General features: G+C 45.8%; 3 protein-coding genes across 3 annotated transcripts; 2 read left to right on the top strand and 1 right to left on the bottom strand.

Moving 5' to 3' along the window:
* Positions 1 to 7897: 7897 nt before the first annotated feature.
* ttll9 (tubulin tyrosine ligase-like family, member 9) lies at positions 7898 to 13058 on the top strand (the record flags this gene model as incomplete). Its single annotated transcript, XM_084068649.1, has 14 exons — positions 7898 to 7912; positions 8138 to 8184; positions 8559 to 8651; positions 8732 to 8843; positions 9072 to 9257; positions 9641 to 9709; positions 10237 to 10327; positions 10608 to 10648; positions 10753 to 10840; positions 11079 to 11137; positions 11228 to 11424; positions 11816 to 11929; positions 12533 to 12657; positions 12940 to 13058. 14 exons carry the CDS (start codon positions 7898 to 7900, stop codon positions 13008 to 13010), a joined length of 1308 nt encoding a protein of 435 aa, XP_083924775.1. The 3' UTR covers positions 13011 to 13058.
* A 132-nt stretch (positions 13059 to 13190) lies between these two features.
* On the bottom strand, positions 13191 to 17014 carry fam217ba (family with sequence similarity 217 member Ba). Its single transcript, XM_084068648.1, has 4 exons — positions 16527 to 17014; positions 16331 to 16433; positions 16172 to 16236; positions 13191 to 16068 (listed from the first exon to the last, which is right to left on the bottom strand). Exons 1-4 carry the CDS (start codon positions 16631 to 16633, stop codon positions 14640 to 14642), a joined length of 1704 nt encoding a protein of 567 aa, XP_083924774.1. The 5' UTR covers positions 16634 to 17014; the 3' UTR covers positions 13191 to 14639.
* A 1171-nt stretch (positions 17015 to 18185) lies between these two features.
* ppp1r3da (protein phosphatase 1, regulatory subunit 3Da) lies at positions 18186 to 20560 on the top strand. Its single transcript, XM_084069415.1, has 2 exons — positions 18186 to 18274; positions 19070 to 20560. Exon 2 carries the CDS (start codon positions 19074 to 19076, stop codon positions 20016 to 20018), a length of 945 nt encoding a protein of 314 aa, XP_083925541.1. The 5' UTR covers positions 18186 to 18274; positions 19070 to 19073; the 3' UTR covers positions 20019 to 20560.
* Positions 20561 to 54950: the final 34390 nt, after the last annotated feature.

Below are 54950 nucleotides of genomic sequence, written 5' to 3'. Positions count from 1 at the left end.
CCTCAGCCTTCGGCCCAGGGGACACAAAAAGCCACAGATTTAAGTGGTTGTTATCTGAGGTCAGCACTGAAGTGTATCTTCATTGTCAGGATAAAGCAACGTTCCCCTCTTGAACTTGACCGGGGTATAACCCTGAATTCACTATGGTATGCGCTGCAGTGAGCAGCGCCGATGATGAGGCCGGGTTACAGTGTGTCAATCAAAGAGGGCTCAAAGAAAGAAATAGTGGATTAAAGATGACAATTTCGCATACTGAATACGATATGTAATACTATACAGTATATAGAATCCACATGCATTAAGGTTGCCGTTTTTAAGGAGATAAAAAAAACAGTAGCGTAATCTTGAAAATAAACTGATTCCACGAGGTAGGCTATTGCTGTTAATTTGTTAATAATAATAATAATAATAGTTTTTGTTGTTTGGGTATTTGAGAGCACTATATAATATAGTGCAGTTAGGGTAGGCCTATGTGTCTTGCTCAGGGACACTTGAGGCCAGGGGGAAAACCGGGAGGTCCGATTCCAAGACAGGCTCTCTATCTAGCTATTGCCGCCCCATAAACATTTAGCAGATGATGGTTTTCGATCCATCGATTTCTGGGTTATGGGCTCAGCACGCTTCCACTGCTCCACTCTGCTTGATAAATCATGTTATCATGTTGCATAAAAACACAAGGGCGGTTAACCAACAGCATAAACATACTAGTGAAATATTCTATTGGAGACTCATAAATTCTCTTAAGGCTTGACTGCCAAACCAAAAGAGTTTTTGGCAGCTAAATGAGCTTGGGCTCCTGACACTCAAACGTGTTTTCTCTATAATCGTAACATTTTAAGACAGTTTTTAATCCAGTGTGCTACTTGATTCGTGCTGCTTATGACAAGTTAAATGGACAAGCAGCCAAAAGTTGAGGATGTTTTTGTTTAGTTTTTTTTGGGTGGATCTACTCTACTGTACTCTGTACCTTTGCCTACTCTCTCTGTTGTGCTTGAATCAGCCTAAGCAAGTGACAAAGACACTTTGGATCAACAAGGCCACAGGTGATCTCTTCAGCCCCAGAGATCAAACAAACAAACAAACAAACAAACAAACAAAAAAACATCATATGATGAGGATAGGTTTCTGAGTAGACCAACAGCAGAAGTTATTCATTTGGAAATGCTTAACAAATGAACAGACAAACTTCATGTCCTTCACATAAAAGGATCCTGGAATCTACAAATACTAGTACTGATGGAATGGGTAAGGAGGTCAAATCCAGCCTTCAATTCTCTTAAACCCAAATTTGATGACGAGAGAGAGAGATGAAGAAGACAGTTGCTTCATTTGAATTATAGCTGCAGTCTCTGTCCTCTCTGTGTATGAACTAGATAGACTATGACTCATATCCAAAGTGCATTATTTAGAACATCTGAGTCAACAAATCAATATTATTGATGATCTGATACAGGGAAATGCTTAATCATATACTGACCAGAATATCAGAGAGTTCTTAAACAGCAAATAGAAAATGTAGTCTATTGAAATTGAAAGAGCCCACCACATTGAAAATATGAAACAGAACTCTGGAAAAGCAGTACCTACTGTAGTTACATTCTTATGGTACAATATAAAGAACTTATACTTGACAAAGCAATCTCAAACACAACAAATTATGTAAATGAGGACTTATAGGAAGTTATATGCTGCATTACCTACAACAGGCCATGAAAGCCTCAGCAGATTCCGAAAACCATATGAGTGAATCTGTGGCAGGATGTTTTCTCTCTCTTCCAAACTACCATGACATTATCTCCACTCAAGCAATCTGACACTTTTTACCAAAACTTCCCACACTTGGTCTCTGGCTTATTATACACAAACACTGACAGATATGATTATGCAAATTGGTCTTTGATAGACTACATTTCCAATGCTTTTCAGCAATCATAAAGTAAAAATCATCTAATAGCCAAATTTATATAATAATGACCCTGACACAAACTACTTTGCTCAACTGAAGTCTCTTTTGGGAATATCTGATTACAGTGAGAACTAAATGAAACATTTGCACCATTTGACAAAGGTGCTATATAGCACCTTTAAGATAGGTGCTATAGCACAAAAAGAGGTTCCCCTATGATTATGAGCCAAAGAACTGTTAATGCTACTGTATTTAGTGCATTTTTTTTATTTAGCTCCATGTTTATTTAGCGCACACCATGCTGTCTGTTAATGCTGGTGTTTGTGTGTTTGTGTGTGTGCACACACACACACACACACACACACACACACACACACACACACACACACACACACACACACACACACACACACACACACACACACACACACACAGATTTGTGTAAATTATAGATGTCTATGGATGCATTGCTGTCGAGTACTACAGTATGTTAAACTGTCTACAGTAAAGATATTCAAATTGTGTATTCTACATTACTGTGTTATTTATTGTAATATGCTGCTGAAGAATGCCACTTTGAGGGTTTTAGGCAATTGTCCTTCAAATTCACTTGTAAATTATATATTGTGTCTTTTATTTTATTTTATATGCATAAATAAAGAAAAGCTGTTGCCTGGACACAAATTGAAGACATCTGCCTGTTCTGACCCCAAAAAAATATCAGGTGTTTTATCCATGATTGGGGCTTAAGAAATAATATTCTGCAGATGAAATCCAAGAGGTGAGAGAAAAGGCTTTAGAGTAGAGAAAATAAACTAATATCTCTCAAAATAAATCCTCACCACCACACATGCACATGTGGTGGAATTTGTAATCGCTGAACAGCAAATGAAATGTCTGAATACCAGCTTTTGGAAGGCTTACAGTATCTTACAGCCTTGAGACTATACTGTACTGCAGGGGTCTTCAACAGGGGGTCCGGGACCCCTAGGGGGTCCTCAGAGTTACTACAGGGGAGCCGCCAAATCTTTGTGTGACAGCAACTTTTTTTTACATTAACCACTTCAACCCTATAGCATACCTATTCTGAGGAACATTAGCCGAAAATAGCAGAGTTACAGAGTTACAGACCCATAAGTGTCCACCTGGACCCCTGGTGGTACCCGGACCTGATGTTGAGAAACAGTGGCCTAATGTTTTTACAGAGTCAGGTGTTCCAGTGTCATTTATCGATTCTGGTTTGACTTGGTAACAAAGGATGAGACAGTACTGTACTTGACACTGAGACACGTGAGACCTGCTTTTGAACATTGAGTGGGCTAAATTGATAAAAAAGAGAGAGTGCCAAACGCCAAAGAACAAATTGCTTCTCAAAAGCTGATGTTCATGTACTTAGAGAGGGAAAATTAAGCCCTTTATCCAGTGGCTTTGCTTTAAGATATGGCTATGCCATAATTGCTCTTTAATTCAGGATGTTGCCACAAAATGTTAATTTATCTTCAAATTAATTTTGTTTCTGATTGCATTGTAGGATTATTAAATCAAGAAAACATCAAGCTATTAATCAAACCTTGTGATCTGTTATTGCAATGCTACAATATCAAATAATAAACAAGTTTGATTATTATAATCCATCTAAAACGCAGGTACCCACAACGTGTCTGCTTTCCCCAGGCCAGGAGGTGGGCTAGAGCCTAAATAAAAAGCTGACATTGACTAGCCAAGTTAAACAGCAAACCTAAGATTTTGATCTATAGCTTAACTCATGCCCGTTCAAATTACTTATGTCAGTGTCTAAAATAATGCTGGATGTTTTATTAACGGTGGGTGGCTGAGAAGGAATGATGTAAACATAATGAGGGTGGTGGTCGGACCATTTATTTAGCTTTGCACAGGAATCTGAGCTAAGTGTTATCACATCATTAAGAACCTCTCACTGTAATGGCAGTAATAATTCCCCAGTGTTTAAATAGTTTGTTGATGTATAAAGATAAGGTGGTTGGGTTATTGTATCGGAATGGGCTTGAGGAATGCCATTCAGCAATGCAGTGTTGCCTCCACCAAAACGATAGAAAAGATTAAATCATGACTTGAGCTCAAGATTAGCTGAACCATATAGATCAAAGAGCCTGTTGAGTAAGCATTGAGGGGATTGCGACTGTAGGCTATCACATCTTCTTGGAAGAAACATGGTAGAGGTAGACACTGTATATGTTTGGAATTAGGCAGGTGGCAGTGGTGGAAAAAGTATTCACATGTTTCACTTAAGCAAAAGTATCAATACTGCAATGTAGAAATACTCTGTTACAAGTTAAAGTCCGGATTTCAAAATGTACTTGAGTAAAAGTACATAAGTATTGGTATAAAAATGTACCTAAATTATCAAAAGTAGAAAGTTCTCATTATGCAGAATGTCCCATTTCACAAGTTTTAAAACAATCTTTTGAAAATAGCAGATCTACAAGCTCGCAATGCCACGCATTGTGACCTTGTAGATCGTCTATCCACATAAGTTTCCTATAGGGCGTTGTGGGCATCACTTCCTGTCGATTTGATCAGGTATCAGGGATCAAATCGACAGGAAGTGATGCCCACAACGCCCTAGGAAACTTGTGGATATTGAAATGACCGACAGTATATAGGGTGTAAGTGGTTATTAATGCATGTTTTGTAATAATAATACAAATCTACAAAGTAACTAATAACTAGTTTTCAAATATTTGTAGTGGTGTAAGCACAATATTTGCCTATTGGAGTAGAAGTTAAAGTAGCCTACTGAAAACTGGAAATACTCTGTACTTAGTTACTTTACACCACTGGCAGGTGGCAGCCTACAACGGATCACCCGTGACATGGAGGGTCATCCAACCATGACCACATTGAAGGGCGAGCATTGTTTTAGTTGGACCATAAGAGTCAAAGGTCACAGTCATATCAAACATTGAGCTTAATTTAACTCGGGGTCCATTTGGTTCCATTTGTAGCCTACACTGCTTAGGCCTACATACCAGTAAGGGTCTATTTGGACCCCTATTGGTCCCTGGACCCAAGTTGAGAACCAGTGGTATAATGCTCTGGTTCTCAACATCGAGTCCAGGGACCACCAGCCGTTCAAATGGACCCCTATGGTTTTGTAACTCTGAGAGTGTACAATGGATTACAGTATTTTCACTCTTCGGGCGCCACAATGCTGCTCAGTCAGATGAGTTTTTGTTGCCACCAAGTGGTAATTTATTTGTGTTACACTGAATGAAAACGTATTTTATCCTATATTTGTATTATTTCAACATAGACTCGTTTGTTAAGCTATTTTCCATTGTACATTTCTAGCGACACTGAAATGCATATTTTAAAAATGCATTTGGATCAGGGAAAGGGTTCGTTCTCAACGACTTGATTTGTCTAGCCTTGGATCAAGATGTGTTTTATCGATTTTGATATTTGCATATCTTTGATAGTCTTGGGCTGCACCCTCAGAGTGCCCTGGACCTTCACCAGTAAAGTCCGTATTTCTCAGATCATGTACAAATGCAAAATATAAGGTGCTTACCCGGTTGCACCAAATATTAACTTGGCATTCAGAATCTTTGTGCAATATATTAGTCCGTATTTTTCAATAGACGTGTGTTTTAATCCGGTCTGTGCCTGAACGCCATTTCCCCCCCTCGTTTACTTCCTGTTTACATTGAGTGTAATTCCGATTTTCACCGGATGCGCCCCATCACTACCGCCCACTGAGCAATACAGGGAGCGTCCGACAGAATCCGACACAGACGGGATTAAAAACATATCTATTGAAAAATACGGGCTAATACAGGACACACGTCCTAATGTTGAGTTAACATCCGGGGCTACAGGGTCAGTACTTTATATGATTTATTTGTACATGTACGGAGAAATACGAGCTTTCCGCGCGGATGTCCAGTGACAATTGGGGGGTGAAGCCCAAGACTATCATAGATACGAAAGTAAAAGTCAGACTCGGTTAAATACATGATAGTGTTGATCCAAGGCTATGATTTGCCGTGAAATGACATTTGGGCGCTATCACGTTACATTCCAGGAAGTGGTTATAGTTATTGTGGTCTTTCCCTATAATTTTCTATAAAGCACAATAATGAAAAGTGCATTACAATAATTGTTTGGCCTACTACAACCATGGACTGTCTGTAAACAGCGCCACCATGCTTTCTGTGAGTTCACAAACTACGGAAAGTGACATAGGACTTTTTTTTGCCAGTCGCTATTTGGTTACCCTTGACAACAACAAATGTTGTCTTGCTCAACTTTCAAAGCATGCTAACCTCTCATCTGCATACACGTCTTAAACTTAATGACCTTAAACGTCTTAAACTTGAAATTGGTTGGTGTTCTTCAAGTTAACACATATGTCCAAAAATAAGGTAAGTCAACTACTGAGTCTGTCACCCTGTTGGTGCATTTATCATAGGTATTAGGAGAATGACATTTAACGTAGCCTACTGTAGCTCTATGAGGTCGCTTGATAGCCACCTAAATGCAGAAACTAGTTCAAAATAAGTAGGTCGCTTACTAAGGCAGCTGGAGCTTGTGGATGATATCATTATCATCTGTCTTTTATTTTATCAATATTTTTCTTCACCTTGCAGACTGCTGGATACAAAGGTCCACATGGGTACCAGAAGAGAGGGGAGAGGTGAGTCTGAATTGCTATAAAGCAGTGTTTGTTTCTTATGGGTTATGGGTTAAGTATCCCATAACCCCCCCCCCCCCCCCATTTAAAATGTATAATAATAATAATAATAAATAATAAAAATAATAATGAAAATAGCAGATCACATTGTGCATCAACACAACCCATTGTAAGCTTGTAGTTAATCTTTTTTCACTATTTTTGAAATAGTGCTTATATGACTTATTCATTTGACTAATTAAATGACTATTTTTAGAGGTTTTGGGTCCCGGGGAGACACCAAAACGTCTGCTAAAACCAGGGAAAGGGTTCGTTCTCAACGACTTGATTTGTCTAGCCTTGGATCAAGATGTGTTTTATCGATTTTGATATTTGCATATCTTTGATAGTCTTGGGCTGCACCCTCAGAGTGCCCTGGACCTTCACCAGTAAAGTCCGTATTTCTCAGATCATGTACAAATGCAAAATATAAGGTGCTTACCCGGTTGCACCAAATATTAACTTGGCATTCAGAATCTTTGTGCAATATATTAGTCCGTATTTTTCAATAGACGTGTGTTTTAATCCGGTCTGTGCCTGAACGCCATTTCCCCCCCTCGTTTACTTCCTGTTTACATTGAGTGTAATTCCGATTTTCACCGGATGCGCCCCATCACTACCGCCCACTGAGCAATACAGGGAGCGTCCGACAGAATCCGACACAGACGGGATTAAAAACATATCTATTGAAAAATACGGGCTAATACAGGACACACGTCCTAATGTTGAGTTAACATCCGGGGCTACAGGGTCAGTACTTTATATGATTTATTTGTACATGTACGGAGAAATACGAGCTTTCCGCGCGGATGTCCAGTGACAATTGGGGGGTGAAGCCCAAGACTATCATAGATACGAAAGTAAAAGTCAGACTCGGTTAAATACATGATAGTGTTGATCCAAGGCTATGATTTGCCGTGAAATGACATTTGGGCGCTATCACGTTACATTCCAGGAAGTGGTTATAGTTATTGTGGTCTTTCCCTATAATTTTCTATAAAGCACAATAATGAAAAGTGCATTACAATAATTGTTTGGCCTACTACAACCATGGACTGTCTGTAAACAGCGCCACCATGCTTTCTGTGAGTTCACAAACTACGGAAAGTGACATAGGACTTTTTTTTGCCAGTCGCTATTTGGTTACCCTTGACAACAACAAATGTTGTCTTGCTCAACTTTCAAAGCATGCTAACCTCTCATCTGCATACACGTCTTAAACTTAATGACCTTAAACGTCTTAAACTTGAAATTGGTTGGTGTTCTTCAAGTTAACACATATGTCCAAAAATAAGGTAAGTCAACTACTGAGTCTGTCACCCTGTTGGTGCATTTATCATAGGTATTAGGAGAATGACATTTAACGTAGCCTACTGTAGCTCTATGAGGTCGCTTGATAGCCACCTAAATGCAGAAACTAGTTCAAAATAAGTAGGTCGCTTACTAAGGCAGCTGGAGCTTGTGGATGATATCATTATCATCTGTCTTTTATTTTATCAATATTTTTCTTCACCTTGCAGACTGCTGGATACAAAGGTCCACATGGGTACCAGAAGAGAGGGGAGAGGTGAGTCTGAATTGCTATAAAGCAGTGTTTGTTTCTTATGGGTTATGGGTTAAGTATCCCATAACCCCCCCCCCCCCCCATTTAAAATGTATAATAATAATAATAATAAATAATAAAAATAATAATGAAAATAGCAGATCACATTGTGCATCAACACAACCCATTGTAAGCTTGTAGTTAATCTTTTTTCACTATTTTTGAAATAGTGCTTATATGACTTATTCATTTGACTAATTAAATGACTATTTTTAGAGGTTTTGGGTCCCGGGGAGACACCAAAACGTCTGCTAAAACCCCCGGTAAAATAATGAATTTTGACATCTGTATGTAAGTTTAAGTTCAGGAGAAAACAGAATGTTGATTTCTCCACATAGGGAAGGGAGAAGCTGTGTGCGCTATAGATGTGGTGTGCTACCTACTATCCAGGATGTTCTACGGCAAAGACCAGGCTGGATTGAGGTCAAGGAGTAAGTAAGTTAGTAAGTGTGTTATAAAGTGCATCTTGTTTCCTTTTAACTAATTGAATACATTTATTTATTTAAAACAGTGAAGGAGAGTGGGACTTTAACTGGTGTGATGTTGGCTGGCTGAGGGAGAACTTTGATCACTCTTATATGGAGGAACATGTGAGAATATGCCACTTTCGCAACCACTATGAGGTGGGTCAATGGCATTGTACAATCAAATACATGTATTGGAACTAGCTATAGGTCTACATCATGTAGAGAACATAAAAGCATTTCAGATGTAGGCCTATATATTTGAAAAATATATTATAGTATAATCGGATGGAGATATATCACTGTGTGTAGGTCATCACTGAAATAATGTGGTCATAACAATTAGTCATATGTCTAAGATAATCTCTTATTTTTCCTTTTTTGCAGCTTACACGAAAGAACCTCATGGTGAAAAACCTGAAAAGATATCGTAAAACCCTTGAAAGGGAAGCTGGACGCCTGGAAGCGGCCAAATGTGACTTTTTCCCCCGCACCTTTGAACTTCCCAGCGAGTACCATCTCTTTGTAGAGGAGTTCAAACGAAGCCCTGGCAGCACGTGGATCATGAAACCGGTAGGGCAGTGGGAGATACAGCCATACACATACAACACATCACAATTTATCAAATACAGCAGCTTGGTCATCACTCCCAACTTCGTCAAATACGGCAGGACAGCCCAGAGTGTGCTCTAGCATCTCTATTTAGATGCCGGCTGCCGTGTCCTATTTGTCCACGGCCTATTTAGATGCCAGCTATATACAGCATGAATGCCATAGCTCTATGGCTATGTATCTGCTGGCGTCCAAATAGGCCGCAGCCAAATAATCCAGAGTTACAGACCTAGGCTAAGTGGAACCCCCTCGGGGAACACTGAGGTGAGGGTCTCTGCACTGTTGAAAAATGTAATTGAATTTAGTTGTGGGATTTAACTTGATTTTACTGTATGTTTCTTCAGGTGGCAAGATCTCAAGGGAAGGGTATTTTCCTATTTAGAAAACTAAAAGACATCATGGACTGGAAAAAGGTAACATTTACATTTAAGGCCTTTAACGGATGCTCTTATTTAAATTGACAAAATTAAAGATAAATCCCTAGATCAACAGTACATAGCTACTACTGACAGAAAGGGGTGGATGGGTCTGAGAAATGAATTCTTAAAGCTCACATGGATACTCACTCATACAAGTACAAGCAACAAAATGTTGGTGTGACATGCCCTGCAGACTGTGCTAACAATAAGATATAATACTAGGTATAGAAATAAAATACAAAATAAGAGAGAAAAAAATCCAGAATGCCTTTTAATCCCACTCTTTCTCTCTTCCTCTCTCTGTCTTCCTTTTACTCCTTCATTTTATTGTTTTCTTCTCTCACTCTCTCTCTGTCTCTTACACACACACACACACACACACACACACACACACACACACACACACACACACACACACACACACACACACACACACACACACACACACACACACACACACACACACACACACACACACACATTCAAACTCACACATTCAAACTCAAAATGTGTCGACACAGGATGGCTCCCGCTCAGAGGAGCAGAAGGATGAGACCCAAGTGGAAAGCTATGTGGCACAACGCTATATAGAAAACCCCTACCTTATTAATGGTACAGCAATTAACAGCAATTAAAATGAAACTTGACTGGTGTAGCAGGATTCATAACAGAAGTACAAGTGCTTTACTGACAATGACGTTTATAATGTTTATAAATAAAAGCAATGATGTAAATGATAGAGGTAATAGACTCATTTCAAACAGTATTACAGTAAGACAATGCAGCAGCAAAGAAAATGTGGTATGCCACAATGTGTCTCCACAGATTAATGAAGTAGGCTGTCACCCATGCAGTGTTTTTAAAATGTGTTTATTTTTGTATCTACCCACAGGCAGAAAATTCGATTTGAGAGTCTATGTCCTCGTAACATCAGTAAGGGTGGAACTTTGTAATTTGTGATGACTCATATTCTAATGATACACCACCCCATGGCAAATCATAACCATTATGTGTGTCTGTGTCTTCCCTGCTTACAGTATATTCCTTTGAAGGCCTGGTTATATCGGGATGGCTTTGCCCGCTTCTCCAGTACACGATTTTCCCTCAGCAGTATTGATGACCAGTGTATCCTACTTCTTCGTCTAACTCTAGCCCTTAGATAAGGCACCATTCATTTTGAACAGATGATTTATTATTACTTTACAATGTGCATTATTGAGAATTTCAAGTAGTCTTTCAACCAACAGTACCCGTAGCAACAGTTTTGCAGTTTGCAATAGTCCAGATTTCACAGGTGACGGAGTTCCCACCCTTAGTGAAAACTTAAATATGCTGACAAGTTATCCTTAATGCCTCTATTCAGATGTGCACCTGACCAATGTAGCTGTTCAAAAAACAGCACCCGACTATGATCCTGAAAAGGTGTAACACTCAAGAATCCATCTTATAATAACATCACAGCTGCTGTTATGCTTTTGACAGCTTCTCTAATTACTGTTTTTCTCTCCATAGGGATGTAAGTGGCAGATGCACCAGCTTCGTAGGTACCTAACTGCCAAACATGGCACAGAGACAGTGGAGGGTCTGTTCAAGGACATAGACAATATTTTTGTCTGCAGCCTGCAGAGTGTTCAGAAGGTCATTATAAATGACAAGCATTGCTTTGAGCTCTATGGCTATGATATCCTACTGGACCAGGACCTAAAACCGTAAGCACGCATACACGCACACACACAATAGGCATACAACCTCTATTCCAAATACTTTACCTTTCATCAGGCAAAGCAGTAAATATGCTGGCATTGCACCTATAATTTACCAGTCCACACCCTGTCAATTATGTCGTACATCTCAATTGTTTATTGGAAAACCTGGCAAGTATGCAATGGTCATGTCATAAATAACAACAAACATGTCATTTAATGGACATTTCAATGTCCCCTTGCAAATATCGTCTCCCCTGCCACCATAATAATCTTTACTCAATTGACTACTATACTGCTATCATTGGTGGTGAAGTGTTTTAATGCTGGGAAAAAATGTAAGTAAATGTTAAATGAATCTCTTTAATCTTATCTGCCATCATATTATCCTCCATAGGTGGTTAATTGAAGTGAACGCCTCTCCGTCACTCTCAGCCAGCAGTCAGGAGGACTATGAGATGAAGTATAATTTGCTGGAAGACACACTGCACATAGTGGATATGGAGGGAAGGTACTGTACATAACAAGACAAAGGATGTCCTGTTTCAGTAGAGCCATTGTTTTGTGTCTTTGCCTGTATTCAGGTCATGCAAACTGAATGTGTGAACTCTCAGGCTGATAAGCCAAAGGCGTTCAATCTAATAGAAATCCCTGTGAGACATTACGCTTAATGTATTAACAATTGCCAATCTATTTGAAGTAACCAATGTGGGACATGTTGCTAGCTGCAGTTGTTGTAATTACAATGTCTCCTTCTGGAGATTAACTCTGTTGCATTTTCTTTGCCCCTTTAGTCCCTCTACTGTACTGTGTAAATAAAGCAAGACTGCCTTTAAAATAATTTAAAAATGAAAAGTGACCAAACCTTTTACAACTGGGACACGGTATATCTGACGAGAAATTTCTCATGGACACGACAGACAGAAAGTTGTAATTATAAATTACACACTACAACCTCCGTCCCCTTTCTGTCTCTCAGGCCAGTTGGTGAGAGCAATGTAACAGGAAGCTTAGTTGATAGAATCCGAGAGAGAACGAGAGGAAGCAGCCATGAAGGAGAATTGGAACCATGCCTGCCTCTGTCCTAATTACCTATGGTTCTTTGTCTTAATAGGCTGACTGGCAGAGAGAAGCGGGTGGGTGGGTTTGACCTCATGTGGAACGATGGGCCTGTTTACAGAGAGGATATCAACATGGAAGCACTGGGCTGTTCCAGTTTGACTGCCAACACTCACTTAGGTAACCTGACTGCTGCTAATGCTGAGTGAACAAAAAGAGCCCGTGGGACAACTTGGGAGAAAACCATAGCTATAAAAGATGTGAATTATCGGCTTTGAAATTTGCAGTGTTGCATTTACACCTCTATCCCCAGTGCACTACAGTATGTAATAATGATGCAAAATATTTGTAAAAAGTATTAAACCAATATGGTGTTTTCCATCATTTGCCGACCATTTAGTGGTGATAAAATGCTATTGTGCTTCTACTACGACACATCTGAGTGGTTGTTCTGTCTTCCAGGTTGTGTGAATGACAGGAAGAAGCAGCTCCGACAGTTTCTGAAACCGTTTCCTGGCCAGAAGAAGATGTGATTCTTACAGTTGCAATCAAATGATGCAATTGTTGATTACAATTGTAGCATCGTAATCAAGTCAGTTATAAACTGTGATCTTTTATGTAAAATGTTTTTTTTTAACCATTTTAACCATTAGTCGACAGCATTGTTTTCACCTGAGCTACTATTTTTGAAAGATAAACTGTTCAATGCCAAATGAGTGCAAAACATATTTATTTCTATGGCCTTACAAATAATCGCATTCAACATTGAGAAAATACATACCACAATCTTTTTGCGTGCTTGTCAACATACTATATACACAATTATAGTAAGACCACAGCTCCTGCCCCGTTCTATGGCTTTGACGCTTTACGTGAATGTCTAGTGAGGAAATGCAGTCTGAATACACATCATTTAAATCAGTGGTGTTCCCATGAATCTTGTGCGCATGTTAAATTACAATAAATTAAGATATTCCAACGTAAACACAATATTACAGAGACTATTCAAGTATGCAGTCAAATACTAAGGTAATATGTAAGATATTGTCCTTATTACAACTTAACTGCTATGGTGTACTAAACGGTTTGAAATCATGATTGAACAATGATGCAGCACAATAGACATATCAAAAAATATACATTCAGCTATTTTGCTTAATATTTTTCCTCTTGCACATGGAAATGTAAACATAATTGACAATGATGAATTGAAGTTCAACACAAGAACACCTATCATAAATAGAAGTGGTATACAAAATTTGGAAAAATATGCATTTACATTCGTAGCAAACATTACAACATTCTTTCTTGAACAAAGGAAAGAGCCCAGCTCTAGACAAAATATATTTGTCAAGGACTACAATTCAACTCCATCAAAACATGGAAAGCCCTTAAAAGCAAAAATCCAAACCAAAGCAAAGTACATCTACGAAAGAAAATGCATTACAATACAACGCCATTAATCGCACCTCTTTTTGTTTTGCAAGTGATAATCGAACACATCTTGAAACATGAAGCACCAAAGAAGAGGTCTCTTCAGAGGTCAAAGAAGAGAAAAGCTACTTCCAAAGGAAATACTAAGAACATTCAAGAACTAATAGATTCCAACATCAAAAACAACACAATCTTACTTAATGATAAATGTTATGATCAACTTCAATAAGGATTACTTAGATTCTTACTCATGAGTTGTATGTTGTCAAAAGATAAATGCTTATTTCATACCTATTTGAACATTAATAGCATACTGACAAAAGACTACACAGTGCAAAGTTCGGTTTACGCAGAAGCCATCCTATGAGAGTCCTATTATAGTTGTGTGTAAAGGATCACAATGAGTCTTCAAGAGTCGAAATTATGTTGTTACAGTGCAGCATTACAACTCTAGAAGTACTTAACATTTTTACTTGTATATAATTCTGTTCTAAATAGCCTTACAGTATGATTACTTATCATTTACAGTATGATACCCATTTTATCTCTACCATAATGGTTTATTACTTTATGTTGCCCATTTTAAGGCTGCAAACAACTGACTGATTTAGACTGCTGTGCAACAGTTATAACATGTTAGTAATACACTGATTACACATACTCAAGCATACATTTTAAGCTCCTCTATCAAGTAACTATTAAGTAAAGCGCTGTAAGCAAACAGAAGTTCATTTTGCAAGAAAGTGAACATTTTTTGCTTTGCCGTTCTGCTTGGTGCCCAGTGTTGCTTTCGAGAGAGAAGATGGCTCTTTAGCAGCTCTTTTTGTGCTGGTTTTAGAAGCCTGACCTCCTCCCTCTGCCCTTTGCCAGTCCTTTTCTGCTCTCTTGACGGTGTTGACCTCTCGCTTACTTCCAGAGCAAACACGTTTCTCCACGCTGGCGGCTTTGGCACCAGCAGACTCCTTTTTCACATCTGTCTCAGAGTTAGCTCTGACACGGCTTTTCCTCACCTGACTTTTGATGTTAGCAGTAGCACATGACTCCTGGGAGGGCTTGCGTACATTTCCCACCGCCTGCATGTGTTTAAGGTGACTTCTTCCTGCTGAAGGGCTAACAGGGGTTTGGGCTCCACTTCCTCCATTTCCTCCTGTGGCCCTGCCCTCTGAGGAGTTGGCCCGACTCTCGCTGCTGCTTCTCTTGGCCGGTGCCCCGGGCCTGTTTTTTTGCTCAAGCAGCGGGCTGAGCCGTGAGTGGCGCTGGTAGGCATAGGCCGAGCAACTCCCATTGCACAGTGGGTAGCGGATGTGACAGTGGGGACACACTGGGAAGCGGGAGTGCTGGGGCTGTGCAGAAGCAGGTGATGGGGGGTTGTTAGCATGAGCAAAGGGAGAGGCTCGCTGGCTGCTGTGCCTGACACCTTTTGGAGAGTTGAGCCGAGTGGGTGGAGCTGTGTGAGGCCTGGGTGGATGGGGGGTTGTAGCAGAGGGGAAGCCCAGCGGCCTTGGGCGGCTACCAGGGGGGCGGCTACTCTCTGCCTGTACCGTCTGAATCTGAAGCCACTCCAGCTGCAGCAACCTCTCTAAGTACTTTTCTAGTGGCCCCACAGGCTTGGGCCTAGGAGCACCCCGGCCCTCTGTGTGGAGGAACACGGCAAGCTGACGCAAGCTCCAGCTGTTAAACGGAGGAGGCAGGAAGTCAGGGTAGCTGTAGGAGGGCTTCTCGCTCTCGTCCCCATCGCCCACTGCCCCCCGGGGTCCAGGAAAGTCCGGTGGAAAGTCGTTGCTGTTGATGACCTCGGCCCGGAGATTGAGGTGAGGGGGAGTGCAGGGGGTACAGGGGGAGGGAAGAATAGGCAACCTCTCAGAGTCTGATAGGTCACTGGCACTGTCAGTATCATCTTCCCTCTGGTTGTAGTGCTGGTGAAGTAGCTCTGCGGTGGGGACTGGCGACTGTGTTGGAGGTAATGGTGACACTTGGCGCAGCCCAGCTATTGGAGAGAGTGGCAGGGAGAGGGCCCGGCGGTTACTTCCCATTCCACCCCGGTAGGGGTCTAGCTCATTGCATGGTGAGATTTGCTGCGATTCTCTTTTTTCCTCTTTCCTCTGTGTGGACAAGTGTTTACGGAGTTTAGGTTTCAAAGCTCCTTCTTCTTGAGGACTGAAGGAAGAGAGAGGTATAAACATCAGATTTGAAGATAGACTTTGGGTTTTAATTACAGTAAATCATATTAGAATTCAAACCACTTTCAAGTAAAATATACCTGGATAATTTGCTTGTATTTCGTGTGGTGCCCGATTTTACTCTCCCCCCTTTGGCCTGGGTACCCTGTAAACAATGATTTGCAATAATATTCATCACTGATTCTTGAGAAGAATAGACATCACAGTCAATGTCTCAAACAACAGTCAGCTATACTCACCCTCTGGACTGTTGACACTGTGTCCTTATCCTGACCTGGCCCAGCTGGGAGGCCATTTTTCAGCTGGGCTCCTGTTTTCTTCACCTTGCTACATTTCTTTACGCTAAAGGAAACAGCAATGTGGTTGTTATAGCTAACCTCTTGTCACTGAACCGAAGAAGTAAAAATACAGATGATGAACGAATGAGTACAATACCTGGTCGCTGGTCCGGTATTTTCAGCGTTTTTAACGCGAATCTTCTCTCTGGAAACAACACGTTTTAGTGTGGTGGATGCTGTGCGCTCCTGTATGATGGGACCCATGTAGCTGCAGGGGGTGGCAGGACTGTTTGATCAGTCCAGTACAAAATAAACACTGCTCTAGCTAAAGAACCCAGCCCACATCTCGAACGACAGACGCTATTCTTAGGATGTTAAATACGTCCATTTTCACCAAAGTGCTGCAGTGCATCATATGCGCAGATGTCGATTTCCTACTTCACGTATGATAAGCCCTGTTCGCTCTCTAGTGTTGTTGTCGTCGATCAATCGCAATGCAAATGTTTTCAATGAAATGGCGAATTCAAGCGTGTCTTTTTTCCGACTGTCATCCTCCTCCTCGGCAGAAAAAAATGCAAGACGGTCGACCTGTGCCACACAGCGTAAGGTGCTTTTGTTTGACACGATCCCTATCAAATAGGTTTGTTTACCTGCTGCTGACTGGCTCCCTGGCCAGCGTTGCCAGGTTTCGTAATAGAAACAAGCAACCAGGTCTAGGAAAACAAGCCCAAAAGAAGCGACTACTAGGCCACATGAGCACTCAGCACTCTAACCCTAGATACATTGGCTATTTTCAAAAACTCTTGCAATAAAATGTGGAATATTTTGAATATTTTTGAAACATTCTAACAACACAAATGCTCCCTGTGGCACAACACATTTTCATGAAAATATTTGAGAACCACCGGTTTAAATAATAACAAAAACAATTGGAAGCAAGCCTAAATAAGCAAGTAGCCTACACTTAGAAACAAGCCCACATTTTTACAAGCAACTTTACAGAAACATAAGCCCAAAGTGGCCAGACATGGCAACACTGCTCCCTGGCTGCTGCCAGCCTAGCTCAGAGCAGCAACAGAGGTGCATCATGGGGCTTGTAGTGCAGCTGACTGAGATGTATTTACACTCTAAATAGACTAAACACTTTAGTTTTTACGGTTCATCTGCAGACTACACTGTATCGCTACCATGTGGGAAGAGTTCACTTCGTGTTTGAAAAAGAACAATTACCCAAATAAACTCAACTGTTATGGATTAAATTACTCAATTTCCCATCAACTCCATAGACATTCTGGGTCTGTTAGTAGGTTGGTGGTACCTGCGCGCACATTAAGCTGATCTCCAACAACAGTGTTTGACTGTGTTGAGTTCCCGTTAGCGTGAATATCTTTTTTATATCTGGTATCTGTGCGGAGAGCCTTGGTAGAGACCAGTGTTGCCATGTCCGCTTATTATAAGCGACTTTAGGATTGTTTTTCTGTGAAGTTGCTTGTAAATATAGGTACTTGTGGGGTTCAGGTTTTTTTTTTTGCTTGTTTCTAAAGTGTAGTTGCTTATTTGGGCTTGTTTCCTAATGTTGTTTAAACCAGTGGTTCTCAAACATTTTCATGTCAAGGAAAAGGACCCCCAAATTAATATGTATTTGTGCCAGCAGGGAGTCAGGGACCCCATACAAGATGTGTTGTTGTAAAATGTTTCACATTTTCGTCAAGAGTGTTTTGAAAACAGCAGGTCTACAAGCTCACAACTTCTTTTGGGCTTGTCATAGACCAGGTTTCTTATTTATATTACCAAACCTGGCAACACGGAAGGCAGCCCCAGTGAGTGAAACTGTAAATGGAGGATCGAGTCTCGGCTTCAGTTCAGCCTACAAAATATCTGACAATAACGACATATCCTTGGATGGTGAGGCGTTGCGATGTTAATAGGCTACCGTACAACACGAATAAAGTCATTTATTTCACATATTAATATTGGTAGATACAACATAAAGCTATATATGCATTTATGTAACGTGCAGTTAACCCCTGAGTACACGCCCCTCTCTGTTCCCTGTTTAAAGTGAGTGATGATGAGGTTCTTGTCAACTGAACAACCTAAATATAATATTGTGACCAAATGTGTTGCATAATTGTGAAATTACTATTAATTCCATCTGTTTTTGGTAAGGAAGGATGTGGGGTAGGGTAAGCGATTTTCTTTGGTCGAAATAAGTGTTAAATAGCTCTATATTCTGATACTCATTGTTATAAGTGTTTGTTCTGTAACAGGAGTCTCCATGTTTCTCCAGCTCTATTAAACAGAAAATGCATTTTCAGGCCAGGATTCCAATTTTATCCAATCAGGACAGAGAACTCAGTCAGGATACAGATTAAACAGGTGATGGAAGTGATGACACAAAGAAATGAGCTGAACATTTTGGAACTGGAACACTATAAAAAATGAAGCTGATAAATGGGTACTCTCTCCTTATTGGCTGAAATGTTGTCACCTACCTGAAAATGTATTTTCTGTTTATTAAAGAGCTGGAGAGACGGGGAACCCCTGTGACTAAACAAACACTCTATTGCAATGATTACTATGAGAATATAGTGCTTTTTAATACAAAACGTTTTGTTTTAACCAAAAAATATCACTTACCCTACCTTTAAGAAATCACTGTGAATTGTTACTGATTATGACGCTTAACTTTCTTTGTAGGTTAATGGTACCACTATCATCACTGAGAATGGATAGAGGGTGGTGTATTGGACAGGACAGGATTCCTTCAAGTAAATCTGGCCACCAGTTCTTTAGCCCCTACAATGTCTCAAGGCCCATAAATCTGACAGAAATAATTAAGAATAACAATCAGGATGCAGACAGGAAACCAGTTTTGATTCGTCCACCAACCCCCAGGCCCAGGGTCTCTCCTCAGAAGGAACTGCAGTCCCATAAAGGTCTCTCATGTGAACCCATGCCGAAACCCATCATTCGAAGGCGCTCGCGCTCTCTTCCCTCCACCACAGAGAGGAAGAAGCTTTCCAGAGTCGGTGTGCGTTTCATAGACTCTCTGGGGCTTGACCTGGAAAACATCAGGGTCTTCAGAACTGGAGAGGACCCATCTGTGCCACAGCATGTCAGCTTTAGATTGCTGATGGGAGCAGAATTGGCAGATAAAAGGTGCTTGGAGATATCCTTGCCATACCTGAAGCCAGTCTTTGCCGAGCAGCCCGGTGACCAGGCAGAGTTTCTGAACCGTCTCCTCCAACAGAAAGTGTGTTTGGAGAGAGTGTTGTGCTGTGAACTGGGCATCATTGGTATTACTCAGGTCCTCAATCTGGGCTATGAGAAGGAGGTCATTGTTCGCTACTCCTTCACAGAGTGGAAGAGCTGTACTGAAACTAAGGCCTCCTGGTTAAACACCACCACCACCAAGCCCTGGGACGAAAGAGGAGGCCAGCTCAGCTGTGACAGTTTTCGCTTCCACCTTCCTGTCCCACCGTTCCTCCTGCAGCCGGGAGCAGTGTTAGAGTTTGCAATCCAATACAAAGTCCATGGAACTGACTACTGGGACAACAATGATGGAGAGAACTATAAATTACTCTGTCATAGTTACAAGTTGGCTGTGCCCAAAGAATGTGCGGATAGCATGGTGCATTTCATTTAGGATGATGATGAAAATTTTAAATTGTGCTAAGGGAAAAAAGGCACCTTTTGACAAACATGTGTTCAATAACCGCTTTGTTAGTTAGCCTATACGGTGTAATTCACTGTTAACAGGCTTAATTGCACTGATATAGTATTATGGAGGACTCACATTCTAGATAATCCTAGATGGAGTTAGCCAAATCACTGCAATAGAAATAGTGCCAGTGCACTAATATTTGATTGTAACGTTAGTGACCTTTGTCACCAGAACACAAATTATATTTTTGAGCTCTATATTGTTTTTGTTTTTTTTAGAAAACTGCACTTTTAATGATAATTGATTATAGTACATTGTGTGTAGCACTACTGAACAGTGCACTTTCTTTTTTTTATTAATGTTATTTAGTCCTACTTTAACATTACCTTCCTAAGCAGATTGATGAAGTATACAGTTATTACAGTATAGTTCCAAGGGGAACTTTATAAAGCCAAACATCCAAACTATGCAATAAGTCTTTTTTTTTAAATGGCATAATTCAAAAATGTACAATGTTTCTTAGATTAAAGCACACTGATTGATAATATCTTATCAGTATATTGTGTATTGTTTTCTTGCTTGGTGATTTGTGCCTGACAAAAAAACGTTAAGCTCTATGTTGCCAAGACAACACATTATTATAATGATGGGTGAGTTGAAGTTAGGCAGTATGAGATGAGACATGGCAACTTCTTGATATAGGAATTCTCTAATATTGTGTTTGGCAAACAAAATAGTATTAAATAAAGCTAAACAATTATAGCAGCTAGAACAAACAAACATCACCCATTCTGACATGAAACAAAATTGCTAATATAACAAAATAAAGGATATAATATACAGTTTTTTTATTTGGAAACATAACAAAAATATAACACATGACTAGAGTAGCACAAGGACACACGTGTGCGCCCCTATGCTGAAGTCCTCAGTCACATTGGCACACAGCTGGGAGTCATGCCACATTATTATTCATTAAAAGTAGGGTAAGTGATATTCTTTGGTAAAGGTTAAAGCTCTATATTCTGATAGTAATCACTACTATAGAGTGTTTGTTCAGTCTCCCTGTCTTTCCAGTTCTTAATAAAAAGAAAATGCATATTCAGGTGGGTTGCCAATTTTAGCCATTCAGGAAAGTACCCATTTTTCAGCTTACATTTTATAGTATTCCAGTTCCAACTTTGTTTAATCTGTATCCTGTGTGAGTTCTATTCTCCCTCCCTCCTGATTGGATAAAATTGGTATCTGAAGGTTTTATTTCTGTTTATTAAAAAGCTGGAGAGACAGGGAGACTACAGTTACTGAACTAACATGCTATAGCAATGATTTGGCCACTATCAGAATATAGAGCTATATAACACTTATTTTAACAAAAAAATAACTACTTATTAATTCACTTACCCTATCTTTAAGCAGTGGTGTAAAGTAACTAAGTACATGTACTCAAGTACTATACTTCAGTACAAATTTGAGGAATTATTACTTTACTGGAGTATTTCAATTTTTCTATACTTTTACTCCTACTCCACTACATTTCAGAGGCAAATATTGTACTTTTACTCCACTATCAATTATTTGAAAACTTTAGTTACTAGTTACTTTGTAGATTTTGATTATTATTACAAAACATACATTTACCACTTCCTATTGAACCTATTGAACGTTGGATATTTGAAAATAGATCTACTTGGAAACTTATTGTCGTCTGGTTGAACATGATGTACAAGTTGCTGTGAAAAAGAAACGGGAATGGAGTGTTTAATAATTTGTCCAAAGCTGAAAGAGTGTCTCACTCAATTAGGTAAGGACACCACCATTATTATCCACCCTGCGGACAAGGGTGGGAGTGTGATTATTCAAAATACTGTTGATTACAACTGTGACATTTTGAGACAGCTTAATGACATTACTTTCTATAGAAAACTTCCTTCTGATCCCACTAATCAATTCAGAGCAACTGTACATGAAAAACTAGTTTTCTTTTTTTAACAAGGAACTTGGTAAAGATTAACATATTTTCATGAAGATTGATCATCCTGTCATTCCAGTTATTTACACTCTTCCTAAAGTGCATAAGTCACAAACTGTTCCTCTTGTTGGTAGACCAATAGTCAGTGGCATTGGGTCCCTGACTAGCAATGTTTCTACTTTTATTGACCATTTACTTAAACCATGGGTTTTCTTCTTACACTAGAGACTATCGATTTTATCAACAAGTTGAAATGTATCAGTATACCCCCTGCTTGTTTATTGGTCACGCTTGACATGGCCAGCCTCTAAACCAACATTCCACATAGTGGTGGTATAGAGGCAGTTAATCATTTTAGGGGCCAAAGGGATCCCTCAGATAAACCCAGTACCACTTGTGTGAGTGAACTCACTGAACTAGTGCTCACTTCTAACTACTTCAAATATATGAATGACTATTACCTAACTAACTAAGTAGTCCATGAGCCAGACAAGATTTCATTATCGAAATAGTGGGCAAAACCATACCTATATTACATTTTTTATAGGGTCAATATAAGTAAATAGATATATGATAACCTTTCCACAGGAGCAGCTTTTTCATATTTATCACACATTTTGTTATTTTCCCTGTCATGAAAAAAATGACAACATTTAAAACATAGTTATCATAATGAAACTTCCCCAGTTGATTACTTACATGAAGACAATGATTTATCGTATTACAAGTTTTCTGAAATTGTATATTTAAATATGCAAATTATGCATTAGGAAAAGATGCCCGAATTTGGATAACTTTCCAGAATCAACATTGGAACATTGGACAAAGCCAGAGTCAACATTCTTATTTCATTTTGTTAGGATGTTGGAGTCAAAGGTTTTTAACGAGGGAATATTCAATATCTGGCTCAATTTTGGGGCTCTGGCTCATGGACTAAATGCCTAATTTGCATATTTAAAAAAAGATGGTAAAAATGGCAATTAATACAAATACATGTACTACAAGCTCATGTGGATAAACCATAAGCAGATGCACATTTCTGCAATTTATCGGCAGCCATATTTTTTATCTTACTTGGTAGAAATACCTTCAGAACATATTCTCATATATTAAAATAAGCCCCAGCAAAGTGATATAGTCCAAAACATTGGCCCAGTTGCAGCCATTTTGAAAACTGGTGGTGGCCATCTTGAAATCTTAGGAATTCTGCGTGGCCAGAGGTTGATTATCAATTAGGGTCATATGAAGGTCATCTGTGCCAAATTTCTAGCTTGTATCACCAAGTGCACTATCGTATCAATTTCCCGCCCCCACTACTGAGGCCGATTCCACAAATGCCTTCTAAACCAGTGGTTCTCAAACTGGTTTGTGAAAAGTCCCAAATTAATATATATTTGGCCACTGACCCCCCCCCCTACCATCTGAAAATGTTGTGCCAGGGACCCCCCTCAAGTGTTAAAAAGCTCAAAATCATTCAAAATCATTCAAACACTTTTTCCCCCCAAAATCTTAAAAAAATAGCAGATGTGTGCAAGCTTGTATATCTGCTTTTTTTGAGAACCAATGTTCTGAACCCTAAGAATTTTCTGAAACACTTTATACATACCACACATACAGACAGACAGACAGAAACTTTCCCTGTTTTAATGGTTTAAATGGCCTGTCTTGGTTTAAAGCCCACTCACCACGACAAGGTGCAGGCCGAGAGTGGGGAACCCCCCCCCCCCCACCAATAAAGGTGGGGGGAGGGGGGGGACAAAAAAACTGACGAGACGACATGAAACTTATGTTACAAACATAAGCAAGCAGATATTATATATATTACAATATATTACAAACAGAAGAGAGTTTGTAATAGCAGCAAGGACCCGATAGATCGCAGCGTGACGGCTAATACTGTACTGATATGCGCGACAATACCGCAGCAAGGACCCGACCGATTGCAGCGTGGCGGCACGTACTGTACTGATATGCGCGACAATACCGCAGCAAGGACCCGACCGATCGCAGCGTGACGGCACATACTGTACTGATATGTGCGACAATATCGCAGCAAGGACCCGACCGATCGCAGCCTGGCGGCACGTACTGTACTGATATGTGCGACAATACCGCAAAAAGAACCCAACCGATCACAGCGTGACGGCACGTACTGTACTGATATGCGCGACAATAACGCAGCAAGGACCCGACCGATCGCAGCGTGACGGCACATACTGTACTGATATGCGTGACAATACCGCAGCAAGGACCCGACCGATTGCAGCGTGACGGCACATACTGTACTGATATGCGCGACAATACCGCAGCAAGGACCTGACCGATCGCAGCGTGACGGCACATACTGTACTGATATGCGCGACAATACCGCAGCAAGGACCCGACCGATCGCAGCGTGGCGGCACATACTGTACTGATATGCGCGACAATACAGCAGCAAGGACCCGACCGATCGCAGCGGCACGTACTGTACTGATATGCGCGTCAATACCACAGCAAGGACCCGACCGATCGCAGCGTGACGGCACATACTGTACTGATATGCGCCAAAATACCGCAGCAAACGACCCGACCGACGACGGCGCAACAATACGACCGGGGCTGTACTGATATGCGTCAAAATACGGCAGCAAACGACCCGACCGACGACGGCGCAATAGCGTGGCGGCACATACTGTACTGATATGCGCCACAATACCGCAGCAAACGACCCGACCGAAGACGGCGCAACAGCGTGACGGCACATACTGTACTGATACTGATTGTGGCGCATACATGGATATGCGCCACAATAGGGCAGCAAACGACCCGACCGACGACGGTGCAATAGCGTGACGGGACATACTGTACTGATACTGATTGTGGCGCATATCAGTACAGTATGTGCCGTCACGCTATTGCGCCCTTGTCGGTCGGGTCGTTTGCGCGTCCGTACGCCTAGCCACGGCCACAAGACGGCACACGTCGCCAAACAATCAGGACCCTCGTGGTCGACGCGTGCCAAGGCACTCGTCGCCGAACAATCAGGACCTGAATGGTCGACACGTGCCATGACCGGGGCTAGGCGTACGGACGCGCAAACGACCCGACCGGCGACGGTGCAATAGCGTGACGGCACATACTGTACTGATATGCGCCACAATACGGCAGCAAACGACCCGACCGACGACGGCACATAATGTACTGATACTGATTGTGGCGCATATCAGTACAGTATGTGCCGTCACACTATTGCGCCGTCGTCGGTCTGGTCGTTTGCGCGTCCGTACACCCAGCCACGGCCACAGGACGGCACACGTCGCCAAACAATCAGGACCCTCGTGGTCGACGCGTGCCAAGGCACTCGTCGCCGAACAATCAGGACCTGAATGGTCGACGCGTGCCATGACCGGGGCTAGGCGTACGGACGCGCAAACGACCCGACCGGCGACGGCGCAATAGCGTGACGGCACATACTGTACTGATATGCGCCACAATACGGCAGCAAATGACCCGACCGACGACGGCACATACTGTACTGATACTGATTGTGGCGCATATCAGTACAGTATGTGCCGTCACGCTATTGCGCCGTCGTCGGTCGGGTCGTTTGCGCGTCCGTACACCCAGCCACGGCCACAAGACGGCACACGTCGCCAAACAATCAGGACCCTCGTGGTCGACGCGTGCCAAGGCACTCGTCACCGAACAATCAGGACCTGAATGGTCGACGCGTGCCATGACCGGGGCTAGGCGTACGGACGCGCAAACGACCCGACCGGCGACGGCGCAATAGCGTGACGGCACATACTGTACTGATATGCGCCACAATACGGCAGCAAACGACCCGACCGACGACGGCACATACTGTACTGATACTGATTGTGGCGCTTATCAGTACAGTATGTGCCGTCACGCTATTGCGCCGTCGTCGGTCTGGTCGTTTGCGCGTCCGTACACCCAGCCACGGCCACAGGACGGCACACGTCGCCAAACAATCAGGACCCTCGTGGTGGACGCGTGCCAAGGCACTCGTCGCCGAACAATCAGGACCTGAATGGTAGACGCGTGCCATGACCGGGGCTAGGCTTACGGACGCGCAAACGACCCGACCGGCGACGGCGCAATAGCGTGACGGCACATACTGTACTGATATGCGCCACAATACGGCAGCAAACGACCCGACCGACGACGGCACATACTGTACTGATACTGATTGTGGCGCATATCAGTACAGTATGTGCCGTCACGCTATTGCGCCGTCGTCGGTCGGGTCGTTTGCGCGTCCGTACGCCCAGCCCCGGCCACAGGACAGCACACGTCGCCAACAAGTGGTCGACGCGAGTGTCGACACGTCGCCAAACAAGTGTTCGACGCGTCCATGACCGGGGCTAGGCGTACGGACGCGCAAACGACCCGACCGACGACGGCGCAATAGCGTGACGGCACATAATGTACTGATATGCGCCACAATACGGCAGCAAACGACCCGACCGACGACGGCACATACTGTACTGATACTGATTGTGGCGCATATCAGTACAGTATGTGCCGTCACGCTATTGCGCCGTCGTCGGTCGGGTCGTTTGCGCGTCCGTACGCCCAGCCCCGGCCACAGGACAGCACACGTCGCCAACAAGTGGTCGACGCGAGTGTCGACACGTCGCCAAACAAGTGTTCGACGCGTCCATGACCGGGGCTAGGCGTACGGACGCGCAAACGACCCGACCGACGACGGCGCAATAGCGTGACGGCACATAATGTACTGATATGCGCCACAATACGGCAGCAAACGACCCGACCGACGACGGCACATACTGTACTGATAGTGGCGCATATCAGTACAGTATGTGCCGTCACGCTATTGCGCCGTCGTCGGTCGGGTCGTTTGCGCGTCCGTACGCCCAGCCCCGGCCACAGGACAGCACACGTCGCCAACAAGTGGTCGACGCGAGTGTCGACACGTCGCCAAACAAGTGTTCGACGCGTCCATGACCGGGGCTAGGCGTACGGACGCGCAAACGACCCGACCGACGACGGCGCAATAGCGTGACGGCACATAATGTACTGATATGCGCCACAATACGGCAGCAAACGACCCGACGACGGCACATACTGTACTGATACTGATTGTGGCGCATATCAGTACAGTATGTGCCGTCACGCTATTGCGCCGTCGTCGGTCGGGTCGTTTGCGCGTCCGTACGCCCAGCCCCGGCCACAGGACAGCACACGTCGCCAACAAGTGGTCGACGCGAGTGTCGACACGTCGCCAAACAAGTGTTCGACGCGTCCATGACCGGGGCTAGGCGTACGGACGCGCAAACGACCCGACCGACGACGGCGCAATAGCGTGACGGCACATAATGTACTGATATACGCCACAATACGGCAGCAAACGACCCGACCGACGACGGCACATACTGTACTGATACTGATTGTGGCGCATATCAGTACAGTATGTGCCGTCACGCTATTGCGCCGTCGTCGGTCGGGTCGTTTGCGCGTCCGTACGCCCAGCCCCGGCCACAGGACAGCACACGTCGCCAACAAGTGGTCGACGCGAGTGTCGACACGTCGCCAAACAAGTGTTCGACGCGTCCATGACCGGGGCTAGGCGTACGGACGCGCAAACGACCCGACCGACGACGGCGCAATAGCGTGACGGCACATAATGTACTGATATGCGCCACAATACGGCAGCAAACGACCCGACCGACGACGGCACATACTGTACTGATACTGATTGTGGCGCATATCAGTACAGTATGTGCCGTCACGCTATTGCGCCGTCGTCGGTCGGGTCGTTTGCGCGTCCGTACGCCCAGCCCCGGCCACAGGACAGCACACGTCGCCAACAAGTGGTCGACGCGAGTGTCGACACGTCGCCAAACAAGTGTTCGACGCGTCCATGACCGGGGCTAGGCGTACGGACGCGCAAACGACCCGACCGACGACGGCGCAATAGCGTGACGGCACATAATGTACTGATATGCGCCACAATACGGCAGCAAACGACCCGACCGACGACGGCACATACTGTACTGATAGTGGCGCATATCAGTACAGTATGTGCCGTCACGCTATTGCGCCGTCGTCGGTCGGGTCGTTTGCGCGTCCGTACGCCCAGCCCCGGCCACAGGACAGCACACGTCGCCAACAAGTGGTCGACGCGAGTGTCGACACGTCGCCAAACAAGTGTTCGACGCGTCCATGACCGGGGCTAGGCGTACGGACGCGCAAACGACCCGACCGACGACGGCGCAATAGCGTGACGGCACATAATGTACTGATATGCGCCACAATACGGCAGCAAACGACCCGACGACGGCACATACTGTACTGATACTGATTGTGGCGCATATCAGTACAGTATGTGCCGTCACGCTATTGCGCCGTCGTCGGTCGGGTCGTTTGCGCGTCCGTACGCCCAGCCCCGGCCACAGGACAGCACACGTCGCCAACAAGTGGTCGACGCGAGTGTCGACACGTCGCCAAACAAGTGTTCGACGCGTCCATGACCGGGGCTAGGCGTACGGACGCGCAAACGACCCGACCGACGACGGCGCAATAGCGTGACGGCACATAATGTACTGATATGCGCCACATTACGGCAGCAAACGACCCGACCGACGACGGCACATACTGTACTGATACTGATTGTGGCGCATATCAGTACAGTATGTGCCGTCACGCTATTGCGCCGTCGTCGGTCGGGTCGTTTGCGCGTCCGTACGCCCAGCCCCGGCCACAGGACAGCACACGTCGCCAACAAGTGGTCGACGCGAGTGTCGACACGTCGCCAAACAAGTGTTCGACGCGTCCATGACCGGGGCTAGGCGTACGGACGCGCAAACGACCCGACCGACGACGGCGCAATAGCGTGACGGCACATAATGTACTGATATGCGCCACAATACGGCAGCAAACGACCCGACCGACGACGGCACATACTGTACTGATAGTGGCGCATATCAGTACAGTATGTGCCGTCACGCTATTGCGCCGTCGTCGGTCGGGTCGTTTGCGCGTCCGTACGCCCAGCCCCGGCCACAGGACAGCACACGTCGCCAACAAGTGGTCGACGCGAGTGTCGACACGTCGCCAAACAAGTGTTCGACGCGTCCATGACCGGGGCTAGGCGTACGGACGCGCAAACGACCCGACCGACGACGGCGCAATAGCGTGACGGCACATAATGTACTGATATGCGCCACAATACGGCAGCAAACGACCCGACGACGGCACATACTGTACTGATACTGATTGTGGCGCATATCAGTACAGTATGTGCCGTCACGCTATTGCGCCGTCGTCGGTCGGGTCGTTTGCGCGTCCGTACGCCCAGCCCCGGCCACAGGACAGCACACGTCGCCAACAAGTGGTCGACGCGAGTGTCGACACGTCGCCAAACAAGTGTTCGACGCGTCCATGACCGGGGCTAGGCGTACGGACGCGCAAACGACCCGACCGACGACGGCGCAATAGCGTGACGGCACATAATGTACTGATATGCGCCACATTACGGCAGCAAACGACCCGACCGACGACGGCACATACTGTACTGATACTGATTGTGGCGCATATCAGTACAGTATGTGCCGTCACGCTATTGCGCCGTCGTCGGTCGGGTCGTTTGCGCGTCCGTACGCCCAGCCCCGGCCACAGGACAGCACACGTCGCCAACAAGTGGTCGACGCGAGTGTCGACACGTCGCCAAACAAGTGTTCGACGCGTCCATGACCGGGGCTAGGCGTACGGACGCGCAAACGACCCGACCGACGACGGCGCAATAGCGTGACGGCACATAATGTACTGATATGCGCCACAATACGGCAGCAAACGACCCGACCGACGACGGCACATACTGTACTGATACTGATTGTGGCGCATATCAGTAGAGTATGTGCCGTCACGCTATTGCGCCGTCGTCGGTCGGGTCGTTTGCGCGTCCGTACGCCCAGCCCCGGCCACAGGACAGCACACGTCGCCAACAAGTGGTCGACGCGAGTGTCGACACGTCGCCAAACAAGTGTTCGACGCGTCCATGACCGGGGCTAGGCGTACGGACGCGCAAACGACCCGACCGACGACGGCGCAATAGCGTGACGGCACATAATGTACTGATATGCGCCACAATACGCCAGAAAACGACCCGAACGACGACGATCGCAGCGTAGCGTGATGACGCATACTGTACTGATATGCAGCATAGCGTGACAGCGCATACTGTACTGACATGCGCCACAATACCGGCGCAAGGACCCGACCGACGACGATCGCAGCGTAGCGTGACGGCGCATACTGTACTGACATGCGCCACAATACCGGCGCAAGGACCCGACCGACGACGATCGCAGCGTAGCGTGACGGCGCATACTGTACTGACATGCGCCACAAAACCGGCGCAAGGATCCAACCCACCGACGACGATCGCAGCGTAGCGTGACGGCGCATACTGGACTGACATGCGCCACAATACCGGCGCAAGGACTCGACCGACGACAATCGCAGCGTAGGTGACGGTGCATACTGTACTGACATGTGCCACAATACCGGCGCAAGGATCCAATCGACCGACGACGATCGCAGCGTAGCGTGACGGCGCATACTGTACTGACATGCGCCACGATACCGGCGCAAGGACCCGACCGGCGACGTTCGCAGCGTATCGTGACGGCGCATACTATACTGACATGCGCCACAATACCGGCGCAAGGACACGACCGACGACGATCGCAGCGTAGCGTGAAGGCGCATACTGTACTGACATGCGTCAAAATACCGGCGCAAGGACCCGATCGGCGACGATCGCAGCGTAGCCTGACGGCGCATACTGTACTGACATGCAGCGTAGCGTGACAGCGCATACTGTACTGACATGCGCCACAATACCGGCGCAAGGACCCGACCGACGACGACCGCAGCGTAGCGTGACGGCGCATACTGTACTGATATGCGCCACAATACCGGCGCAAGGACCCTATCAACGACGATCGCAGCGTATCGTGACGGCGCATACTGTACTGATATGCGCCACAATACCGGCGCAAGGACCCGACCAACGACGATCGCAGCGTATCGTGACGGCGCATACTGTACTAACTTAAGGCACAATACCGGCGCAAAGACCCGACCGACGACGATCGCAGCGTAGCGTGACGGCGCATACTGTACTGACATGCAGCGTGACAGCGCATACTGTACTGACATGCGCCACAATACCGGCGCAAGGACCCGACCGACGACGATCGCAGCGTAGCGTGACGGCGCATACTATACTGACATTCGCCACAATACCGGCGCAAGGATCCAACCGACCGACGACGATCGCAGCATAGCGTGACGGCGCATACTGTACTGACATGCGCCAAAATACCGGCGCAAGGACCCGACCGACGACGATCGCAGCGTAGCGTGACGGCGCATACTGTACTGACATGCGCCACAATACCGGCGCAAGGATCCAACCGACCGACGACGATCGCAGCGTAACGTGACGGCGTATACTGTACTGACATGCGCCACAATACCGGCGCAAGGACCCGACCAACGACGATCGCAGCGTATCGTGACGGCGCATACTGTACTAACATAAGGCACAATACCGGCGCAAAGACCCGACCGACGACGATCGCAGCGTAGCGTGACGGCGCATACTGTACTGACATGCAGCGTGACAGCGCATACTGTACTGACATGCGCCACAATACCGGCGCAAGGACCCGACCGACGACGATCGCAGCGTAGCGTGACGGCGCATACTATACTGACATTCGCCACAATACCGGCGCAAGGATCCAACCGACCGACCGACGGCGATCGCAGCGTAGCGTGACGCCGCATACTGTACTGACATGCGCCACAATACCGGCGCAAGGACCCGACCGACGACGATCGCAGCATAGCGTGACGGCGCATACTGTACTGACATGCGCCACAATACCGGCGCAAGGATCCAACCGACCGACGATGATCGCAGCCCGACCGACGACGATCGCAGCGTAGCGTGACGGCGCATACTGTACTGACATGCGCCACAATACCGGCGCAAGGATCCAACCGACCGACGACGATCACAGCGTAGCGTGACGGCGCATACTGTACTGACATGCGCCACAATACCGGCGCAAGGACCCGACCGACGACGATCGCAGCGTAGCGTGACGGCGCATACTGTGCTGACATGCGCCAAAATACCGGCGCAAGGATCCAACCGACAAACGACGATCGCAGCGTAGCGTGACGGCGCATACTGTACTGACATGCGCCACAATACCGGCGCAAGGACCCGACCGACGACGATCGCAGTGTAGCGTGACGGCGCATACTGTACTGACATGCGCCACAATACCGCCGCAAGGATCCAACCGACCGACAACGATCGCAGCGTAGCGTGACGGCGCATACTGTACTGACATGCGCCACAATACCGGTGCAAGGACCCGACCAACGACGATCGCAGCGTATCGTGACGGCGCATACTGTACTAACATAAGGCACAATACCGGCGCAAAGACCCGACCGACAACGATCGCAGCGTAGCGTGACGGCGCATACTGTACTGACATGCGCCACAATACCGGCGCAAGGATCCAACCGACCGACGACGATCGCAGCGTAACGTGACGGCGTATACTGTACTGACATGCGCCACAATACCGGCGCAAGGACCCGACCAACGACGATTGCAGCGTATCGTGACGGCGCATACTGTACTAACATAAGGCACAATACCGGCGCAAAGACCCGACCGACGACGATCGCAGCGTAGCGTGACGGCGCATACTGTACTGACATGCAGCGTGACAGCGCATACTGTACTGACATGCGCCACAATACCGGCGCAAGGACCCGACCGACGACGATCGCAGCGTAGCGTGACGGCGCATACTATACTGACATTCGCCACAATACCGGCGCAAGGATCCAACCGACCGACCGACGGCGATCGCAGCGTAGCGTGACGCCGCATACTGTACTGACATGCGCCACAATACCGGCGCAAGGACCCGACCGACGACGATCGCAGCATAGCGTGACGGCGCATACTGTACTGACATGCGCCACAATACCGGCGCAAGGATCCAACCGACCGACGATGATCGCAGCCCGACCGACGACGATCGCAGCGTAGCGTGACGGCGCATACTGTACTGACATGCGCCACAATACCGGCGCAAGGATCCAACCGACCGACGACGATCACAGCGTAGCGTGACGGCGCATACTGTACTGACATGCGCCACAATACCGGCGCAAGGACCCGACCGACGACGATCGCAGCGTAGCGTGACGGCGCATACTGTGCTGACATGCGCCAAAATACCGGCGCAAGGATCCAACCGACAAACGACGATCGCAGCGTAGCGTGACGGCGCATACTGTACTGACATGCGCCACAATACCGGCGCAAGGACCCGACCGACGACGATCGCAGTGTAGCGTGACGGCGCATACTGTACTGACATGCGCCACAATACCGCCGCAAGGATCCAACCGACCGACAACGATCGCAGCGTAGCGTGACGGCGCATACTGTACTGACATGCGCCACAATACCGGTGCAAGGACCCGACCAACGACGATCGCAGCGTATCGTGACGGCGCATACTGTACTAACATAAGGCACAATACCGGCGCAAAGACCCGACCGACAACGATCGCAGCGTAGCGTGACGGCGCATACTGTACTGACATGCAGCGTGACAGCGCATACTGTACTGACATGCGCCACAATACCGGCGCAAGGACCCGACCGACGACGATCGCAGCGTAGCGTGACGGCGCATACTATACTGACATTCGCCACAATACCGGCGCAAAGATCCAACCGACCGACCAACGACGATCGCAGCGTAGCGGCGCATACTGTACTGACATGCTCCACATTACCGGCGCAAGGATCCAACCGACCGCAGCGTAGCGTGACGGCGCATACTGTACTGACATTCGCCACAATACCGGCGCAAGGATCCAACCGACCGACGACGATCGCAGCGTAGCGTGACGGCGCATACTGTACTGACATGCGCCACAATACCGGCGCAAGGACCCGACCGACGACGATCGCAGCGTAGCGTGACGGCGCATACTGTACTGACATGCGCCACAATACCGGCGCAAGGATCCAACCGACCGACGACGATCGCAGCGTAGCGTGACGGCGCATACTGTACTGACATGCGCCACAATACCGGCGCAATCACCCGACCGACGACGATCGCAGCGTAGCGTGACGGCGCATACTGTACTGACATATGCCACAATACCGGCGCAAGGACCCGACCGACGACGATCGCAGCGTAGCGTGACGGCGCATACTGTACTGACATATGCCACAATACCGGCGCAAGGACCCGACCGACGACGATCGCACCGTAGCGTGACGGCGCATACTGTACTGACATGTGCCACAATACCGGTGCAAGGATCCGACCGACGCCGATCACAGCGTAGCGTGACGGCGCATACTGTACTGACATGTGCCACAATACCGCCGCAAGGATCCAACCGACCGACGACGATCGCAGCTTAGCGTGACGGCGCATACTGTACTGACATGCGCCACAATACCGGCGCAAGGATCCAACCGACCGGTGACAATCGCAGCGTAGCGTGACGGCACATACTGTACTGACATGCGCCACAACACCGGCGCAAGGACCCGAACAACGACGATCGCATCGTAGTATGACGGCGCATACTATACTGACATGCGCCACAATACCGGCGCAAGGACCCGACCGACGACGATCGCAGCGTAGCGTGACGGCGCATTCCTTACTGACATGCGCCACAATACCGCCGCAAGGATCCAACCGACGGACGACGATCGCAGCTTTACGTGACGGCGTATACTGAACTGACATGCACCACAATACCGGCGCAAGGATCCAACCGACCGATGACAATCGCAGCGTAGCGTGACGGCACATACTGTACTGACATGCGCCACAATACCGGCGCAAGGACCCGAACAACGACGATCGCATCGTAGTATGCCGGCGCATACTATACTGACCTGCGCCACAATACCGGCGCAAGGACCCGACCGACGATCGCAGCGTAGCGTGACGGCGCATACTGTACTGATATGCGCCACAATACCGGCGCATGGACCCGACCGACGACGATCGCAGCGTGACCGCGCATACTGTACTGACATGCGCCAAAATACCGGCGCAAGGATCCAACCGACCGACGACATGCGCCAAGATCGTGCGGCACAATACCGGCGCAATGGCCCGACCGACGACGATAGCAGCGTAGCGTGACGGCGCATACTGTACTGACATGCCCCACAATACCGGCGCAAGGACCCGACCGACGACGATCGCAGCGTAGCGTGACGGCGCATACTGTACTGATATGCGCCAAAATACCGGCGCAAGGATCTAACCGACCGACGACGATCGCAGCGTAGCGGCGCATACTGTACTGACATGCGCCACAATACCGGCGCAAGGTTCCGACCGACGACGCTCGCAACGTAGCGTGACGGCGCATACTGTACTGACATGCGCCACAATACCGGCGCAAGGATCCGACCGACGACGATCGCAGCGTAGCGTGACGGCGCATACTGTACTGACATGCGCAACAATACCGCCGCAAGGATCCAACCGACGGACGACGATCGCAGCTTAGCGTGACGGTGCATACTGTACTGACATGCGCCACAATACCGACGCAAGGATCCAACCGACCGATGACAATCGCAGCGTAGCGTGACGGCTTATACTGTACTGACACGCGCCACAATACCGGCGCAAGGACCCGAACAACGACGATCGCATCGTAGCATGACGGCGCATACTATACTGACCTGCGCCACAATACCGGTGCAAGGACCCGACCGACGACGATCGCAGCGTAGCGTGACGGCGCATACTGTACTGACATGCGCCACAATACCGGCGCAAGGACCCGACCGACGACGATCGTAGCGTGACGCCGCATACTGTACTGACATGCGCCACATTACCGGCGCAAGGACCCAACCGACGACGGTCGCAGCGTGACGCCGCATACTTTGCTGACATGCGGCACAATACCGGCACAAGGACCCGACCGACGACGATAGCAGCGTAGCGTGACGGCGCATACTGTACTGACATGCGCCACAATACCGGCGCAAGGACCCGACCGACGACGATCGCAGCGTAGCGTGACGGCGCATACTGTACTGACATGCGCCACAATACCGGCGCAAGGACCCGACCGACGACGATCGCAGCGTGACGGCGCATACTGTACTGATATGCGCCACAATACCGGCGCAAGGATCTAACCGACCGACGACAATCGCAGCGTAGCGGCGCATACTGTACTGACATGCGCCACAATACCGGCGCAAGGATCCGACCGACGACGATCGCAGCGTAGCGTGACGGCGCATACTGTACTGACATGCGCCACAATACCGGCCTAAGGATCCGACCGACGACGATCGCAGCGTAGCGCGACGGCGCATACTGTACTGACATGCGGCACAATACCGGCGCAAGGACCCGACGGACGACGATCGCAGCGGGACGGCGCATACTGTACTGACATGCGCCACAATACCGGCGCAAGGATCCAACCGACCGACGACGATCGCAGCGTAGCGTAACGGCGCATACTGTACTGACATCCGCCACAATACCGGCGCAAGGACCCGACCGACGACGATCGCAGCGTAGCGGCGCGGCGCATACTGTACTGACATGCGCCACAATGCCGGCGCAAGGATCTAACCGACCGACGACGATCGCAGCGTAGCGGCGCATACTGTACTGACATGCGCCACAATACCGGCGCAAGGATCCGACCGACGACGATCGTAGCGTGACGGCGCATACTGTACTGACATGCGGCACAATACCGGCGCAAGGATCCGACCGACGACGATCGTAGCGTGACGGCGCATACTGTACTGACATGTGCGACAATACCGGCGCAAGGATCTAACCGACCGACGACGATCGCAGCGTAGCGGCGCATACTGTACTGACATGCGCCAAAATACCGGCGCAAGGACCCGACCGACGACGATCGCAGCGTACCGTGACGGCGCATACTGTACTGACATGCGCCACAATACCGGCGCAAGCGTAACGGCGCATACTGTACTGACATGCGCCACAATACCGGCGCAAGGACCCGACCGACGAGCATACTGTATTGACATGCGCCACAATACCGGCGCAAGGAACCGACCGACGACGATCGTAGCGTGACGCCGCATACTGTACTGGCGTGACGCCGCATACTGTACTGACATGCGCCACATTACCGCGCAAGGACCCGACCGACGACGCTCGCAGCGTGACGGCGCATACTGTACTGACATGCGCCACAAGGACCCGACCGACGACAGCAGCGTAGTGTGACGGCGCATACTGTACTGACATGCGCCACAATACCGGCGCAAGGATCCGACCGACGACGATCGCAGCGTAGCGTGACGGCGCATACTGTACTGACATGCGCCACAATACCGGCCAAAGGATCCGACCGACGACGATCGCAGCGTAGCGCGACGGCGCATACTGTACTGACATGCGGCACAATACCGGCGCAAGGACCCGACGGACGACGATCGCAGCGGGACGGCGCATACTGTACTGACATGCGCCACAATACCGGCGCAAGGATCCAACCGACCGACGACGATCGCAGCGTAGCGTAACGGCGCATACTGTACTGACATCCGCCACAATACCGGCGCAAGGACCCGACCGACGACGATCGCAGCGTAGCGTGACGGCGCATACTGTACTGACATGCGCCACAATACCGGCCTAAGGATCCGACCGACGACGATCGCAGCGTAGCGCGACGGCGCATACTGTACTGACATGCGGCACAATACCGGCGCAAGGACCCGACGGACGACGATCGCAGCGGGACGGCGCATACTGTACTGACATGCGCCACAATACCGGCGCAAGGATCCAACCGACCGACGACGATCGCAGCGTAGCGTAACGGCGCATACTGTACTGACATCCGCCACAATACCGGCGCAAGGACCCGACGGACGACGATCGCAGCGTAGCGTGACGGCGCATACTGTACTGACATGCGCCACAATACCGGCCTAAGGATCCGACCGACGACGATCGCAGCGTAGCGCGACGGCTCATACTGTACTGACATGCGGCACAATACCGGCGCAAGGACCCGACGGACGACGATCGCAGCGGGACGGCGCATACTGTACTGACATGCACCACAATACCGGCGCAAGGATCCAACCGACCGACGACGATCGCAGCGTAGCGTAACGGCGCATACTGTACTGACATCCGCCACAATACCGGCGCAAGGACCCGACCGACGACGATCGCAGCGTAGCGGCGCATACTGTACTGACATCCGCCACAATACCGGCGCAAGGACCCGACCGACGACGATCGCAGCGTAGCGTCGCGGCGCATATTGTACTGACATGCGCCACAATGCCGGCGCAAGGATCTAACCGACCGACGACGATCGCAGCGTAGCGGCGCATACTGTACTGACATGCGCCACAATACCGGCGCAAGGATCCGACCGACGACGATCGCAGCGTAGCGTGACGGCTTATACTGTACTGACATGCGCCACAATACCGGCGCAAGGACCCGAACAACGACGATCGCATCGTAGCATGACGGCGCATACTGTACTGACATGCGCCACAATACCGGCCTAAGGACCCGACGGACGACGATCGCAGCGGGACGGCGCATACTGTACTGACATGCGCCACAATACCGGCGCAAGGATCCAACCGACCGACGACGATCGCAGCGTAGCGTAACGGCGCATACTGTACTGACATCCGCCACAATACCGGCGCAAGGACCCGACCGACGACGATCGCAGCGTAGCGTGACGGCGCATACTGTACTGACATGCGCCACAATACCGGCCTAAGGATCCGACCGACGACGATCGCAGCGTAGCGCGACGGCGCATACTGTACTGACATGCGGCACAATACCGGCGCAAGGACCCGACGGACGACGATCGCAGCGGGACGGCGCATACTGTACTGACATGCGCCACAATACCGGCGCAAGGATCCAACCGACCGACGACGATCGCAGCGTAGCGTAACGGCGCATACTGTACTGACATCCGCCACAATACCGGCGCAAGGACCCGACCGACGACGATCGCAGCGTAGCGGCGCATACTGTACTGACATCCGCCACAATACCGGCGCAAGGACCCGACCGACGACGATCGCAGCGTAGCGGCGCATACTGTACTGACATGCGCCACAATGCCGGCGCAAGGATCTAACCGACCGACGACGATCGCAGCGTAGCGGCGCATACTGTACTGACATGCGCCACAATACCGGCGCAAGGATCCGACCGACGACGATCGCAGCGTAGCGTGACGGCGCATACTGTACTGACATGCGGCACAATACCGGCGCAAGGATCCGACCGACGACGATCGTAGCGTGACGGCGCATACTGTACTGACATGTGCCACAATACCGGCGCAAGGATCTAACCGACCGACGACGATCGCAGCGTAGCGGTGCATACTGTACTGACATGCGCCAAAATACCGGCGCAAGGACCCGATCGACGACGATCGCAGCGTGACGGCGCATACTGTACTGACATGCGCCACAATACCGGCGCAAGCGTAACGGCGCATACTGTACTGACATGCGCCACAATACCGGCGCAAGGACCCGACCGACGAGCATACTGTATTGACATGCGCCACAATACCGGCGCAAGGAACCGACCGACGACGATCGTAGCGTGACGCCGCATACTGTACTGGCGTGACGCCGCATACTGTACTGACATGCGACACATTACCGCGCAATGACCCGACCGACGACGCTCGCAGCGTGACGGCGCATACTGTACTGACTTGCGCCACAAGGACCCGACCGACGACAGCAGCGTAGTGTGACGGCGCATACTGTACTGACATGCGCCACAATACCGGCGCAAGGACCCGACCGACGATCGCAGCGTAGCGTGACGGCGCATTCTGTACTGATATGCGCCACAATACCGGCGCAAGTATCTAACCGACCGACGACGATCGCAGCGTAGCGGCGCATACTGTACTGACATGCGCCACAATACCGGTGCAAGGATCCGACCGACGACGATCGCAGCGTAGCGTGACGGCGCATACTGTACTGACATGCGCCACAATACCGGCGCAAGGATCGGTATTGTGCAAGGATCCAACCGACCGACGACGATCGCAGCTTAGCGTGACGGCGCATACTGTACTGACATGCGCCACAATACCGCCGCAAGGATCCGACCGACGACGATCGCAGCGTAGCGTGACGGCGCATACTGTATTGACACGCGCCACAATACCGGCGCAAGGATCCAACCTACCGATGACAATCGCAGCGTAGCGTGACGGCACATACTGTACTGACATGCGCCACAATACCGGCGCAAGGACCCGACCGACGACGATCGCAGCGTAGCGTGACGACGCATAATGTACTGACAGGCGCCACAATACCGCCGCAAGATCCCGACCGACGACGATCGCAGCGTAGCGTAGGCAAATACTGTACTGACATGCGCCACAATACCGGCGCAAGGACCCGACCGACGACGATCGCAGCGTAGCGTGACGGCGCATACTTTACTGACATGCACCACAATACCGGCGCAAGGACCCGACCGACGACGGTCGCAGCGTGGCGATGCATACTGTACTGACATGCGCCACAATACCGGCGCAAGGACCCGACCGACGACGACCACAGCCTAGCGTGACGGCGCATACTGTACTGACATGCGCCACAATACCGGCGCAAGGACCCGACCGACGACGATCGCAGCGTAGCGTGACGGCGCATAATGTACTGACAGTCGCCACAATACCGGCGCAAGATCCCGACCGACGACGATCGCAGCGTAGCGTAGGCACATACTGAACTGATATGCGCGACAATACCGGCGCAAGAACCCGACCGGCGACGATCGCAGCGTAGGCACATACTGTACTGACATGCGCGACAATAGTATGTAACCCGACCGACGACGATCACAGCGTAGCATAGGCACATACTGTACTGATATGCGCGACAATACCTGCGCAAGATCCCGACCGACGACGATCGCAGCGTGGGCACATACTGTACTGATATGCGCGACAATACCGGCGCAAGAACCCGACCGACGACGATCGCAGCGTAGGCACATACTGTACTGATATGCGCGATAATACCGGCGCAATAACCCGACCGACGACGATCGCAGCGTAGGCACATACTGTACTGATATGCGCGACAATACCGGCGCAAGAACCCGAGTGACGACGATCGCAGCGTAGGCACATACTGTACTTATATGCGCGATAATAACGGCACGAGAACCCGACCGACGACGATCGCAGCGTAGCGTAGGCACATACTGTACTGATATGCGCGACAATACCGGCGCAAGAACCCGACCGACGACAATCGCAGCGTAGGCACATGCTGTACTGATATGCGCGACAATACCGGCGCAAGAACCCGACCGACGACGATCGCAGTGTAGCGTAGGCACATACTGTACTGATATGCGCGACAATACCGGCGCAAGAACCCGACCGACGACGATCGCAGCGTAGCGTAGGCACATACTGTACTGATATGCGCCACAATACCGCAGGAAGCGCTGTTAAAGCGTACCGTTAGTCTCCTGGTGTCTGGGAGGGTGTTATACTGTAGGTGAGAACCTCAAGTCTTCTGGGCATTTATGGCACAAGCTCGGCACAGTCCGTCTCCACTCTGAGAAAGAAAGAAAGAAACAAATATTAATTCAAGTGACCGAGAGCCAGATATATACGTAGATTGTACCCTGTCACAACATACACAGCCTAGTATATGGAATCACACTTTATTTATAGATCACATTTAATAAACAACAGAAGCTGAAAAAAGTGCCGTACAAGGTTGAGGCAAACACAGCATCAACAGGCATCCATCGGCGCAGACACATATGTGCATAGTTAAAACACATTAGAGCAGAGGTCTTCAACAGGGGGTCCGGGACCCCTAGGGGGTCCTCAGAGTTACTACAGGGGGCCCGCCAAATCTTTGTGTGATAGGATTTTCTTTTTTAGTACATTAACCACTTGAACCCTATTATCCCTATTCTGTAATTTCTTTTTTTTTGTTCAAGGTTTTTTTATTTTATATTTTTACATACAGGTCAGTAATAAAGGCATACAAAAACAATGAATGTATGTTACCCCTCCCACCCCCCAAAGTTCACGCTCCGAAAGAGCCACAACCCTGGTATCCTATTGTACCATTAACACAAAGGACAATATAAACAAGTCAAAAAATAAATACAAAAAATACAAAAAAATAAAGTATACACAGTAGGATATATATGATTAAAGAAGGATTTAAATTGAATTAAAAAGTAATAATAATAATAATAATAATACACAAAAAAATAATAATACAAAAACAAATACAAATTCAGTGGGGTCAATTTATGGGTCATTAATGTCAGCAGCATTCAGTCTCTCTATATATGTTAAAAAAGGTTGCCAGATGGTGTAAAATTCCAGAGCACACCCCCTTGTGGAGTAGCGAATTTTCTCCAAAGTCAAATGATACATAACATCATTAACCCATGATTTGAAAGTTGGTGGGAGTTTTTCTTTCCATTTAAACAGTATCAGACGCCTAGCCAAAAGGGATGCAAAGGCTATCATATTCCTTTCTTGGCGACTAAATTGTACATCATCTCTTTCTTGTGGAACAACTCCAAACACTGCAATAGAAGCAGAAGGTTCTATGGGCACTTCTAACACGTCTGAGAAAGTTTTAAATATTAATTGCCAGAATGTGAATAACTTTGGGCAAAACCAGAATGCATGTGCAAGGGTGGCTTGATCATGTCTGCAACGATCACATATTGGATCCATGTCAGGCACAAATTTAGCTAGTTTTACTTTGGACCAGTGGAGGCGATGCATAACCTTAAACTGAATGATAGTATGTCTTAGACAAATTGAAGAGGAGTGTATTCTATCCAAGGCCTCCCGCCAAACATCATCAGAGATCTGTGTCCCCAAGTCTCCCTCCCATTGATTTTTTAATAAGGTTAGTGGTTCCAAATTAAATGAGTTTAATAAAGAGTAAACTGACCCAATCACCCCTTTGGAACACGGGTCAAGTTTTAAAATGGAGTCTAAAAGGGAATCTGGTGGTTGCGATGGGAAATTTGCAATAGATGATGTTACAAAATTACGAAGCTGCAGAAACCTAAAAAAGTGAGAGCGGGGTATGTCAAATTTCAGCCGTAATTGATCAAAAGACATAAAAACGCCTTCAGAGAAAAGATCACTGATTGAGGTGATCCCATTTCTAGTCCAAATGTTAAATGCTCCATCAATAATTGAAGGTTTGAAACTGTGATTTCTTGCTATAGGGGCAGAAATTGAGAAGTCAGTAAGCGAGAAGGAGCGTCTGAACTGTGTCCAGATCTTTACGGAGTGCTTAATAATTAGATTTGAGGTGTATTTGGACACAGGTTCAGCTAACGGAAGCTTGGAGCAAAGCAGGGCATGTAGGGAGGTAGGGCCACATGACAGGTTTTCTAATTGCAACCATTTGGGGAGAGTGCCTTGGGACCTATTATCCCTATTCTGAGGGGAACATTAGCCGAAAATAGCTGATCTACAACGCTGTTGTGCGCTGCGAGGCGTTGTGAGCTTGTAGATCGGCTATTTTCGGCAAAGAGAGGGGGATAAAGAGTAGACTAAGTACAGAGTGAAAGTTTACTTAGTGTTGATGGTTTAAGTGGTTAAATCTCTGAAAATACACATTAACATGAAACCAACATCTATGAAAAGCTTTCAGCAACACAAGTTAATGCAATATATATAGTGGGGGTCCCTTCTCCATCTCTCTCAGAGAGGGGGTCCTTGGCCTGAAAACATTGAAGAGCCCTGCATTAGAGGATCCAGTGACATAAAAAGCCAAAGAGAATAGGTGGGTTTTAACCCATTAAGACCGGGAAAGCATCTGTGTCATTTTAGATTTCTTTGGCTATTCAAAAATAGCAGATATACAAGCTCATAGCGCGGCACTGAGTGCGGCCACCCCTGGTCTTTTTGCTAGTCTTTGGAACGACCAGTAATGACTGATCGGCAAGACCTCAGAGCCCTGGCTAAGGGTGTATGGTTCCAGGAGCTCAGCGAGGTACAGCGGAGCTATACTAGCCCGTTTAAAGATTTAAAAGCAAATACAAAGGACCTTAAAATCAATTCTATAATTGACAGGGAGCCAGTGAAGTGAGGCAATACGTATACTGTATCCTGTCACAACTAGGGATGGAGCGATACTTGTTCACATCACTTCATTAAAAACATTCACAATAATCGTTATCGCAGAGTTTTAATTTATTGTGAAATTGTCCTCCGTCATCCACAAGGATGAATTAGCTTTTGTTGAGCGTCAAATCCAGTACCACTTAAACCTTCTATACTTGATAAAATGGACCTGTAAAGAGTGCATTTGGTACGCTCTTCTTTCACTCTACTCAAAATATATATATATTATTTATGTGTGTGTGTATACAAATTTCAATACTGCAATAGGCTCTATGCACAGCAGCCATATTGGGAATGAATTGGGCCCCTTCCTTACTTCCTTCACAGGTGTTCACCAATGATACTAATGAAGGCTCTGTTCCATTTAGTGTGGCATAGTGGTTGTCTTATTTTCAAGGACCCCCATAACTCTGAGAGTGTACAAATGGAACCAAAGTGGACCCGTACACACCCACCATAAGGGGCCATTTGCGAACCAAATGTTGTGTTTCTAGTGAGCCAACATGCACAATATCAGCACCCTGAACAGAATGGAACAGAGCCTTCATTCGTATCATTGGTAATACCTGTGAAGGAAGTAAGAAGAGGCCCAATTTCTTTCCAATATGGCTGCTTTGCATAGAGCCTATTATTTTTCTTAAATGTTTGTATTACTGTAAATGATGCCATACTTACTGCCATAACAGTAGAACAGCAGTTACAAAATACAAGTATAATGCCTAGTTTGAGCATCGAGTAGTAGAACAATGGTTCCCAAACTGCGGGTCAGGGGTCAGGACCCCTAGGGGGATCCCCCAAATAATTTTGGGGGAACCCAGACGATTAGTTAATGTGCAACATTATTTTCTCACTCAACAGTAAACAATCCAACATACAGTATAAGTGTACTATACAGGGTATCTGCACATTTTCTAAAGTTACAATTTAAGGACTTTTAAGACCTTTTTAATACCTTTAAAATGAGAAATAAATTCCATTACTGCGTCAAAAGTAACCAACTATACTATTAAAAAAAAAAAAAAATTGTCAAACATTGGCAAGGAAAACATTTTGAAAATAGCCGATATACAAGCTTGTTGATTTTCACAATATCTGTCAAACCGAGTCAAACTAAACTTAGTGGCTCAACTACCTTCAAATAGGATTATTTTGGTGGGTAAGGCCTGAAAAGTTTGGGAAAGTATCAATACTGCAATACTCTGTTACAAGTAAAAGTCCGGGATTCTAAATGTACTTCAGTAAAAATACAAAAGTATTGGCATTAACATGTACTCGCTGTAGTATACAACCCTCGTAGACGTATTTATGATTTTGACGTTTTCAAAACGTCAGAATCATAAATACGTCTACGAGGGTTGTAAACTACAGCTAGCTACGGCAACATCAAAGCGAGATAAACACAGAATACCTAGTTGGCCACTTGTTGTGGAAAAGAGGTTCTTCGTTCTTTGGTTTGTTGAAGTCTTTTTTGGCCGTCTGTCCTTGGTTTCAGGCGTCTTAAATAACTTTAACAGCGCGATATCACAATAAACAGCAAGTTAACAGAGCTTAGTCGACCACGTTTGTTTGCACCACCTGTCAGCAATGACATGCAATCATGCATCAATCAATAATAATGGTCCGGTGTGTAGCCATATGGTTCACATGACGCTCGTCTGCCACAAGCGTCATGGAACCGACAGTTCCTGGTTTTCGATTTAAATTAAATGAGTTACATTGCCAGCGCTCACATCTACATAAACGTTCACGTTTCAAATATAAAGTGCTTAATCAAGTGCCACGGATGTTACAAGGCGATCCGTACCACGATAAGCACCCGTATCTCCCGTATTGTTCAATAAAAAGCATTTTAATCCGATCGCCAGTCATTTTCTCCACATTTTCTCCGTTGCTTTCAACTATGCGACACTAATGGTTGGGAGGTGTATTGCACTGATATATTACAAAAAAGGGGGGGAAATGGCTGGAGATTGCATTAAAATGCTTTTTATTGAACAATACGGGAGATACGGGTACTTATCGTGGTACGGATCGCCTTGTAACATCCGTGACACTTGGGTAAGCACTTTATATTTGAAACTTGAACATTTATGTACATGTGAGAGTTGCTAATGTCAAAAAAATCAAAAACCAGGAACTCTAGGCTCCATGACTGTCATGGTATCTCATAGGTCATATTTCAGGGCTAGTCTGGTGTAGTGCTAGTACTGACAGACAGGGAACTTTTGTTCAGAAAGTTTAATCACATGTTTTACATTTTTAACCTTACATGAAATCAATTATGACCCAAAATATTAATTTATATCATGAAATTAGGAACTTAATGACCATTAATTTTCTGTATTTTAGCAATTTTAGTATTTTTATAGCTTGTATTTTAATAACAGCACTTACAGGGGGGACCCCCAGATGTCAGTGAAGTGACAATTTAAGGACTTTAAAGACCTTTTTAATACCCCCAAAAAAGTAAGAGAGAAAAGAAAAACACTATCACTGCATCAAAAATAATCAACAAACTATAAAAAATGGTCTAACATTAATTGGCCAAATTGTAAAATAATATAAGAAAGAGGCAAACATTTTCAAAACAGCCGATCTTCAAGCTCACAACGCCTCAATCTAGAGTAGCGTAAACCTTTATTCTCACTGATCACTGATGTTGTAGTTTTAGTTTTGTGCCACTAGAGGGCAGCCTGTACCTATCTACCACAGACAGGTGCGTTGCTTTACATTGATTGATTGATGTACTTTATTTGTAAGACATGAGAACAGTACATGCCAGTACATAACAGTACATGGAAGTACAAATTCACAATACAAGGTCTACTAAACTGGAAAACTCATTAAGCACTAAGCTTGTTTAAGATGAGATCCCCATGCACACAAATCATGATGAATGTGACTGTGATATACAGTCACATTAGAATGTGACTGTGATATAAAATGAGTCTGACTAACTTGTTTTTTTACTTGTTGGTGTTGTAATATGTACATGCTCGTTGCTGAGGAATACAAAACAAACTGAATCTGTATTTTATGACAATAAAGAGTGAAAAACAAACCAATTAATATAGCTGCAAGCAGCGATAATACGGGGCCAGTGATTGCAGAGAGAAGACAGAAAGAAGCAATGATAAGTAATATGCACAATAATCCATAGAAACATAGAAGACTGAACTTGTTAGAAAGAAGACCACGCAATTAACAAATGAGCATTTTAAACCCTCACTAACCCTAACCTCAGTAAAACTATGCCTACCATAACCTCAAGAAATACTACGCGTAAGCCTACGAATGCCAAATCATGATCACCTCAACACATCGTCGGAGACAGGGATCGAACCAGTGACCTCTGGACTCACAGGCTGCCTTTCTTCTCATTGAGCAAGAAATATGATAGCCCTGGTAGTGTCTGTTGATATATATAAGTCTTTCCGTCCCTGATGGACCAAGCCTCTGTTTTGCTAACTACTCTAGATCACTAGTTCCCTAACCATCTACCGATAGAGAAATTGTACGTCTCCTCGGAACAGAAACCAGTGAAAGTAGCCGATCTACATCTGAAAAGTTGTGAGATCGGTTATTTTCAGGCTACTAGACCATACCCGGTCGACGCATCCGTGGGGGGATATGCGCACATGATCTGGCAACCCGGGAGGCAGTATGTCATACATTGAAAAAACATACTCTCAAATAAGCATTTCATGTTATATTTAAAAATCACACCCTGTGTGAAGGTAGCGGCGCCTTTGAATACATTATGTCATCGATATGTGTTTATAATGTGTTTATAGCCATGTGTCACGTGAAGCTTGACCAATCACTTTGTTGACGGGTCTGACCAATCAGAGCGTCAACGGGTCTGACCAATCAGAGCGTCGACGGGTCTGACCAATCAGAGCGTTGACGGGTCTGACCAATCAGAGCGTTGACGGGTCTGACCAATCAGAGCGTTGACGGGTCTGACCAATCAGAACGTTGACGGTGAACACGGACAAAGTCAGGTATAGAGCAGGATCTCTACCTAAAGGTATAGAGCGGCTAAAAATTGCACATACATTATTTGAAGCAGTCATGTTTGGGTTTTGTAGTTACCTTGCCATGGTGTAACTTGCCATGGTGTAACTCCAAAAGGTGGACAAGAAATAAAAAATAATTGGTTGATTGATTGGAAATTGATCATTCAAAATATGCTCCTCATTGACTTGTATGGTAAAACAGTTCTCAAAGTCACTCTTTTAGCGTGTAAACGAACACAAACAAAGCTGATTCAGACAATATAGAACATCACCAAATCCAGTTCTGTTTATTTTTTCATAAAAATGTCAACTTCCTGCTGATTTTACTATTTGAAGATCCAGATCCGGGGATCCAGTCCGGGTTTTCTTCTTATTAAAAATAGCAAAATCAACAGGAAGTTAACATTAAAAAAAAAAAAAAAAACACAGTACTGGGTTTGGTGATGCTCTATATTGTCTGAATCAACTTAGTTTGCGTTCGTTTATGTTTCAGCGTACAATGTAAGTCAATGAGGAGCATATTTTGAATTATTAATTTCTAATCAATGGAGCAATATTTTTGGTGTTACATCATGGCAAGGTAACTACACAACCCAAACCTATCAAATTGGTCTTGCCCTTTGATAACAAAATCTGCAAAAAATAGCAAACATGGAACCTCAACCTCAAGCAAATCTGATGCACCTGAGACCAGAATACTTTGACCTGAGACATTCCCAGAACATGTGCATATATGTGCTCAAGGTTTTAAATTAACACAAAGTGCATAAGGGGTATTTGAAGTTGACAATATTTTCTTGGAGTTAAATAAAATCTGTGTATCAATTTATAGTGAACCATCTGATGATCGTAATTGCGGGAAGTTATGGCAATGTTGTTCCACACTCTCTTGTCTCTTCTCTTCAAATCTATATTCCATATTGTTGTAATCCCCATGTAAGTATTCAACACTTGTCGTAGCTCTCCATAAACACGAGAGACAAAACCATTGGTGATATTGGAAGTAACCATTTAGACTACTGGATGTTTAGCAAGGTTATCCTTCCAGGGCACTCCATATGCATGTATGCATTGCAGTGCATAACTGTAAATAAAATAAATATTACGAACCAGGCAAATTAAACTTGAGTTCTTGAAATGACATAAGTCCATTATTGCTCATAATGTCTGGAAGGATGTTAATGCCACATTTTTGCCATTGATGAAATGTAATGGGGTTATGACCTATAAGTAAAAGATTATTTCTGAATATTGGTGTATTCTTGTGCCATGGGTTCTCCCATTTCAATATTTTTTCTGTATGTTTCCATATTCGGACAGCATGAGCAATAATAGGACCAAAACTCTCAATACAGTATTCTTCAGTCAGATTGCAAATCAAGGTATCATCACTCAAGTGAAACGGTGAGACTATTTTGTTCTATATGAACCCAAGGTGCCCGGCCCCCATCTTCAAACCATTGTTGTAAAGGATGGAGTATAAAAGATATATAATACAGTCCAAAATTGGTTACTTAAGTAAAAGTACAAATGTTGTACTTTTACTCCACTACAATTATTTGAAAACTTTAGTCACTACTTTACAGTTATATATTATAAAACATAAATTAACCACTTTAGACCTATTTTATACATAGGCTATTTGAAAATAGCCGATCTACAAGCTCACAACGCCTCGCATGGCGACGTGTTGTGAGCTTGTAGATCTGCTATTTTCAAACATTTTAGTACTTTTACTTTTGGTACTTTAAGTATATTCTGATGCCTATACTTTTGTACTTTTACTGAAGTAACATTTTGAACACAGGCCTTTTACTTAACAGAGTATTTCTACACTGTGGTATTTTACTTTTTACTCAAGTAACATTTTGAACACAGGCCTTTTACTTAACAGAGTATTTCTACACCGGTATTTTACTTAAGTAAATTAAATATACTAGACCATACCCGGTCGACGCATCCGTGGGGGGATATGCGCACATGATCTGGCAACCCGGGAGGCAGTTCGTCCCATAGCTGGGCAGCCCCGTAACCATGGCGACAGTGTTTGACACAAAAACGCTAATAAGAAGCTGAGATTTGATGAAATTGAAAAACGGGCTTGACAGTTAAGTTCAGATGGTAATGGTCAATGGCTGTGTGCAAAATCAGAGCAATTGGTCCAGCCACTGAGGAGAACCGGGTAGCTTCACCTACTCACCTACTCCCACTACAGACAGAGGTTACTAGAATTATAGTAGGATGAGTACTTCTTCCACCATTGGAATTGGGTCTTATACCCATAGACTGTAAGCTTATACCTGAAGTAGTAGGCAGCTAGCTATTGTAAGGGGATTTATCTTTTTTGGAGGTTTGGGTAATAATGGGAATGTTTTGGGGATAAAGGGGAACATATAGTTGGGACCTTTTAGGAGGTGACACCGGTTATGACGTGTAGACTGAAATGGAGGGAATGCTTTATTGATACTTTTACTTAAGTAAACAACTTGAGTATTTTTTCCACCACTGCCTTTATAAGGTTGTTATTATTACTTCTACTATATTATTATTATTATAATTATTACTATTATAATACTATTTATTTCCCTTTTTTTCAAATATTTATTTATAATCTCATGAAATACAATACGAACAAACTGTATCTATTAACATCGACGTCATCTTCAGGGTCAGTCAAAAAGGAACTCGCGCTCTTCCACATGCGCATGCGTCAAAACGGTCAAACGTTGAGTTAATTTGTGTGTTGACTAGTTTTTAACGAACCAATAATATGTAGGACTGAGTTACTCATTTGTCATTATTTGTCATAATTTCACTCCTAAACATCGTCATTTAACGTTAACCATTAAAGTTTGGAACTGACTTGATGTATTGAAGCCACAGAAGCTGTCTGTCTGACACACAGGTTTGTAAAGTAGCAGAACGTTACGGTTATGACAGTTTCATGTTACGTCATACGACGGTGTCGCGCGACGAAAATAGCAGATTTACATTCAGCTCAACGCCTGTCATCCGCAGCGCAGCGCACTGTGAGCTTGTAGATCAGCTGTTTTAGGCCTGCGCCCGTACACCGTCATACGGCGAAGTATGAATCCGGCTTAAATTAACGACAACCATCAGACCAACTTTAAACCCAAGCAGCAATGTGAGTTATTATTATGGGTTTAACGCTATAACTCCTTGATATTGACTGGGGTTAGTGTTAAAACTTCAGTGGCTTTACTTTCGTCGACAAAACGATAATGAAGCCAATAACGTTACATTTCGATGAATGAAACAACAGCATCCAGATATCGAGGATAAATTAAGCTAGCTGCTACACTTACTGTGTTTCAACTATTAAAGCTAACATAAACAATCTCTACTAATCTTCTTCAGTGGTGGAGTAAAAGTATCGATTAACAATGCAGAAATACTCTTTTACAAGTCTGGTATTCAGAATTTACTTGAGTAACTAAAATTACGAAAGTATTGACATCAAAATGTACTTAAGTTAACTGTTAAAGTACCAAAAGTAAAAATGCTCATTATGCAGAATGTCCCATTTCACAAGTTTTCAAATGTAAACCTTTGAAAATAGCAGATATACCAGCTCACAACATTGTGAGCTTATAGATTGGTAATTTTCAAATTGCCAAAGTATATATACAGTATATAGGTCTGAAGTGGTTTTGTAATAATAATCAAAATCTACAGAGTAACTAGTAATTAAAGTTTTCAAATAACTGTAGTGGAGTAAAAGTACAATATTTGCCTCTGAGATGTAGTGGAGTAGAAGTAAAAGTATTGAAAATTGGAAATACTCAAGTAAAGTAAGAATATGACAAAACTGTACTTAAGTACAGTACTTTAGTAAATGTACTTTACACCACTGCTGGTCTTCTTCATCTGTTTCTGATTGTGAATAAACACTACAGAGCCTGGAAGACAGTGCACGTGGAAAGGGATCATTCTCAAAGAAAGACATGCCACCCAGTCCAGGCCATGATCAGGTATGGAATTCAGTCAGTGGTGGAAAAAGTACAAAATGTTTTTACAAGTATCAATAATACTAATACTAAGTACAATATTTGCCTCTGAAATGTAGTGGAGTAGAAGAAAAAGTACTGAAAATTGGAAATACAGTAAAGTAAGAATACCTCAGAATTGTACAATGTACAGTACTTGAGTAAATGTACTTAGATACTTTACACCACTGCAGGTATGGAATTTGGAAAACACACACTATTGCTCACAGAGCCCTCACATAACTTGGCAACGAACAAACTTTGCTAAATATCTAGCTAATGTTATTGTAAATGAATGTCAACAAGGTGCCTTAATCATAGAATACAGATAATGATACATCTTTTTCATGTGAAGTTGGAGAAGCTGATAAATCAAGCGCTGATGAGCAATGATTTCCAACCCTTGTATGACTTCTTGCAAGAGGACATTGATGAGGGAACCACGTTCAAATGCTCCAAACAGTTCTTCACCAAATTGGACACACTTGTCAATAAGGTTAGAGTTGCCTCCACAAATTCATTGTTATGCCTTTGTGCCACATTTTTGAAAAAAAGTCTCCCCATTATTCATATATTTGTATAGGCTTTAGACCAGAAGGATACCAAGCATGCCAGTTTGGCCCTTAGTATCCTATCCAAATATGGGAAAAACCTGTCCCCACCTGGAGGTCAAGGGCTGTCAGGCACGGTTGCTCAGAACCTGGTCCAAAAGATAAGTATTTACCACAAGCAACAGCTGTACACATGTTACCTTCATTTAAAGCCTACACAGTGCTTAAATATGTGTATGGAGTATGTACTTTGCAAGCTGTTGATAGAATAGTGTTTTTGTGTGCACATGGTGCAGTGGTTTAAAAAATGCAGGCTGCTCTGGATCCAGGGAGGCCCAAAGAGGGATGGGATGTTGTTGAACGTCGCTGAGGACTTCTTTGATTCATTAATGGTGAGCTAATCTGTATTGCACTAAAGTGCAATATTGTAGGATGAAACCCTGGAGATTGTGGAGAACATACTGTAATTGTAACATTGCACTCTGTTTTCAGTGGAGTAACAGTATGTTTCCCTCCTTTGCAGGTTGTCCACGAGGAAAGCAAAGAGGGTATGGTTGCATTCTTGTAGTATCAGATGTTTTAATTGTGTTTGTTCCTCTGATATTACACAATTAGTACAAATTAGTTAATTTAGTAATCAATTACATAAGCAGCTATAAAACACACAATCTGACATTATGCCTCTTTGTGATATGGTATATGTTTAGTGCATATCTTATTAGGTCTAGTCTGGCCTAATGGATATGAGAAATTTGTTAAGTGCTCTGATTGGTTCCAACCAACTCTAGGATAGCAAGTTGTTTCTTGAAATCCAAGCCAAAGAGCCTTGATACCAACAGAATTAATGTACTTATTTGTCAACTGCCGCAAGTTGACTCCAGTGTTTTTATTTTAAGCCAGCTACAGTTAGATTTAGTTGGTGAGCCCTGACAAGTTTGTGTATCATTGTGCACTGTTGAATCCACTCAGTTTACAGTATTATTTGATCTCATAAAGTGCACAGCAGGAAACTAATACAATATCAGACAAGATACATTACTTATAACTAGCTGAAAACCTGAATGTAAACTAAGATATGTTGATGTCAAAACTTTGTACAGCATTGAGTAAACATGTCTTTTGTCACAGGAACATATGAAATCACCAAGCTCCTTCTGTATCCCATTGGCCAGTTGGCTACAGACCCCAGAATCTACATCCTCATCCAGAAAGAGGTGCTGACCAACAATAACCTATAGAATATTTTGCATGGTATAAGGTTACATTATGATTAAATTGCTAACATTGTCCACATAGGCTATTCGCAAGCTCAATGTCATTCTGGGCAAAATTCCAGTGGAACTGAGGAATGAAAAGAAGATCTTGTCATCTCAGGAGGCCTCAGACATCATGTATGTTGTGGAAATGTGTTTTTAGACAGTTGTTGATAGATATTTGTGTACACATGGTTTATTATTTGTCATAATTATTTGTATGATCTCAATTCTTCTACTTCCTTATTCCCACTCATAACATCGACAGGGTCAAGCTGGCTGGACACATATTGGATTGTGGGGGTAAGTATTAAAAATGTCTTTATAGAGGGCCACATATTCCCTAATGGTAGTGTTTGTGTAATGCTCTTTTGATTTAGACAGTTAGTACTATAGTAAGTATACTCTCTGTAGCCTGCAGTGAATGATTCTAAAGGTAGCTCTCCACTGCACCGACGTCGTCGGCTCCCAAAACTATGGAATGAACTCCCCATTGCAATTAGAATTGCAGACTCACTCCCAATCTTCTGCCGGAATCTGAAGACTCACCTCTTCAGACTCCATCTCAGCCCGTAGCACTTGCCCTAGCTGTGACGAGCTTGTGGCGGCCCTGTTCGCACTCATTTAACTGTACCACCCACTTCTCTACAATTGCTCATTCCTTTCTATTCTTCTTATTGTTATTTTCAAGCTGCGTTCGCTTCCCGCGTTCGCGCGTCTTACTTGTTGGTATTAGTGGCTCTATTTCATGGGACAATGGATATACAGCCCTTTACATTACATTACAATGTAATGTAATGTAATGTAATGTAGCTATTT

The sequence above is a fragment of the Gymnoscopelus microlampas genome (genome assembly GCF_963454915.1).
Source record: "Gymnoscopelus microlampas genome assembly, chromosome: 10".
NCBI lineage: Eukaryota > Metazoa > Chordata > Actinopteri > Myctophiformes > Myctophidae > Gymnoscopelus > Gymnoscopelus microlampas.
The sequence above is the reverse complement of the archived record's forward strand: the minus strand, read 5'-3'. Positions and strand labels throughout refer to the sequence as shown.

Coding starts and splice junctions, on each gene's coding strand:
- fam217ba (XM_084068648.1), bottom strand. CDS start 16,633: ATGGGTCCCATCATACAGGAGCGCACAGCATCCACCACACTAAAACGT. Junction 16,237..16,330: donor CAGTGTCAACAGTCCAGAGG/GTGAGTATAGCT, acceptor CATTGTTTACAG/GGTACCCAGGCCAAAGGGGG. Junction 16,069..16,171: donor AATACAAGCAAATTATCCAG/GTATATTTTACT, acceptor CTCTTCCTTCAG/TCCTCAAGAAGAAGGAGCTT.
- ppp1r3da (XM_084069415.1), top strand. CDS start 19,074: ATGGTACCACTATCATCACTGAGAATGGATAGAGGGTGGTGTATTGGA.